We start from the raw sequence: 72,089 nt of genomic DNA, 5'->3' as shown, positions 1-72,089 counted from the left end.
GAGGGAGATCACCGACATTTTAGACCCGGACGAAAGTCAGTGTAGAAAAGTTTGGTGTAATCTCCATGACAAATGTGCGAAAGCCAAAAGGCAGGTCACCAAAAAAAAAGAGCGGTAATCAGGCTGAAGAATGGAAAAAAAAGAAATCTCCTCGATATAAACCTCCTGCAGTGACTGGACTCCTTCATCAAACACACATCAAAAACCAATATGACTCCTGTTCAAGTCAAACGGAGGGAAGTATTATTAGGTAACAGGAGTGAGGGGCAGTTCAGCAGCAGAACATCTTTTGAAGTGAGAATGAATTTTGTTCTTGTTCTTATCACCTCAAGAACAAAAACAAAGTTACTTTTTATGAAGTATGAACAGACTTTTCCACTTCATGACATCACAAGGTAGAACAGAGCAATTTGACTTTTGCAGATTTAAACAGACTAATAATAAAGAGTTACTCAAACATGTGTGAATGAAACAAACACAACTGCAGCTCTGTTTTAGAGGAGGTAACAACATTGTAACATGGCTTAACATTCACAGGAGTCCATTTTGTGTAATGTAGGACCTTTAAAGCTAAAGGCAGAAGCATGTGAGTCAGATCAGATGCCCTCCCTGGCCCAACCCTTCTTTTATTTCCATGGCTCCAGTCAGCTGTCAGTTGTGTGTGTTGATGTTGGACATGTTTTGTGTTTGTGTGAGAGTCAAACTCACGAGCATCTGGGAAACATTGGAGACAAAGCAGCGAGTATCGTATGTTCTGTGTAAATAACAAAATGGCCACCGGCTCTGAGTGTAGAGCGGTTTGATTTACAGCAGCGTGTGAGTGAAGAGTCTGCTTTGTCTTACTGACAAACACAAGAACATAAGACTCTGCTCCTCAGGCTGCAGAACCGCCTTTACAATCATGTCATGTAGTTCTACAAGTGAGCAGAGTTTCTTAAAAATGACTATTTTACTTCCAACACATGACATACTGTATTTCCCCCATCCTCACCACCAGTCACTCCCCCTTCAGAGCACTATCACAACACAATCAGCATGCATCCACTAATAAAACTACTGCTGTTCAGGTTTGTGAAGTTGTGTTGTACAGATTTGCGTCCTGCTTTTGTATATTTATGACAAATTGTTGACTTATGAGTGGAAGTCTAAGGTAAGGGTTGAGTAGGCCTGGGATAGATCTCTAGATTATCGTATTTTCCAGGCTATTAGGCGCTCTGTCATTAAATGGTCTATTTTCAAACTTTTTTCACAAATAAACGCACCAGGCTTTAAAGGAAACCCAACAGTGTGATGGGTGAGTGGTTTTGTTTGTTTGTTCGTTCACGGTGACTCTGGGCTTTGTTCAGTTGTGGCGTGTAGGGAGGGTGTGTCTGGGACCAACGGATTGTCGGCGTGTTCGCAGTGACTCAGTTGTTCAGTTGTGTCTAGAAGTGGCACATTGCACTCGCTTTTTTCGGTTCGTTCCTCCGTTCCGTTCCTCGTCGGCGTGGAGTGATGAGTGTGTCTGTGGGTGTGTTTCGCTGTGTGGTCGCTGTCTGCTCCGTGTGTGTTTGTGTGTTCTGTGGGTGGTGCGGCTTTGCAGTTTACTGAAGTCGTGCTGGGACACCCGAGTGGATTCGTGTATAGGTGCTCTGGATTGTGGGGCGTCATTTTTTTGATGGGATCAGAGGTTTAAGAAAATACAGTACTCAAACCTGCAAGGATGACATCTAAAACCTCTTCAGGCATTTTTTTTGATGAGGAAACAACATTATAACATGACAGAAAGCTCCACAAAAAAGTACTTTGCATAATACCTCTGTTTAAGGATGTACTTGTAAATCTATGACAACAAAAATGTTCAGTCCCATCTATTAAAAAAGAAATACTGTGCTCATTTCAGCAGTTATAACTATATATACTGTCTGACACTCATGGAATTTGAATATTTTAAATCACAGTAGAAGTCAACGCTGACTTCTTCATTAGAAAACTGGGACAAAGTGACTACAAAGCACCGCATGAATGTATGGAGAGCTGCACATCACACTACTAGAGCTTTTTTTTTTTTTTACATTTGGACCAAAATGAAAACGCAACGCTGCCGAATCCAACAGTTATCACAGATTAAAGGCCGCCACACACTACAGGATTTTTCAGTCTTAAACGATTTTTAAACATGCGACAAAAAGTGCACACCACAAACATGAGGAGAATCTTTTGAGACTTAAGCGCCGTGCACACTAGTTCGTATTCGAGTCGTTTTCGTTGTGGGTGCAGTGTTTATTTGCTCTAATCCAATTGAAAACAGCTCCAGAGACAGAACGATCTGGTGCCGCCAGCTCCCACAAATTCATCTGAGTACAGACCTGATCTGGCACTGTGTGGACGCCTGAAAACACTGATACTCTGATGTAGATCTGTGCACCGCGAAGTAATTCACCGCAAGAGGCTAGAATATCTGTCCATTGATATAAACGTGTGTCTGTGTGTACGACCTGCAGACGTATAATCTCTGAAAAGTTTAACATGAACCATCTCCAACTTGACAGAAACACAGAAAGAACACTCATATTCCACTGAGTCGTGTCCTTTAGTCCGACAAAACCTGAACCGGGTCAGCGCAAAAGGAGCGAGCTGTTTTTTTGAGCACTTTGTTTATGCAAATGAGCCATGCAGTTTTAAGTTTTGTTTCTGTAAAATGTAAACAAATGTGCTCAAAGCTGTGTGGATAGGGAAGACTTGAGGACATAGAAAGGACGTGTTTGGTTGCAGATCATTTCCGATACGGTGATACAGTGATTTGTTTCAGTGTAAACGTAGTCCTAAAATCTCCGATCTCAAAGACTGCAGCAGGATCTGTCTGTGGACCACAGGATATAAGGTTGATGGTGTCAGCTGTTTCCTGTCTACAGTAAAACCACTCACTCTGAGACTCTTAAGTGTTCAAAAGATCAGACTCTGCACTTCTAGTTTAGATACAAGACAAAACTGTGTGATTATTATTTATGAAATGTGATGCAAAACTTCAGATGCAAGATTTTTAAAGCATAAAAGATTGGAGATAAAGTCCACAGGAAGTAGAGTCACTATCACTAATCTGCAGCTTCACCTCGATCTGTGCGCTGTGTGGATGTAAACAAACACATGAGGAACTACTATTACCTTTTTACTTTTAAAGAACGACTCAGACTGGATTAATAGTGTGGTTTTGTGGACTGGGGTCATTATTTGGAGTCACAATTTCTATGGATAATGTGGATGAGATGCTGCACTTTAAATTCATAATTTTATGAGGTGAGGAATAAAGTCGTCTCATTATTTTCACAATATCCTGAGTTTGTATGTTGCGTCTCTGTGTCTGATGCTCTGTTTTATTGGCTGTTACACTAGTGCTGCTGATGTTTGATGGTTATGATCTGAAGGCCCTGTCACACCTTGACTGATTTGATTTAGAAAACGCTGGCATGCGCTGAATCATAGATGTTTGGGGTTTTTTTTCAATTTTGGGCATAAACGTAGCATATTCATAATGAGTTGGGCGTATACATAATGAATTAGTAACTTATATAGAACATTTTGATAACTTATAGATAACTTACACCAACTAATGCTGAGAATGTTGTCAGCGTCCACAACATTCTAACCTATGCATAGCGCACGGCAGTGTATCACCGACGATCACGTGTCGTCACCAATCAAAAGTCTGCCGCTCAACAATTTAAATCATGTCATATGATATATTATCATATCACTCTCTCTCTGTACATGGTGCTGAATGCAACAGATCGATTCATAGGTGGGTGGGCAGCCTACAGAGCAGCGGGATCTGTCTGCAGACCAAAGGCTGTAAAGTTGTGAGCTCGATGGCGTCAGCTGTTTCCTGTCTACAGTAAAACCACTCACCACTGCACTTCTAGAGCTCAGAGCTCTGCACTTCTAGTTTAGAAACAAGACAAAGTGAGTTATTATTGTTTGTGAAATGTGGTGCAATACATGTTTATGATGATACATGATACATGTTTTTTAAAGCATAAAGACTGGAGATAAAGTCCACAGGAAGTAGAGTCACTGTCACTAATCTGCAGCTTCACACACACTGGACCTAAACAAACACACGTGCCACTCTCGCCTTTTTACTTTCAAAGAACAACTCAAATGGATTAATAGCGCGGTTTTGTCGACTGGATGTCATTATTTGCGGAGGACAAATTCTATGGATAATACAGGGTGAGTAATAAAGTCTTATTGAGCTGGTGCAATGAATTGATCGGTTAGTCTGTATGGTGTTTCCGCAGATATTCTATCCTCCACTCAGTGAGGACACTGTCTGATTTCCTCTGTGGCCGAAGTATTCTCTGATCAAGCGTTTTGCATCAGCTCATATGGGAGCACAAAGTTTGGAGGACTGACTGACGGGTTCCTCCCCATTTTTATACCAATTCTCCTAAACGCTGCCAATACTCCATTATACGGTAGCTACAAGTTAGAAACACGTTCAATAAGTTCTGTGGTCGTCTGGAACATGTCAAATACTTGGAGATAAGAAGTTCGGTGTAAGTCAGAGCAGCTCAGAGTCACACTGACACACACACACAAGCCACACGAAGACACAAAGTCGTTTCACGCCTCCTCGAACTCAGGGAGAAGAAATCAAAGCCAAAATCCAGCAAATTCTCCTTTAGTGTGTGAAGGCCTTGAGAAAATAAAATCAGATAATTAAGTGTGTATGTTACAGTGGGCGTGTATCGGTGGAGCTGAAAACTGGAGTAGATCAGAGCAGTGACTTCTTGAATACAAAAGAATAAAAATGATTCAAACAAAATGCACAAATAACTCTAAACACAACTTCAGAGAGTCAGTGAGAAGGAAACAACTCTAACACGGTTAAAGCTCTAAAAATCTATTTTGATTTAATACATGACTGAACTGGACAAACAACTGACTGAAGACACCAGGAGGAGAGAAAGAGGGATGAGGAGGAAGAGGAGAAGGAGGGAGAGTGTCTGGAGGCCAAGTGTAAAACAGTCAATAAAGCGAGAGCGACAGAGCAGCCTCCAGCATGAACAGAAAGACAGAGAGAGAGAGACAGAGAGAGACAGAGAGAGAGGGGGATGTGTGAGGAAGAGTGAAGAAGAGAACAGACAGGAGATCAGACGGACGAGTGCATCCTCTCGTCTCTGCAGCCTGTGGGGAGGAGAGATGCTCTAACACCTGGGTCTGTTATTGATCAGAGGAGAGATGGAGAGAGAGACGGAGAGAGATGGAGAGCGGGGGTGGAAAAGAGAGGAAGAGAGAGGAGAGGGAGAAGAGGAAGAGAGGTGAAATAGAGAGAGAGAGAGAGAGACAAAGAAGAGAGGAAGGGAAAGGGGGCAAGTGAAAGAGAAAAGAGGAGAGAGAGAAAGAGAGAGAGAGAGGAGGGGACAGGTGAGAGAGAAAAGAGGAGAGAGAAAGAGAGAGAGAGAGAGAGAGAGAGAGGGAGGGGAGGTGAAAGAGAAAAGAGAGAGAGAGAGAAAAGAGAGAGAGGAGGGGGCAGGTGAAAGAGAAGAGAGAGAGAGAAAGAGAGAGAGAGGAGGGGGATAGGTGAAAGAGAAAAGAGGAAAGAGAAAGAGAGAAGAAGAGGAGAGAGAGGTGACAGGAGGAGGAGGAGGAGGGGAGAGAGAAGTCGAAAAAAGAGAAAGAGGAGGAGTTTAGAGAGGAAGAGGGTAAGGAGTGAGAGCGGAGGAGGGGGAGTGGAGGAGGAGAAAGAGGAGATAAAGGAGGAAGAGCAAAGAGGAGAAGAAAGAGGAAGAGGAACAAAGAGAGGGAGGACAGAGGTGAGAGCTTGGGGAGAGAGGAAGAGAGAGAGTGGAGGGGGAGAGGTGAGAGTCAGGAGGAAGGGGGGATGGGGGGATGGGGGATTTGAGCCCAGAGGAAGGAGCTGCTAAAACACAGTCACACTTTTAGGAGACAAAGGCAGGAAAGGAGAGCCAGGTTCCACAGCTGTGAAGAACAAAGCCTGGGCAGATGGAGGATTGTACTTTTTTACCTTTGATTGTAGCACATTTCAGTTTCAGATCATATCACTGCATTCAGGCTAAGAATATTTCACTCACATGGAGCTCGCGCAAAGAAATATCGTCAAACTTTTGTTGTTCTAGATCAGGGGTCTGCAAACTTAAATATGCAAAGAGCCATTTGGAGAATCTCAATTAGGGATGGGCATTCGATGACATTTTCTTAATCGATCGTCGGAAGAATTAACGATCGATTATCGATTAATCATTAACGTTTTTATATTCAAATGATCATCATTATTATTACTATCTGCACTACTAATCTGCATAAATAAATTCAACTTTACGACATATAAACATAACGACTCTAGAGCCACATCAGCCCGTTTGACATTGTAATGTGTTTAATTCAGTTTTGTGCAAGTCTCACAGAAACAAAACTTAAAACTCCAGCTCTTGTGTCGCTGATGTGGTGAATTTCTGTCAGATTAAAAGACATGACTCATGTGAATACAGGTTAGTGTGATCATATTTGTGTTTGTCAAAACCAGGACACCGTACGGGGGGAGGGAGGTTGGGACTCGTCATTGACACTGAGCGACTCTCACCTGGAAAAACTTTTTCCCACTGGACACCGACACATATGTGCTGCTTTGTACACTGTGCACATGGACTCACACTTGTCCTGAAAGCAGTGGAAAGTGTAGAATTTCTTGTAAAAGTCATTGTTAAATACACATTTGTGCTTCGGTTCGTTACAGACTGACCCACTGTTTGTGTCTCGCTCCTTCTGATGCAGAGACACATGTACACACCTGTTTGGTCACAACACACACAGCAAACTACATTCAGTTTGTTGATTAAAATGAACGTAATCAATGAAATTCTTAATGATCAATTATCGATTAATCGACTAATCATGCCCATCCTTAATCTCAATAAAGAAAACACAAACCCTTTAGAGAACAGTGCAGATCATTTATTTGACCTGTGACTCTGTATAAAAGACAAGAGTGTTGCATTTATGGAATCAGTGAAACACCACAGAGAACATTCCACACAAAAACATTCTGAACTCTGGAAAAAAAAGACACCTGGTGGATGCTTACTTTCAGAAGAAATACTCTGTGTTTCTTTAAGTCATTGTAGGAAATAAAAATACAAACTTAAATTATCCACCTGCAGTGAACTAAAAATGCATCTGCTTCTGTGTTTCTGACATCATTTTATTGCATGTTCTGGAGCATGAATGCATCTGCACATGTAGCATTAAATATTCAGTTTTCTTCAGAAACTTTTATTTTCTTTTTTGTCCATCATTTACCAATCAGAGGTGGAAAAGCTCAATAAATCTGTTGGCTGTTGTGCTGTTGGTGTAGGTGCCGGTGAGTCCGGGCTGCAGCTCTGTGTCGGGTGTTGCACATCGACGGCTTTGACACATATTTTTAGTGAAAAAAATATTAAAAATGCTTTATTTGAATGTTACAAGATTATCATTATCTACAAATTTAGAATTACATTTAAAAATTAACAAACTAAAATAAAAATACATTGTAATTCAATACTCATTACACTGTTGGATGTTTCTTATAATGTTCATGACTTAAACTCGTCTCTTCTCCATCTGACAATGTGACTTCATCATAATCTAGAAAAGGTTATGGATGTTATTCATTTACCTAAAATGTTCTACACAAATCTCTATACAAAATTGATTTACAGGTCACATCTGTGAAGGGGCAAGCTCACGCAGTAAAAATACATGTTTGTCAGTAAATACACAACAGAACAACATCCAGTTTACTCACTTCTTTAACACCTTACACACATGTGAGTCTGGTCACAGTGAATGAGACGGGTGTGAATGACAGGTGGATTAGCAGGTGGTTCATCCATATCAAAATCCATGTCTGTTTATCAGTGACAAAAGATAACAAACATCACAAGGGATTGAAAAAGTAGAAGCACTGCAAATACTATCATATTAAGACGACTGGAATTAAGAAAGTTTTATGATTTTGAGTCAACTTCACTTGAAAAATAAAATGATCTACCAACTGAACAAGACTTTTGTACTTAAAATATGAACATATAGTGTACATCACTTAAGATAAAAAAAAAAAAAAATCCAGTGTTGCCTGATTTAAGAAAAACACTTATTGCACTGGCAGATCATTTTACTTGTCACGTTGAATCTTCTCAAATCAGGTCAAATACTCTTAATTTAAGTCATTTTAACTCAACTAAATGTTGCTTTTTGCAGTGAAAACTACACAGCAAAAACTGGAGGGTTCAGATTTGAGGGTGAAATATTTCAGAGTTGTTTTTAACACAAAAAGTGTTAAAGTTAAATGTGTGTTGGAGTTGGGGTAAGTTGACAGAGTTGATCTGGCTGAAGTTAATTCAACTTCCTTTAGTCCCACTACCACTTCAAACTCCTGTGAGAGAAGACCAGTTTAAACCAGTTTTGTTCATAATTTCATCTTAAATGAACTAAAATAAAGTGTAAAAATAAAACACCTCTATGTGTTGTTCAGCTAAATCGGGATAACTCTACATAGTGTTATCCATTTACTCTCAAAACATGAATAGAACTCTTGATTTGGGGGTTAAACAGGAACTTTGTTCCAGTGTTACTTAATGAACATTTACAAAAATCTTAAATTAACACTAGAACAGATTAGACTCATATAAACTATGAGAATTTCTTTTAATTTATTCTGTGAGAGACAATTTTAACACTCCACTTTTTGCTCTGTAGTACACACCCATGGAGCACCTGGACCACTGAGGATTACACACAAATAAGACACATGGGAACAGAAAAGAAAATACTAGGATTTAAGAGTGGTTTTTGTTTGTTTGTTTGTTTGTTTGTTTGTTGTTGTTTTTTTTTATCATCATCGTGAGATCAGAATCAGTACTGAGTCTATTCTTTATTGTGAACCACTTTTCTTCTCATTCACATAATCACCATAATGCCTCTGGTGTAGATTAAACACAGCACTTTTCTTTTCACTCTTAATCCCACCTCAGATCATTTCTCGTTCTCTTCTGCGTTTGGCCCTCAGGCTGGTGCTGCCGTACACTCACACAGCCCTGCAGACACACACACACAGAGAGGGAGGAGCGCGGGGGGTCAGGGCACCGCCGGAGAACATGTGGGAGTCTGCTCATCCCAAACCGGCCCCGGGTCTGTGGTCCGGACTCCAGGCTGGGAAAGGAAGTGCAGTGAATGGGACTGACACTGAGAGAGCCTTGTGTGTGCCGGGACCAATCAGAGGGTGAGAGGAGAGGAAGGAAAACAGAAAGAAGAGAGAGAACGAGGGAGGGGGAGGGAGAGAGAGAGGAAAGGTAGACAGAAAAAAGAGGAAGAGGGGTAAGGAGAGTGGACAGGAGAAAGCTAGAAAAGAGATAGAGACTGGGAGAGAGAGATGAGGATAAAGTCGGTACAGAAACTAAGAGAACCCATATGGAAAAAAAAACGGGGGAAAAAATATAAGAATTGACCAGTGTCTTTGTAGTAAATCTTTATATATGTTAATATGTGTCATGTGTGGTTTACTCCTGAAAGTGTTTCCCCTTTTGCATTTTTCTCATACGACTGTATTATGAAAAACTAGTAAAGATAAAGTGAACATTTTGCATGACATTTACAGGTCATGTGCATGATCAACTACATTTTCTTTGTATGTTCCATGTAATGTTTGTTTTCTTTAATTATATGTTGCAGAAAAAACAATCAGAGTCTGAAGGGGGATTTGAACCCAGGTCGACCATGTGAAAAATCCAGTAACTCACCAGTTGAGCAAACCAGCTGCTGATTCCAGAGGCAACAACAGCAGATATTGAGGACAGTTACAAGTACCTTGGTATTTGTAACTGATATGACGTCTTGTCAGTTGAAGCATGTGATAAAAACATAAGTGTGTAGCTGCTTTTTGGAATATCACAAGTCAATATAGAACTTTGTAATAATTAGGATTTTGCAGAGTAAAAATCTTTTTACAGCCTGATGTTTGTTCACTGTGAGATCAGTGGAAGATGTTTTTTAAGGTTGTAATGCAATATTTACATTACTGTGTTTACCTCCATACTGCCCAAACACACACACACACACACACACACACACACACACACACACACACACTGTGATAATTTTCTTTCTCACTCTCACACACACACAACACAGCAATCAAGTTTAAGGAAACAAACATTTCACTTGTTTTTCTATGAAATCAATGACCTTTGTCCAACACTTGTGAGGAGATTATATGTGGGATTAGTGTCATATTCAGCTCTTGCAGGTTACAAAGTTTGATATGTTTCATGCTGCACATATTTACCAAAGATCTTGTAAGTGTTTTCACTGTCATATACAAATCTTTAAGATTCATATGAAACATGTTAAAATGGTGTATGATTTGTCTATACCTTTTCCATATGGGAAGAGACAACGTGGAAGGGAGAATAAAAAAGAGATTGAGGTATTATATTTAATCCTTCCAGACTGACGATATTGTACAGTGATCCCTTGTTTATCGTAGGTGTTACATTCTAAAAATAACCTGCCATAGGTGAAATCCTCAAAGTAGACAACTTTATATTTTACAGTTATTCTATCTGTTTTAAGTTTGTAAAACTCACCACACACTTTATACACTTTTCTCACACAGGACACTTACAACCCTTTTTACCCTATTTCCTGCACTATTAGTTGCTCTGGATTATAAGGCGCACTGTCATTAAATGGTCTATTTTCCAACTTTTTTCACAAATAAACCACACCGGACTTTAAAGGAAACCCAACAGTGTGATGGGTGAGTGGTTTTGTTTGTTTGTTCGTTCACGGTGACTCTGGGTTTTGTTCAGTTGTGGCGTGTAGGGAGGGTGCTGTCTGGGACCAACGGATTGTCGGCGTGTTCACAGTGACTCAGTTGCTCAGTTGTGTCTAGAAGTGGCACATTGCGCTCGCTTTTTCCTCCGTTCCGTTCCTCGTCGGTGTGGAGTGATGAGTGTGTTCGTGTGTGTTTGTGTTTTCTGCGGGTGGTGTGGCTTTGTAGTTTACTGAAGTTGTGCTGGGACACCTGAGTGGATTCGTGTTTTGATGCAGTTAGAGGCTTAAGATCACTTCTAATAGCCCGGAAAATAGGGTATATCCTTCTTAAAACTTATTGCTGCTGTTGTCCTTTAGTTATTTTCCTCCTTTATGTAACAAACCAAAGATTCATCTATTCCATAATGGAGTCCTACAGCGCAGAGTCCTGCACAGCTCCATCCACACAGTACAGCACCACACCTGCCCATTAATCCAAGATTATATCAAACATTTGCGCTGCCTACACCACGGACTGAACCAAGAGTAACCAGGACTAACCCAGGACTGAAGAGGAGGACTAAACCAGGACTGAACTAGGACTAAAACAGGACTAAATCAAGACTAAACCAGGACTAACCCAGAACTGAAACAGGACTCCGTGCCGGGACGGGCTCGGAGGTGACTGCAGGAGAAAGGACCGGCTCAGCTCCGCACCTGGCGAAGGTAAACGCGACCGTCGCCCGATCGCACTTTAAGTCCTGGTTTCAGCAACTATTTGCCCAAACCCGACCCGATGCTGGACTTTGCCACAGCTGCATAACTTCTCTCTTCCTTTAGTGTGTCCAGAAGTCCAACTTTTTGTGTGATGGTTTGCATCTTCCTCTTCCTTTGGGTGCGACTGCAAGAGCCTTTGTTGGTGCAGAACGTTTTGTTGACATTGTGGGTTTTGTCGAGGAGAAAACTCGCAAACATACAACACTTCACAATCACACAGATACAGATCCAACAGTTATGTACATTTGGCTGAATGCATTGTGTACTGCACAGGAGACAGGCTTCCCTTAGCCAATCAGGATGCAGCGAGAGGAATGCAATACACGTTCATACACTGTAAAAAAAAATAATAATAATAATAAAAAAAGCAAAATTGCACTGAAAAAAATCTGCGAAACCGTGAAACAGCGAGACCGTGAAACCGCGATATACCGAGGGATGACTGTATACAACACCTGGGAATATGTTTTATAGAACCACACAGAACTTTTCAACCATAAAAGATACAAACTCTTGTCCTTGAACAGCTGAGAGTTGCGGCTTTCCGAGCAGATTTCCGGCATTATCCTACTTTACACGCACACTGTGTGATGATGTAGGGAAAACAAGTGTCCAATAGGAACTTTATTTTCCGCCAAACTCATGCACTCTGTCCATTTTTATTGGTCCAAACTTTGCTAAAGAGTGTAGTGAGTCAAAATGGTCGATGCTCTGAGCGTCTGTGTTCAGAACAATTGAAAAAGTCGCTCTAAGTGCAGATATTTCTTAAATAAAAGGCAAGTTACGCATCTTGGTTTGTGTAATTGTGCATCTCTTGAGATTTTTATTTTCAGGTTTATTTCAGTCCAAATCCAAATGTAACAAACATCATGAAAAAGCAGGAAGTGATGTGGCTCTGCGTCCTGGACCTGACACCAAACATGACTGACACCAGGAAAGTCATGGGACCATTGCACTTTTTTCTTTTTTTCTTTTTTTTTTTTGAGGCAATAAGGAGATTTTGAGTTTATTTACAGACTTGATATTTTGCACTTTTGTAGCTAAAGTCCGAAATTAAGCATTTTTTATGTTCAAAAAGTTGTTTATACATGTTTGCTGTGTGTTTTGTATGAAAGAGTGTGATTTGTTTTATCTTTTTTTTTTTTTTCATTGTATTTCTGGTCCTGTAGTTTTTATCACAACCATATGACACAACTCCAGCAGCAGATTGTGAAATAACAGGTTGTACTGAAAAAAAGGATGTATAACACTTCATTATGGGTAAAAGGGGGAGTTTTAATAACAAAATTAAGTAAAAAATCCAGGTGTGGACAAATGTATTTCAGTGGCCATTACATCTGGAAGAGTTTAAAGGTTCTATATTGACTCTTGTGAACTTAAGATCATGTGATAATGTGATGTCTACATCTCCAAAGATCACCTTGTGATGTCATGAAGTGGTAGTTTTCAAGTGCACGGATCCTTTTACCTTTAGTGCAGGAGTGTTTTTTGTTCGAGAGAAGAACTCAGCTGAAATGTGCAGGGTTTGTGTTCAACATGTGTGAGTGAAACAAACACAACTCCAGATGTGTTATAGATCAGAGAATAATGTAATATTTGACCCTTTAAAGTTTGTTTATGAGCAGTGCTGGGGAGTAACAGATTACACGTACCAGAGTTACATAATCAGAGTACAAATTATGAGTAACTGTATTCAGTTACAGTTAATGTTTCAGTGAGTGGTAAATGGATTACAGTTACTTTGTTGAAATAAATGGATTACATGGCGGTAGATCTAACTAGATCTAAACCAGGTCTAAACCAGGACTAAACCAGGTCTAAAACCGTGACTAAACCAGGTCTAAACCAAGACTAAACCAGGACTAAAACCAGGTCTAAAACCAGGTCTAAACTAGAGCTAAACTAGATCTAAACCAGGTCTAAACCAGGTCTAAACCAGGTCTAAACCAGGACTAAACCAGGTCTAAAAGCAGGTCTAAACAAGGACTAAAACAGGATTTAACAGGACTAAATCCTGCTGTGTGGACGTGTTTCCTCGTCTTCTATCAATAATATTTTTAATTTGGTTCAGTAAAGTCTGGGCTTTTTATTTTCTTTTAGCAGACAAAACATCTTACGTTACGATATCCTGGTCTTTGCTTCTCTACAGCAAATCAAGTAATCCAAAGTATTTGGATTACATTACTCATCTTAAGTAACTACATTTTGGGTGATGTAATCTGTATTCTGTAGGGGAATACATTTTAAAAGTCACCTTCCCAACACTGGCTATGTGTGAAATGCAAACACAGAAGGTTTATTTCAGATTTAATCATTTTATATTGTTTGAAATGTCTGACTTTTTACTTCTGTGAGAGGAGAAAGGACAGGGCTCTTGCTGCATCTTCATCTGGAACAGGTGGGAGGAGTCAGTGGGCGGGGCTAGGAACCAGGGGGTGGGGTCTGTAGCTGGAGAGAGAGAGAGAGAGAGAGGAGGAGAAGGAGAGCAGACAGTGTCACACACAGTCAGAGCAGAGACGGAGAGAGCAGAGCAGACCGTTTGGAGGCGTCCTGGGACAGTTTGGACCAGACGAGTGCATGAGGAGGAGGACGAGGAGGAGGAGAGGAGCGCAGACAGGACGCTGGGAGGGCATCTGGATTTCTAAGGCGGAGACAGAGGGACAGAGGCCGGAGTGTGTGTGAGAGGAGAGAGGAAGCATCAGTGTGGCTCTGCTGTGAAGGTAAGGACCAGGCTTAAAGTGCACATGGCAGCTTAGATTTCACTCATTTCACTAAAACACTCCAAAAATCTAATTAACCAAATACAATTCACAAAAAGCTTGACCAAAATTTAAGATATAAACACTTAAATCTATCAGAAAATGATTTAAAAGTAGAGAAATTGTCTGTCCATGCAGCAAGATCATTTTACTTAACAATTTATCTTCCTCTAGGCTAACATGAAGCAGACTGTGGTAAATGTTTATGGACTGGAAATAAGTTTATGGTGCTGAGTTTGAGATAAACAGACGTCACAGATATAGATGAGTAGAAGTCACGTTCAGCCTCCTGGTGTGTGTTAAAACTGCAGCCATCTTGGTACTGGAGGTCCACGGTCTAAGGTCAAGTTTTTTACAGTATCAGTGAGAGAAGATGAGCCAGCACTAAACTAGGACTGAACCAAGTCTAAAACAGGACTAAAACAAAACTGAACCAGGGCAGAACCAAGGCTGAACCAGGACTAAATCAGGACTAAACCAGGACTTTACCAGGTCTAAACCAAGACTAAACCGGGAATGAACCAGAGCTGAACCAAAATTGAACCAGGTCTGAACCAAGATGGAACCATGTCTAAGTCAGGATTAAACCAGGTCTAAACCAGGTCTAAACCAGGACCAAAACAGGTCTAAAACAGGACTAAAACAGAACTGAACCAAGGCAGAACCAAGGCTGAACCAGGACTAAACCAGAACTGAACCAGAGCTGAACCAAAATTGAACCAGGTCTGAACCAGGACTGAATCAGGTCTAAGTCAGGACTAAACCAGGGGTCTAAACCAGGTCTAAGCCAGGACTAAACCAGAACTGAACCAGGACTAAACCAGGACTAAACCAGGTCTAAGCCAGGACTAAACCAGAACTGAACCAGGACTAAACCAGGACTAAACCAGGACTAAACCAGGTCTAAGCCAGGACTAAACCAGAACTAAACCAGGACTAAACCAGGACTAAACCAGGACTAAACTAGAAATCCACTTTTTTCTCCAATTTTCTTCTGCTACTGGTGCAATAATACAAGTTTAGCACCGGTATTATCCACCAAACCAAGTCACAATTAGAAAAACATGAGACCTGTTTAAATCAGATCTGTAAAATCAACTTTTCACAACTGTTTGTTATATGTTCTCATTGATCCTGAAGTTGTGTTTGGAGTGATTGGTGCATGTTTGAGTCATCTTTAATCACAGCAAAGGAGAAATTCAATTTGTAAACTGGACAATTGTTTATTTAGGTTGAAAAGGTTTCTCAGCTCATCCAAGCTGCTTCTTCAGTTCTGGTCAGACGCTGGTGGACACTGAATTATATCTGTCTGCAGGGAGGAGCTAACTACACTGAAACTACTCTGAAACTAACACACTTACTTGTACAAATTGAGGGTTTTCACTAGGGATGGGCATTCGATGAAATTTTCTCAATCAATCGTCGGAAGAATTAACGATCGATTATCGATTAATCATTAACATTTTTATATTCAAATGATCATCATTATTATTACTATCTGCATTACTAATCTGCATAAATAAATTCAACTTTACGACATATAAACTATAACCACTCTGGAGCCACATCTGTTTGACATTATAATGTGTTTAATTCAGTTTTGTTCAACTCTCACAGAAACAAAACTTAAAACCACATCACTAATTTGCATAAACTAAGCGAAGATAAAACTACAGCTCTTGTGTCGCTGATGTGGTTCAGTTTCTGTCGGATAAAAAGACATGACTCAGGTGAATACAGGTTAGTGTGACCAGATTTGTGTTTGTCAAAACCAGGACAGCGTACGGGGGGAGGGAGGTGGGGACTCATCATCCACATTGAGCGACTCTTACCTGGTAAATCTTTTTCCCACTGGACACGAAACATATGTGCTGCTTTATACACTGTGCACATGGACTCACACTTGTCCCGAACACAATGGAAAGCGTGGAATTTTTTGTACAAATCATCGTTAAATATGCATTTGCACTTCGGTACGTTGCAGACTGATCAAGTGTTTGTGTCTTGCTCCTTTTGATGCAGAGAGCTACATGTACGGACCCCTGTTTGGTCACACTACACACAGCAACCTACATTCCGTTTGTCGATTAAAATGAACGTAATCGATGAAATTCTTAATGATCAATTATCGATTAATCGACTAATCATGCCCATCCCTAGTTTTCACATCTATGGGCATGAATAATTCTGCTAATATGTCCCCACACTCAAGCCGAGCTACAATCAGAAACTGTAAAAAAGTAGGTGTGTTAGTTTCAGAGGAGTTTCAGTGTAGTTAGCTCCTCCCTTCAGGCAGGTATAAAGATGCATCCACCAGCGGCTGACCACAACTGAAGAAGCAGCTTTTCATTTTACATTTTCAACCTAAATAAAAGTTAAATTTCTCCTTTTCCATGGATTCTACCTGAACGCCTGAGAGATTTTACACCCATCTTTAATCACGTATTTTCAAGACGCCATTTTACCAATTAACTCCCGTTTTCACCTCCACGACACACGCCCACTGTAACGTACGCTCTTCGTTCTCCTGTTTTATTTTCTTCATCAGTCATACTCGTAGGATTCAGCAGCATCGCAAAGTAATTTTGGTACAAATGAAAAGAAACTGCTGCTCTAGTTTAATTCAGGGAAAAGAAGTTGAGTTTGTCTCTAAATATAAATACATGAGGACAGTTATTGTCAGTGCTCTATGCTTTGAATCTAAAACTGATGCCATCTGCATGAAGGTGCAGCAAACACTGTTCTTTTTAAGGAAAATGAATTCTTTTCATCAGTAATGTTCTATGAGCCTTTTTTATCACAGTTTTATTGACTCTATTCTTGCATTTTGTACATTTTGTATTGTCTGTTAGTTTTGTGCCTCTCTGTGTCTAGTAGAAATTGTCTGGCTTGGTTTTTCAAACTGGCAGGTAAAATTGTCGGCATGCGGCAGTCCCAACTGAAAAGTGATCTGCAAGGCCCAACAAATAACAGAGAGCCCTGAGCAGCCGCGAGGAGTGAGGAGTTTAACCTCCTTCCTTTTGGGCGGCGTCTCAGAATGTCCCGGATCAGAACTCAGAGCTCAGACTTCCTTTATTCCTGTAGCTATAACCAGGATGAATGTTCTTATAGTTTGGATCAGTGGTGGTGAAATGCGGTTACATCTCCTGTTCTTTATTTGCCTGTTTTCAAGAGAATGTCTGAGTTGTTGAGCTTCAGCTCTGGTTTAGTGTACGATTGAATTGTTTTGTATGTGTGTATGTCTGACACTGCTGCACAATCATTTCAATCTAGAACAATAACAAAGTTGAAAGTTGAAAGTTGAAAGTTAGTGTGTGATGTGCAGATATCCACAGGAGGGCTCCACAGCATGCGGCGCTTTGTTGTGATGACATTTACAGTGACTTCAGCTCCCTCTGGACACCACAGTTTTCTAATGTTGAAGTCAGAGCTCTTGTTTCTTTTATTAATTTGATTTAAAACATCCAAACGATCACATAACAATCCACAAGTGTCACAGAATAAAACTATACACTGGAGCAGACACAAGCACAATATGTGAGCTTTAAAAGGCTGGTAATAGTGAGTGAAAGTGTCAGTTTAAACACTTTACAGCAGGGGGGTCCAAACGTTTTTCATCAAGGGCCACATATCTAAACGTAGACGAAGCAGAGGCCGATCGAGGGCCGTAGACTGATGCTCAGTACAGTGAATAATTGAAATATGTGCATGTTTAATACGTTAGAAAGAGCCATCGATCTTTATTCATGCTGAAATCCTTAAAACCAAACACTAAATATTCAATATTAGTTATATCGAGGTAGATTTTCAAAAAACTTGCAGTAAAAAAATAATTTTGAATTGATGCAAGGTCATTTGGGCCAATTCACCTTGAACTCTGAGGGCCAAGAAAAATTTGTCTGAGGGCCGCATTTGGCCCCCGGGCCATAGTTTGGACATGCCTGCTTTACAGGAAGGCGATATAATTGATTTAAACACCACGTATCAGCCTGGTCTTAACTGATTTAAGGATGTGGTAACTGAAATACTACTGTGTGTTTCTGAGCTGGTACTTAGTGTTTAAAGCACTTACTAAAATGAGCGTTTAAGTGCGATATCTCCTTTACTAATGATGGAGATGAACAGTGTGAATGTGAACAAAATGCTGAAAACAAATATGTCTGCTTATGAGGAAAGAAAGAGAGGAAAAAAAACACAGAGGCGTTGATTTGCTGGTGATCTGCACGTGGTGTGAGATGAGCCCGTCTCCCTGCAGGCTCCTCAGTCTTGTGGTGGACTTCTGTGTTACTGCGCGGTGTCTTCAGGCTCAATCTTTCTTCTGCTCATTAGTTCCGGGCTCAGACTGGAGTCATTCAAAGACATTTTTAGAACAGACTCAGCACAGTGCTTCATATCTGTGGGCCTCGTCGCTATCTACACCAGGGCTCTCCAAACTTTTTCCTCCAGTGAGCCTTTACAAAACCAAAATGCCGGAGAGCTGCTCATTTTAGCAGCCGCGAGAAATTCATGGGCAAGTCTTGGGGTATGGTTAGATGGTCATAACAGTTTGTCAAAGCCTGATCCCGTCAGATCTCAGAAGCTCAGAGGTCGGGTCTGGTTAGTACTTGGTTAGTACTACCACTGGGAAAATCAGGAGCCACAGGGGGCGCCAGTCGTAAAAAAAAAAAAAATAAAAAAAAAAAACGTCTGTTCTGTCCTTAGGCAAGACACTTCACCCTCATTGCCTCGTATGAAAGTGGTGTGTGTGTGTGTGTGTGAGTGTTGATGGTGGTCAGAGGGGCTGATGGTGCAGATTGTCAGCCTCGCTTCCATCAGTCTGTCCCAGGGCAACTGTGGCTACAATATTAGTTTACCATGACAGGGTCTGGAGTGATTGAATAATGCTCTGTAAAGTGTCTTTGAGTGTCCAAAAAAAGCACTGTATAAAACTGATGCATTATTATTATTATTATTATTAGATGCCTATAAAACATAAATCATTGTCCATTTATTAGTGCGCAATGTTGAGCTTCAAAATATGCACTGATGATGATGATGATGATGATGATAAGTTTATTCAGATGTTTCCATAAATAATAATAATTATCATGCAGTAAATGATAAATTGTATTATTATGCAGTAATCAACAGATAAAACTATTATTTTACATTGCTCATCACAACTATGATCTCAAAAAAATATATACAAAATAAAATAAAATAATAATAAAAATTTAATTTAAAAAAATATATATATAAACATTAAATAAATAAAAGAAATACAATAAATAATACAATAAAATAAAAAAATAATCAAATTTAAAAAATAAAATCAAATAAATAAAAAATGTAATAAAATCTAATCAAATCAGTCAATCATTCTGAAAAGGAGTGGGGTGAAGCAATGCTTATGTACCCCCACCACCTTTTACAACCCCATTAAAGCAATAATGTGCATCTGCCAGGCTCTTCTAGTACGTCACATTACTCCAGATACAAACATAAATATATATATTAATATAGTGTAGTTTACATTCAGATAACAGTACACTTAAATTCCTTCTTGTGCATACATAGATATAATCATTTCTTTATATTTATGTTTAAATATTTTCATATTTGGACATTTTTCAGTTTCAGATTTTGACCCCACAAACTGAAATACAAAAACTTTTTCTTGTTGTATGAACTCTGGACATTTTAAAGAGATGAACTCTCCTCAGATTATAAGAACTTCCCCTTTCCCTAAAAACTTTCTGAATATTTTTTGGTAGTTCCTTCCTTTCTGCCTTGTACATTATTTGTGCTGTCTGGAAGTTTATCAAATCCTTCAGTTTTAACATTTTTGAAGTGATAAATAGCTGGTTGGTGTGCTCATAAAACCCAACGTTATGAATTATCTTTTCTGTAATATGAATAGTGGCTTCAATATTATTTTCATTTCATTTATTTCATTTATTTACTTGTTTGAGCCAGGTACAACAAAATTCAAACACAATAACAAAAATAGTGATATGTACATGGACATATTTGGGACCTGGTGCTCAAAAGGAGGAGGATGAAGTTTAAAAATCTTATAGAGTCCTACCCCAATTTTATATAATCACGTGGTTCACACTTTTTTTTTTTTTTTTACATCACCTTTGGAGTGTTTACCTGTCCTTATGCAGAAATATACACACATATATACAAAAACATATTCACACATATATACATACATACATATGTGCATCATAGATATAAATGTTTATACACATATACATAACACAAATATACACACACGCAGAAACATATTTTCCTTTATAGTCGTACAAACTAATAATAAGGTTATTGAAGGCACAAAGTTTATCATTTATGATCGAACAAAATAAACTGTAATGAGAATGAAAAATTTAAGGATTTTTTGTTTTTGTTTATGGTCGTACAAACTAATAATAGTAATGATGTATTTTATAATTATTAGCCCAGTATGTTAAATATGGTGCAACTAAAGAACAATAAAGTGTCTGTAGAGCTTTGTCCAGAAAATATTTGGCTTTTTGAAATTTTAGTCTGTATATGTTGTGTGTGTTCTTCACCTAAAAATGTATTTTTCTTTACCCTGTCTATGTTAACTTCCTGTATTTGCAGCTAAATTTGCTTATTATCATTGTGGTTTTCAAATAACATTACTTTTGTTTTGCTCAAATTTAGAGATAATTTGTTCCTATCAAACCTCCTTTTAGTTTCAGCATTTGTTACATTTACAATAGTAACAGGCATGTAATTAACCTATTGTTTGTTATTCAGCACAGTGGTATAATTCAGAAATCCCTTGGCGAGATATTGGAAGGGGGCAGAGAGCTGTTGGCTCAGGTTGGAGTCTCCTGATCTACATGATCTGTAGTACTACAGTGTACAGCAACAAGCAAATGAAGAGAAATTCTCACCCCAGAATATGCTCAGAATTCTGAAGTTCTCAAAATGTCCTCTGCAGTGAATGAATGAATGGTGCTGTTGTGAGGAGACATTTTGTCCCTCCAGCCCCTCTCTGTGCTCTGTCCTCTGTCTTGTGTCCTGCTCTCTGTATGGGACATGTGTTTGTGACTTTGTGGACAACATATCATGTACTTTGATGTTCGACTGAAACTAAGATGAATGGATTAGTGGAGGTTGAGGTGGAGAAGATTCAAGATTCAATTCTCTTAAGCTGGGCCGACATTGTGCGATTTTTGACCCTTTTTGAGCTGATTTTTCACTTGTGCGACTGTTTTGGGGATCGGGGCGAGTTTTGGCTTCATCGTGTGTCGTGCTTTGTGTCGTAAACATGGGGCAAAGAAAACCAATTTGTACCTCACGACCAGCTCCCGATCAGCATTCGTAGTATTTGTAGTATTCATAGTATTCAGTATACTGTATAGTATATATTCAGTATAGTATACATACACATGTGTGTAATACTCGTGTATACACATGTGTGTAATACTCGTGTATACACATGTGTGTAATACTCGTGTATACACAAATGTGTAATACTCATGTATACACATGTGTGTAATACTCGTGTACACACATGTGTGTAATACTCGTGTATACACATGTGTGTAATACTCGTGTGTGTAATACTCATGTATACACATGTGTGTAATACTCGTGTATACACACATGTGTGTAATACTCATGTATACACATGTGTGTAATACTCGTGTATACACATGTGTGTAATATGTGTGTAATACTCGTGTATACACACACATGTGTGTAATACTCGTGTATACACATGTGTGTAATACTCATGTATACACATGTGTGTAATACTCGTGTACACACACATGTGTGTAATACTCGTGTATACACATGTGTGTAATACTCGTGTATACACAAATGTGTAATACTCATGTATACACATGTGTGTAATACTCGTGTACACACACATGTGTGTAATACTCGTGTATACACATGTGTGTAATACTCGTGTATACACATGTGTGTAATACTCGTGTATACACATGTGTGTAATACTCGTGTATACACATGTGTGTAATACTCGTGTATACACATGTGTGTAATACTCGTGTATACACATGTGTGTAATACTCGTGTACACACACATGTGTGTAATAGTGCTGTTATTGCACTGGTGCTGTCGTTGGTTCATAAACACACAGAGACAGGTTGTTGTGTGGCTGTTCTCGCTCCACTGCTCCATCTGGATCCTCCTCTTCATACAAACTCACCCTGAAACTAGCTCCTGGTTTGAGTCAATGACTGTATTTCCAACTAACATCTAATTATGTCATATTTTATGGATGAAATGTTGAAAGATAGAGCTGTTGTTATTGTCTTATTGTCTCCTGCTCACACACACTTACTCTGAATCGCTGCACATCTCCGGTTTTCGTTGGTGATGATGTGGGTTTATTCAGCTCTGTTTGAGTCGGCTGTGGTCCTCAGTGCACATCCCCAAACCTCCAAACAAGCGGCTGGCCTCTGCAGGTGTCAGAGCACATGTAGAAAGCTAAACTCTAAACATGTGCCTCCAGGCTTCCGTAGCACAGCACAGTTGTGGTTGTTGCAGTCGCTCAGTGACCAGAAGAGACACCCTGACTACAAGCACGTTTCAAACAGCACAAGTGAAGAGAAAACAGGACAGTCTGGAGACATTCTGTTTAATTATTTCTTTGGACACACCACTGGTTAAAACCGTAAATGAAATATTGTAGTTTTAGTAGTTAACAAATGTCTCATTCGAGTTTAGATGGAAATGATTCTGAATTGAGTTTAAATTGTCTTTATTTAATGTGTCTCAGCGTCTGGGGTGGGGAAGGTTCTGATTGGACAGAGACACAAAGGTATTTATGTCAACCTGAAGAAAACACACACTTCTGTCATCCACTCTTCTCCTCCTCTCTCCCCTACTCCCCTTCCTCTCTCCACCTCTCCTCTCATTTCCACTCTTCTACTGTCTTCCTCTGCGCCTCTTACTCTCTTCTTCCCTCCTCCTCTCTGTCCTACCCTCTTCTACTACTCCTCTCTTCTCACTCTCTTACCTCTCTTCTCTCTCACCCCTCCTCTCTGTCCTTCTCTTTTCCTCCTCTCCTCTGTCCTCTCCTCCCCTCCTCTCTATCCTCCTCCCCTCCTTTCTGAAGATCATTGCTTTCTCTGCGTGTCCATGAGAAGTCCTCCCGTCTTTCTTTTTCTTCTTCTTATCTCCTTTCCTCTCCTCCTCTCTGACTTCCTCTCTGTTCTCCTCTCTTCCTCTCCTCTCCTCCTCTCTGCCCTCTTCTCTATCCTCCTCTTTTTTCTTCTCTGTCCTTCTCTCCTCCTCTCTGTGCTTCTCTCTTCCTCTTCTCTCTTCTCTGTCCTCCTCTTCTCTTCTCTCTGTCCTCCTCTCTTCCTCTTTTCTCCTCACTGTCCTTCTCTCCTCCTCTCTGTCCTCTTCTCTATCCTCCTTTTCTTTCCTCTCTGTCCTCCTCTCTTCCTCTCTTCTCCTCATCTCTGAAGAACAGTGTTTTCCCTGCGTGTCCGTGTGCAGTGCTCCTGTCCGCTGCTTCCTGTTGTTCTCGGAGAGGAAGTGTCACAGATACACTATATTGTATTGATTTGAGAAGAATCTGAAGTACTTCCTGACAGGATGTAGTGTCTGCTCATTTCTCTGTCCTGTACTCCACATATAGATTTAAATAAACACATCAGCTGGAACTTTTGGGTCTGGAGGAATAAAGGGGTGAGTGGGGGGGGGGGGTCAGGGTCTGGAGGACTAAAGGGGAGCGCCACAAAATGACCAAGAACTGATCAAACAACATAAATGCAGTTTAGTGTTACAAAAAATGTACATGTTTAGTGTTTAGTTCCACGTTAATCTGTCTTTATATAAATAGACACTTTGTAGTACTTTTTTACTTCTGCATAAATAGTAGTTTTTGCATTAACTTGTGAGTAGGGGTGTACAAAAATATCGAAATATCGATATATATTGTATCGCTTAATGTGATAATCCATCCATCCATTTTCTTCCGCTTATCTGGGGCCGGGTCGCGGGGGCAGCAGCCTAAGCAGGGACTCCCAGACTTCCTTCACCCCAGACATGTCCTCCAGCTCCTCCAGGGGGACCCCCACGCCAGCCCAGAGACATAGTCCCTCACGTGCCTGGTCTTCCCTCCTCCCCGGTGGACATGAACCAGGACCAAGGTGAGCTCCACTGGCTCTGTCCCGACAGATGCAGAGCACTCCTCACTGTTGGATTGGACTTCTCCATATCTCTTTCGAGTGCCGAACACTTTGAGGAAACTCTTTCAGCCTCCCTGTCCTTTCGACTCATTGAGCTCCTCAGACCACACTGAGAAGTGAACCATAAGGACTGAGTGGTAAAAGAGCTTCACATTTCGAGACCTATCCTCTTCAGTCAAGTAACAGGAGCGTTCAACAAAGACACTTTGAGCGAAGCCAACCACAAGTCGAGACTGCAGTTGCAATCCCGCTCACCGTTCACGATCATACAGAGCCACTAGTCAGAATGTCATTTCGTCTAACCAGAGTCTTCATCGCACAAGAGACAGAAGATGAGAGGAGCAACCCAAGACATGGAGCTTAGAATTTTTTGGTCACTTCATTATTCATTAATGAGCATTAAGAGCCCAATTAAGTTTTCATGGAACACATTTGACACATTCAGGGAGTTTTGAACAGGTTAAAGATGGTTGAGTTTATATTCACTTTCAGGGTTCCCACAGTCATTGGGATCCTGGAAAAGTAATAGAAATTGAAAGTCATTTTCCAGGCAGGCAATTTCTTAATTCAAAAGATTTGGAAAAAGTCATGGAGTTTTTATTCTTTTTGAACATCAGTTTCAAAATGAACTTAGGCCACTGATTATTTGTTTCTGATTTGGTGACTTTGTTTAAAGAGAGACGACTTATGAAACTGCACAACAGAGAGTAGAAAACTAAATACATGGGTGCTGTAAGTCATGTTTTTGAATCAGTGTTCACAGACTTTTAGTCAAAAGGCCTTTGTTATCCATGTGGGTGTCAATACAGTCAGAGGGAAGAAGCTTTTGGCATCTGTGTAAACTGTTTTTTACACTGAAAAACAAATTCAGGATAATGTTGTATATTACCAAAATGATGAGGCTTAGTTCAGTGCCAACTGTAATGATCCCAGCCCATGTAATTGCGTTTGGGTTTCTATACAAATTCCTGGAAGTATGGAGTACATGGATGAGATATAGTTACATGGAGTACAGTACACATGGAGTACAGTATGTATATACAGTTGCAGTAATACATGTACATGGTAGTAGAGTGCAGCAGCAGTGACATGAGTGTCTGTGTGGAGCATTGACCTTCATTGATTGGGTCTAGTTAAAGGGGTCAGGCCGTTAACATCCACAGCGTCCAATCAATATGAGCCCAGACTGGCAGTGTGGCAGGGGCGCACCTGTCAGAGAGATGTCTAAATCTGAGGCTGTTTTTGTCACAGTATTAAACACACATCTTTTCTGCTTGTCTTCTTGGAGAATGGAGATGTTGCTTCCTGTAATGTTTCACAGTAGAGCACAAAACTGATCTATCAGTTTATTCAGTTACTGGTGTTTTTATTGTTGATGTTAATATCTGTGTTCTTACTTTTATTTGTTGGGGCTCAATTCAAACTCAGTTGTTTTACTAATATATACAATACTGCAATGATAATGTTAATAAAAAACACTCTTTCTTTAGACAATAGAATGTGATATTGAATATTAAATGGTAGAACTTTCTTTTCTATTCCCATGTGGTCTCATATGTTTGTCCCTCAGTGGTCCAGGTATGTTCCAGAGTGGTTCATGAGTGTGTACTAGTCCATGTGCTCTGATACGCAACATCATTCTAAAGACATTCAAAAAACGTCCATTTCTGTCCTGTACATGTGACTTTTTTAGTTTCGATGCCTGCCCAAACGAGTATCTAGTTTTGATACTAGTTTTAGAATCAAATCAAAAGTGAGAATGTTCTGTGGCTGCTCCTGTCCTCCATGCTGGAGGAGCTCGGCTGGTACAGAGGTGGTGCAAAACATCCAGACAGAAGCGTGAATCCCGTTTGGTTCATTACATCTTGTTCTAAGCGTCTCTTGGTCCGTGCTCTTGGTTCTTCCCCGGGGAAAGCTCTTCTCAGGTCGAGGCACCTAACACCACTCCCCGCTCCAGCTCATCAGGGCTCAACCTGAACCTGAGCTGCTCCTGCTGGTTCAGAAGTCTGGGTTTGGACTGTTCCCCCGCCCATACAAACTGGGGAACAGCAGTACGCATCCCCACACGTAAGAACAAACCGAGATGACAGAAAAGTTGGTAGCAGCTGAAGTGTGTGTTTTCTTCTGGTCGACATACAGTATTTTCCGGGCTATTAGTTGCTCTGGATTATAAAACGCACTGTCATTAAATGGTCTATTTTTGAACTTTTTTCACAACAGTGTGAGGTGAGTGGTTTTGTTTGTTTGGTGCGTTCACGGTGACTCTGGGCTTTGTTCAGTTGTGGCGTGTAGGGAGGGTGCTGTCTGGGACCAACAGATTGTCGGCGTGATCACAGTGACTCAGTTGTTCAGTCGTGTCTAGAAGTGGCACATTGCACTCGCTTTTTCAGTTCGTTCCGTTCCATTCCGTTTCGTCGGCGTTGGAGTGATGAGTGTGTCTGTGTGGTTTCGCTGTGCGGTCACTGTCTGCTCCGTGTGTGTGGTCAGTTTTGTAGTTTACTGAAGTCATGCTGGGACACCCAAGTGGATTTGTCTATAGGAAAAGCTCTGGATTGTGTTCCATCAAAATCAATTATTATCTTAAAAGAGCGCGTCTTTAGTTAATATTCAAGTCTGCCCAATCAGAACCTTCCTCACCCCCACGTTGAGGTGTGTCGAATTATATTTCTAAATGTAAACTCGAAGGAGAATAAATTCTAAATCAGAACAGCAACAAAACGTCCATGTCATACTATGGAACATTCAAGACTCCTAGAGTGCAGATGGCAACTAAGTGCATGAACTGGAAAGAGATTTACTGGAAAGAGTTACTCAAACATGTGTGAATGAATGAAGTCAAGATGACTGTCATACACAGGACTTATTTGAAGTTATGTAAAATCTCCTACAGACATGACATACAATTTCTGTGTATCCTCCGTGTGTACTGCAAACCGACTTACCGAAGCAATGGCGAACCGCGAGCACTGCTTCGACGGCGTGCCCATCACCAAGAACGTGCACGACAGCCACTTCTGCGCCGTCAACACCAAGTACATCGCCGTGGTGACAGAGAGCGCGGGCGGAGGCAGCTTCATCGTCATACCCATCAGCCAGGTACGCTAATGCTAATGCTAGTGCTAAAGCTAAAGCTAAAGTTGCTCCTGCCGTGAGGACGTGTGTATCATCTGTATAGATACAGACACACACACACACACACACACACACACTGTAGCTCTGCACCTGGACCCTGAGGGCCTGATCTTGCCCACCTACATGAAGTTGGTCCACATCAAACACAAACCTACACAAAAACTATGTCAATCTTTTGTGCTGCAAAAAGTTTTGTTTGTGCTGTTTTTGTTTTTGAGATATTAATGATTCTTTTACAGGTCAAATTGGGGTCACCAGCCCCCAGGAAGCTTCAAAATGCTCTAAAACAACACAAAATGGTGTCAATCAATTTGTGTTTCATTTGTGCTGTTTTGTGCTGTTAAATGTTGTTTGTGCAATTAAGGTTTTTAAGATATTAGCAAAATATATTAGAAAATTATACGAAACCTTTGTATTTTGTTTGTGCTATTTTGTGCTTTGACAGTTTTCATTTGTACAAGTTTATTTCTAAAATCATTCATTATTATTTTTTAGGAAATTATATAAAATTTATATTCATTATTATCTCAGTCTTTAGTAACTTGCTTTTGGTTCATATTTTATATAATAATAAAGACTTTTCCACAGCCTCAGATCATTTATTTTGGACACGCCCCCTCCTTAACACTAGCACTAGTGTTAAGACTGAGGCAAGATCATCCCTGAGTCTACCTGCACTTATACTTCATGTATTACATAATGAACATTTGATCAGCTCATACTAACAATAGTAACAACGACACATGTGCCTCAGTGTCATTTTGGGTTTGCAGTGTCCTCTGAGAAGAACATTTAGACCCTGTGTGTCCTGTGGCTCGTAGTCTTTGTTCAGAGGACTTTCTATGACACATGCTTCCACTCAGCTTTTGTTTGGTTCTTCTGATGTGATAATGATGTTTGTTGCAGTTACAGATGACCCTGTGTTTCTCAAAGTGGCCAGTTTAAGATTTTCCTCCAGTGTTGTAATACAACAACAGTGTTGTAATGCAACAACAGTGTTGTAATGCAAGAGCCAGTGCCTCATTAACTCATGGGAAAGTGCTTGTAAACCAGAGCAATGTAAGCTACAGTAACAATCTGCATAGGATTTGTGGGAGCAAGTCACTATTAGTTTGATTTAAGCTCAGTTTAAATCAAACCAACACTGGCTCTGTCACTGGAGACGAGTAGACTCTACAGTGTCTGTCAGGAGAAGCTGGAGGAGCAAATTTTTATTTATTTTTTTTCTGGAGGAGCAAATATAAAGTGGTGCCTCTTAAGCAGACTCTGAGTGCTTCTGAGCTGTGAGAGGGTCAGAGCTCAGACAGAGGAGTGGGCAGAGAACTGAGAGAGAAAATACAGGATGCTCTCATTCAGACCAAGACCTTGTGATGAACACTCTGCTGTCAGTGTAAATGTATGCAGAGGATGAATCACTGTGACTGGGAAAAGCTGTTGAAATGTCTTGCTGAGGGACACAACATCACTATGCACCAGCAACCCTCTTCTTCATGAACAGAGCCTCTGTGTTTAAGTCGGTACTTTAGCTCATACACATATTGCGAGGAACAGAAGCTGATGGTGATGCTGCTCCATCGCTTTAAACTCAGCCTCCGTCAATAGAAGCTGTTGTCAGCACTCGTGTTCTGCAGAGCGTGCACTTTCACAATGTGCACATGTCACACTTTATATACGTTTCACAGCTGGCGTTTAGTAACAAATATTTACAATGGTCTTCATGGTCATTTTTGTGTTAAAATGACAGTCCGTTGTTTATTAAAATCAGTATCAGGTCAGTTCTTTAGATCAAAACTGAGTTGACATTTTTATTGGTGTATAATGTAAAGATCTCAGAAGCTGAGCAGGGCTGGGCCTGGTGTGTCGGATGGGAGAATGCTGGGAATATCAGCAGGTGCCAGAGTGGGGCGCCAGTGAGAAAAACTTTTACTTCTGTTACTCTGTCCCAGGGCAGCATTCTGATTATACAGGTCTGCAGTTTAAGGGCTTGATGTGTATTTAGTCAGGTCCGAGTCCTTGGTCTTTGAGTCCAAATCTGAGGCCTGGTATTTGACTCTCCAGTCAGTCTTTACGTCACCATGTTCAGGCCACACAAGTACAGGTCACACAAGTGTAGGAGAGAGAAGTGAAAACAGCACGCTGCTCTCAGTACTGTGTCTGGGACCTGAGGACTAGATAGTCTAAAGTCTGCACCAAAACCTGATTCCCTCAAAGCACAAGTTTCACGTTTTCATTCCATTCTGGTAACCACACACTCGCGTAAACAGACATGGTGTTTGTGCAGAGTTACAGGTTAACAGGGATCAGTCACACAGTCTGAGACACACACACAACTGTGAGAAAATGAGGAGGGACTATGAGGGTTTACAGTGGTTCCCAACATGGGGTCTGAGCACCGACTTCTACATGCAGACAGAAATAGAACAGACTGCTGCTGTCTACACACGAGTATCAGCTGGTAGAAGACCGTGACAACCTACAGATATACTATATGTGTGTGTGTGTGTGTGTGTGTGTGTGTGTGTGTGTGTGTGTGTGTGTGTGTGCGTGTGTGTGTGTGCGTGTGTGTGTGTGTGTGTGTGTGTGTGTGTGTGTGTGGTATGAAATAGAGCAGAAATGATGATCCAGGAAAGAGCAGACAGAGCCATGTGTCACACTAGACCTGAGCAGACAGACACTGCACACACACACGCACACATGCACACACATGCGCACACACATGCATACACACACACAGAGGAGAGGAGGGAGACCTGCTGTTTGCCACCTGCTCCTCCATCACACCACTTCCACACACTATCAGGTTTAGACTTGGTTTAGTTCCTAGGTTTGGTCTTTGTTTTATCCTTCATAGATTTACCTGATTTCTGGTGAGGACATTGGGTGAGAGGTACAAGAAAAGGCTGAGATTGGATGGACAAGATGCTAAAAAGAACTGGGCTACCTCAATTTCAATTCAGATCTTTCTCATTCCTATTATAACATCAGTGTATGAGTTGAAAGTGCCTTTGTATCTGTATGCATGTTTTTTTCTTTTTGAGAGTGCATTTTTCATACTCTCAAAGGAGCAGACTACCTAATCATTTCATTTAACATCTTCAAATTGAAATGGAACAATCTTTACCCAGTCGTTCCCTCCGCTTATTGGACCTTTGTGTCACCCCTGTGCTGTGGAAGTGTGCGCTGACCTACATCTGAATGTGCATTATGTATGAGGGGACTTCCACTTGTACACTGCTCAGACTCATCAGTGTGTTGTGTTTGTGTTTGTGTTTTTGTTTGTGTGAAGCGGTCAGCTGTCTCCCCGCAGGCCTCACATGTGCAACACCAACATCCCATAATACTCCACCACGAGTTTGCATCATTTGGATCTTTTCAGGGCTCAAATTGCCTTCACTCTAAGATGCAGCTAACAGTTTTAGCCTTGTTTAAATGGTCTGCCCTCTTTATATTAAAAAGAAAAAAGCATGTGCAAACTGATTTCTCCTAAACCAGGAAACGAGAATTTTCCACAATATGACATTACATTTAAAGGTGTTTCGATGCTAAAAAAAAATGTCTTGAATAACATTGTTGCTGTGGTGAGGGTCGCCTCTCCACACCTTTAATGAAGCAGATTTGAGCAGAGAGACAAATGTGAATAAGTAAAGTAAGAGTAAGTGACCGAATTTGACACAGAATTACAACGTGTCCTGTGGAATGAATCGTCAGAGCGACTCACGCCTGAACGAAAGAGCTCATGATTTATTATGTTTCACTTTGACACAAATAAAGCCCAATTTAAGGTCGTGCATCAAATCATCAGAGAGTGTGCGTCACTGTGAGCCCCGTCCACAGAGCGCCTGCATCGACCAACGTGCACCTCCAAAATGTTGTAACTGTGTTGAGACAATAAGGGCTGTGATTGGTCGTCTCTACATCTGCTCTGCATATATTTCCAGTACTCCACTTTCCCGCTTCATTTTGTGAACATAAATGCCATTTTGAAATCCTCACCTCCTAGCGATGTGGCGGTAAATTACTTTGCGGCGCATAGACCTCGACACAGATCTGTAAAGCAAATACGACGGTGACGAGGCGACGCGGCAGAGTGTGCAGAGTCGACTTAGGACTATACAATGACTTTAACCCTCAGTTACAGACCGTACACACATACACACACACATGCACACACATACACATACACACACACATGCACACACGCACACACAAATGTTGTGTTTCCATGGCTTTTGGGGAAATGACATAGACTCCCATTCATTTCCTGGAGACTGATCCTAAAACCTTCACTACAGTCACTCTGTGCCTGAACTTAAATCTACATACACACTATTATAATGCTATACTATAATGTTACATACTGCAGCTTTAACCTAAACACTAAATGTAACCTATTTTAGCCCAGATCTGAACTTTAAAGCATGCTGTTGATCTAATAATAAAGGATTTACATTGACTGTGTGTGACTGTGTGTGACTGTGTGTGACTGTGTGTGACTGTGTGTGACTGTGTGTGACTGTGTGTGACTGTGTGTGACTCTGTGAGTGTGTGTGACTGTGTGTGACTGTGTGTGACTCTGTGTGACTGTGTGACTCTGAATGTGAGATGTGAGATGTGAGTCCATCAGAGCAGAGGACTCTGGATGCCTGGAGGACATGGTGAGTGTGAGCGTGTGGACGCTGCAGTTAGTTTCACATGATGTCATTATTGGATTAGCTGTAAAAAGTGCAGGTTCAGTAGTAGCACAGATATTGTTGTGGCTCAGACTCGTCTCACTCGAGCTGTAGAACGGCTCGGCTCACATTAGCTAAAGTGTTAGTGTGTGATTTGCATAACATTAGCAGCTCCATTCTGATTTGTGTCAAGTGTGAAGTCAGCGCTGATAGACACACTGTTCTGCCTTTTCTTTTATCCTTTTGCCTTTGTTTTTTGTGCTTGTTGAAGGAGACACTGTGTAAAATCAACATTCATGTTTGAAGAATCTTGAGTTTGTCCTGTTCAACCTGAGGTTTGACTGTTCTTACAAATAATTAGAAAAAGTCTGTTTTCACCTACCCCCCATCCCCTTAAAACTCACTGTTCAAACAGCACACACGTGTGGGGTTCAAAAGTGTTGTGTAGCCCTTTTACAAAGTGCCTGCTCCAGTGAAATGTGACTGTGCACTTCTGAACAGGAGTGGAGCAGTTTCTATTATGAAGGAACATGAGTGGTTTACAAATGAACAAAATGTCCAATATTTGTCCAGGTTGTAGTGTCACACACTACACACATACAGTAAACATCAGAAAAGGCCTATATGTCCTTCTTCTTCTTCTTTAATATTAAAAGAGGCTTTATAAATGTGTTATGTAAATATCAACAATTCATATTGAAATATGAAATATGTGTTTACCTTATTTCCCCTTTGTTAACTAATGTTAAAATAGACTTATATATTGTATTGTATACTGTTCCTGTAGAGAACTCTGTCCTCTGCATTTGACCCATCCTTGAATACCACTGGGACACGTCCTCAGGAGCACAGAGCACCACAGCCCAGTGCTCAGGGACACATGTCCACATCTTGAGCTGGTCTTGGTCAGGATCTTGGCTGGAGGATTTGACCTGTTGTGCATGGGGTTTGATGGGAAAAACCAGAGTGTCCAGGAAAACTGCAGACACAAGGAGAACATGCAAACCCCATACTGACACAGGGGAAGCATGCAAACTCCACAGAAAGGGGATTGAACCTGGGACCTTGTTCCTGTGATATATGAGTGCTACTGTGTCACTCATTTGTAACATTGATTAACAACACTTGACTCTCCTTGTCTCCTGGTCTAGACCTGGACATTGTGCAGCTTCCAGGCCACATTTGGCCCTTTGGTCGACTCTGACCAGCTCGTTTAAGATCATTTGTGATTACAAAATAAATATATTTTATAATTTGACCTCATGTATGGACTAAAGCTGCACTGTATTTATTTTAGAAGTGTTTTGTTTGTTTTTTTTATTACATTTTTGTTCGGCAGCCTCACTTTTTCATTGCTTAGATAAACTCTTACCATTCTGAGCAGCTCATCAAAACAATGATATTTACAACTTTTTTAAATAAAGAAATACAATTAATATTCTGCAGAAATATGTTAAGCATTTTGGCCTCTACAGTGTTTTCTGTTTCTCATGTGGCTCCATGGAAAAAATATTACCCACTCCTGGGTTAGTCCTTGGTTAGTCCCAGGTTCGTCCCAGAGGAGGACAGTGGACTTCAGGACCATAAATCATTTATCCTGACTCACATCCACAGCTCCTCCTGAGGCTGAGTGAGCAGCCGCTGCCCCCCTGTGGACAGTCCTGGTCACTACATAAACACCACAGAGCCACAGAGCCACAGAGCCACAGAGCCACAGAGCCACAGAGCCACAGAGCCACAGAGCCACAGAGCCACAGAGCCACAGAGCCACAGAGCCACAGAGCCACAGAGCCACAGGGCAGTGCAGTACACAGCCCTGCTCTGATCCAGCACTTTCATTAGGCTCATTATTCATATGGTGAACACCTGGGTGTTTTGGTATTATTTATAGGATGATTGAAGAAAGAAGAAGAAAAAGAAAATAGTAAAAGATATTGAAGGTACATTTCTAAGTAATAGGTTAAAAGATTATATTTATTTAACACCTTCTTATGGGTTTAGAACAAGCAGAGGTATGCGAGCACTTGCCAGGGGATACTTGGAAAGTATTTGAATAGTTTGTAATATAAACTGTTCTCTGTAGTAAATACATACAAAGGATAATTCTTTTATTAAAACAAGAAAATACTTTAGTAATCCTTGAAAATGCACTAGTAAGTAGATTTATAATTACTAAAGAAAGTGTGTTACAGTTAATCAGAGGTACTCAACACTTGTGTTAAACTGCAGTGTAAATCATGTTTAACTCATTACATTACATACTGTCATTTCTATAGGATTATGAAATCAAACCTGACAGACATAAATGTGTTTGTGTGTCTTACAGTCCGGGCGTCTGGACTCACACTATCCCAAAGTGTGTGGTCACCAGGGCAACGTCCTGGACATCAAGTGGAACCCCTTCTTTGAGAACATCATCGCGTCCTGCTCAGAAGACACCTCTGTAAGTGTTCTGTACCAGGGCAATAACAGTGTCTATGGTCCTGATGATGAGTTTATGTTAAAGGTTCTATTTTATGAGAAACTTTTATCAATGTTATAATCTTATTACCTCCTCAGAAACAGACCTGGAGTTGTGTTTTGTTTCATTTACATGTTTCAGTACTTCTTTATTATTAATCTGTCTACATCTTTAAAGCTCAAAATGCTCTGTTCCATCATGAAGCAGTAGTTTTCAAGTTAACAGCTACTTTAAATTTTTTTTAATTTTTTATAGAAGCTGACAATTCCAGGGCTGAAATTATCCAAATGATTCTTCCTGTATTACCAAATGACATCACAACAGTTTGAGAGATTAGTCTAAATATGCACAATTTAACATGCGTGAATGAAACAAAAAGCAACATCATCTTTCCATAATTACATTTTCATTAAAACCGCCCAAACTGTTAAACCTTTTTACTTTTGTTATGTCCAAAATCATCAACCTAGTGTTCTACTCCTGTGGTACTGTTACGTGTGCAGTACTTTCACTCGTATACAGTAGTACAGTAGTAGTTTGACTTGTTGGTGGATTAACTGGTGCTTTCACAGCGATCCTGGCTGGAGCTGTAATCCAGTGTAATCCCACTGCTCCAGGCTGTGCTCACAAACTCTCACTGCCCACAGAGATGAGCTGCTGAGTCTGTGCTCTGCTCTTTGCACAAGTATATCTATCACTTTCAATCTGAATGTTTATATTGATTTTATACACTACTTTGGCCTGTGCTGGATACGATTAGTCTATACTCTAGATTTATAACAGGTTATTTCAAGACAAAAGGCGGATGTACAGCCATGTGTCCAAAGAGGTTCATTTGGTCTTCCGATAATTTATTATTAGGTTCTTTTTTCAGACCAAGTTTGTTTTCATCCCTGACAGTTTGTTCTGCTCCCTGTTCTTCCTCAGAGTCTCGTGATGTTGCTGTAACGTGTCACTCAGTTGATTTAAACCAGTTTTGGCGCTGTTGAACTACCGCTGGAGGCAGGACGACAGCGCCACCTGCAGTCCCACTTCCTCAGGACAGTATCCCAGGTGTGTGAGAGTAAAAAAGCCCCTTCGCCAGAGCATAAATGTAATGTCATGTATGAAATACCCTGCGTGTTCTGCAATAAAACACACGTCGGGGAAACAGGGCAGGCATTCAGTCCACAAAAAAAGGAACATAAGACAGAATGCGAGAAAGAAACAGCGAAGGCGAAACATGAGCAAGAAAACACAAAGCAAAAAAGGAACAACTCACATCGTCCGTTTGTGACACTGTAAAAGAGAGAAGCACATTCTGGGCTGGGACGGAGCAAACATCACTGAGATAGAGGAAAACAAACATCATCACTGGATTAAAGAGAAAATCGGAATACAGAAACATGCCCACAAGATGATAAACCGGGACAAGGGGCTTTTTTACTCTCACACACCTGGGATACTGTCCTGAGGAAGTGGGACTGCAGGTGGCGCTGTCATCCTGCCTCCTCCGGTAGGAAGACAACACCAAAACCTGTTTAAATGAGCTGAGCGACACGACACAGCAACATCATATGACTCTGAGGAAGAGCAGGGAGCAGAACAAACTGTCAGGGATGAAAACAAACTCCTGGTCTGAAAAAAGAACTAAATACCATATGTATAGCCGTGTGTGTGACAGGTGTATAAGTGTGTGACAGGTGTATAAGTGTGTGTCGTGTGACAGGTGTATAAGTGTGTGTCGTGTGACAGGTGTATAAGTGTGTGTCGTGTGACAGGTGTATAAGTGTGTGTCGTGTGACAGGTGTATAAGTGTGTGTGTAAGTGTGTGTCGTGTGACAGGTGTATAAGTGTGTGTCGTGTGACAGGTGTATAAGTGTGTGTCGTGTGACAGGTGTATAAGTGTGTGTCGTGTGACAAGTGTGTGTCGTGTGACAGGTGTATAAGTGTGTGTCGTGTGACAGGTGTATAAGTGTGTGTCGTGTGACAGGTGTATAAGTGTGTGTCGTGTGACAGGTGTATAAGTGTGTGTCGTGTGACAGGTGTATAAGTGTGTGTCGTGTGACAGGTGCGCATATGGGAGATCCCAGAGGGTGGTCTGAGGCGTAACATGAGCGCCGCCCTGCTGGAGCTGTATGGACACAGCAGACGAGTGGGGCTCATCGAGTGGCACCCGACCAGCAGCGGCATCCTGTTCAGCGCCGGATACGACTACAAGGTCAAACTCTCTCTCCTCTCTACACTCGTCTACACTGTGCACTAAATGTACTGAAACTATTTTTATTTTGTATTTGATAAGAGACAGTGCAAATGTACAGACAGGACACCAGTAACAATGCAGCACACACAAACCACATTAGATGAAATGGAAATGAGGTGAATTATTGTTGTTGTGTCCAATATCCCACTGTATTTATCCAAGCACAAGATACAATGTGATTATCAGTAATGATTTTAGCCACAATGCAGCAGAAGAGCAGGAAGAAAGACTGTGAACACCTTCCACTCTGCACACACAGAGAAGCTGTGTATTATCTGTGTGTAACCCCCCGACCTCACAGCCATGTGCCTTTGTGTGTGCGCGTGCCTTTGTGTGTGTGTGTGCACAAAGTGTGATAAACATTAAACAAACGTCTTAGCAGCAGCAAAGGGGCAGATCAACAAATCAAGTCAGAAGAACAGGGACAGGACAGGGGCATATGGTCAGACTGTGTGTTTTCAAAGTCCTGTTCACAGAGGAAAGCTCCAGGTCACAGTTACTGTAGTGGGCTGGATATGGTTTACTGACCGTAAGGGGGGTTGGACCTGTACCTTCTACCTGAGGGCTCAGGTGGAACAGGTGATGAGCAGGATGGTGTCGGTCACACTATGTGTGTGTTTATGTGTGTGTGCAGATTCTGATCTGGAACCTGGAGCTGGGGGAGCCGGTGAAGATGATTGACTGTCACACAGACGTGGTCCTCAGCATGTCCTTCAACACAGACGGCAGCCTGTTGGCCACCAGCTGTAAGGACCGCAGGCTCCGGATCATCGAGCCACGCTCTGGAAGAGTGCTGCAGGTCAGGACAATGACACACACACACACACACACACACACAATGGCTTACAACAGAGCACTTAGACAGTCCCATATTTAGATTATGCACAAACCATTACAGAATCTTTTTCATTCACGCACTCCACACTCTGTGGTGATAAGATACTTCTGCAGTCATAGCTGCCCCAAGGCAGACTGACAGACCACCACCCATCCCTCATATACACACCAGATTCAGGTAAGTTAGGAGAAGTGTCTTGCCCAAGAACACAATAACACTGCTCTTACTTGCACTACATACTTGCACTTCCTGAGCCATATGCTCCACACCAAACTGAACCAATCAGGGCCAGACTGCAGAGTGCTGAATCAAACTGGCAATGTGAAACTATGTTCTAAAATGTACCAGGATGTACCATATAATGAAAGAAAATATATGTTTGTATCTCTCTGCTGACAAGGGGAAATAAACGATTAGCACAAATTTGTTCCTGTTAGGTACAATTATTACAGACCACAGCCTAAGGACTGTTGACTTTATAGTAATTACATTAATTATTTATGACTATTGCATTTATTTTAAATGACAGAAAGCAACTTAGGTTTGATTTAAAAGCAGTTATATTTTGACTGTTATAGATGATCAGGCTTTATTTTCAGGATAATCATATTAATAGTGTAGTAATTACTGAGTATTGTGTTTCCTGCGTCTCTGCAGCAGGCCAACTGTAAGAACCACCGTGTGAACCGCGTGGTGTTCCTGGGCAACATGAAGCGTCTGCTGACCACCGGCTTCTCCCGCTGGAACACCAGACAGATCGCCCTGTGGGAGCAGGTCAGAGCCACCCCCACACCTCCACCCCCACCTAAGTGTGCCCAGGACTGACCCCTCTGTGTGGGCTGGTACAGAGGGTGTGACCCCTCGGTGTGGACTGGTACAGGGTGCAGGTCTAACCCTCTGTGGCTGTGGGCTCTTGCAGGAGGACCTGTCCATGCCCATGGTGGAGGAAGACATAGATGGCCTCTCAGGACTGCTCTTCCCCTTCTACGACGCAGACACTCACATGCTGTACCTGGCAGGAAAGGTCAGAGGGCAAATAGTCTGAGTTGATCATTATAAAGTCACTTTATATAAAGTCACTTTATAATGATAACAGATCAAATGGACCAGCTGCTAATCAGTCTTGTACAATATTAATTTACATTACAAGAACAACATGACTAACATAAGCACATTTGGAGGGAAAAGTGAATTAAGGTTTCTGGTGTTTTTAAAATCAGTTTCACCAGCTAGGACCACGCCAACAACGACATAGTGCGAAGAAGTTTATTGATAATGTACGAAGCGAGGCAAAGATGGCTGGGTTGAGACTATGGGTGGGGGCTCTGTCTCAATCTACAATTGGCCCAGCCGGGAAGGGACCCCCCCTGTAGGGGTCTTATGACTGAAAGACAAAATAGGGGCTGGGAGGGTGGGGGCGAGTTCACCGAGACAAACTGGGATGATGGGAAAGGCTGCTACATATAGACTTCTGGGAAATTAGAGGCGTGGTCGAGGTGAGTTGTGGTTCGCTGGTGAGAGGAGAGGGCGGTGGGGCGTGGTCCTGCTCCTGAATCTCACTTAATCATATTAACTACATTTAAATACAAACTAGTTTTGACAACATTTTGTTATTGGGTAGGCCGAGATTAGCTAAATTCTTTCAGGAAATGACTAGCTTCAAAATGTAGTATTTGCCTTAGATTTAAAGCCACAGTATGTAACTTTTAGCCAAAAGATAGGTATAATAAATTAAATAAAAGCATGTTTTTCATAAACATGTTTTATGCTTATTGCTCTGGAAATCTTGTGGGATCTACACAAAGCTGACTCTTATTTGGTCTGGAGGAGGGTCTCCTCTTGTTTTAATGGAAATGTTGTTAGTTTGGCTCTAATATGACACACAGAACTCAAAGTATACATTTAACTTTTTATTTCCATGGAATCATCCAGGTGACATGCCAACTCTGGAAAGTTACAAATTGTACCTGTATATTTAACCTAACAAACCTTACATTGACTGGCAGATCATTTGACATACATACATAGACAACCATGAACTTTAAATGCATCATTTCAACATTTTGGGTAAATGGCAGACAGTCAAACAGTGATTTTCCTTGCACACAAAGCTAACATGTTAACTTGTGTGCTACAGGGAGACGGGAACATCCGGTACTTTGAAGTGACCACAGAGAAGCCGTACCTGCAGTACCTGATGGAGTTCAGGTCCCCCGCGCCGCAGAAGGGGCTGGGTGAGGCTGCCGCGTCTGAATACTCAAGTGGATGTGTCGAGGGGTGTGGGGTAACATTTAGGAGGAAGTGGTGGTTGATGATCTCAAACCTCAGGCAGGTTAATGGGCTAACAAAGATTTTAATCATAAAGCAGGTCCAAACATCGGCATTTTGAATCTTACAATCTTTCATAGCATTTGTATCTGTCCTCCATCCAAACAGTTAATGGGTTTTAGGCTGTGAAAGTAAATTCCCTATAGACTTTTCAAACATATAATTATTAATATCAAATATATAATATTAAATGTGTACTATGTAACTTTTTTCTGGTGGGTCTGGTGATGAAGTTCAACCACCGCATTTTTGTCAGGATTTCATCAGTTCTCAGGAGCCAAGCACTGCTGGGCTTGGTTAGTGCTTAGATGAGAGAGTTCTGGGAATATGAGGAGCCTAGTGCAAACTGTTGTTGTGTCCTTAGGCCAGACACTTGGCCCACATTAAGTAGTATGACAGTGGAGTGAGTGCAGGTGGTGTTTGGAGGGGCTTACCGGTGTGGAGAGTGAAGTGAATGAATAATGCAACGTAAAGTGCTTTGGGAGTCCTGGAAGTCGCTATATAGAACACTTATAGGTGAAAGCATAGATGTGTTTGTATTTTTAGTGACATGAATGCTGTCCCCGTGTGCTGAATGTGCAGGAGTGATGCCGAAGCACGGCCTGGATGTCGGAGCCTGTGAGGTGTTCCGCTTCTACAAACTGATCCCTCTGAAGGGCCTGATCGAGCCCATCTCCATGATCGTGCCTAGAAGGGTCTGTACCATACACACTTACACTACACTCTTACACTACACACTTACACTACACTCTTACACTACACACTTACACTACACTCTTACACTACACCCTCACACTACACACATACACTACACCCTCACACTACACCCTCACACTACACACTTACACTACACACTTACACTACACCCTCACTACACACTTACACTACACACTTACACTACACCCTTACACTACACACTTACACTACACTACACCCTTACACTACACACTACACTACACACTTACACTACACACTACTACACTTACACACTACACTACACACTACACACACTTTACACTACACACTTACACTACACACACTTTACACTACACACTTACACTACACACTTACACTACACACACACTACACACACTACACTACACTTACACTACACACTTACACTACACACTTACACTACACTTACACTTACACTACACACTACACACACACTACACACTCACTACACACTTACACTACACTACACTACACTTACACACTTACACTACACACTTACACTACACTCACACTACACACATACACTACACCCTTACACTACACCCTCACACTACACCCTCACACTACACCCTTACACTACACTCTTACACTACACACACTACACTACACACTTACACTACACACTTACACTACACACTTACACTACACACTTACACTACACTCTTACACTACACACATACACTACACACTTACACTACACCCTACACACTACACACTACACTACACTACACTACACTACACTACACACTTACACTACACACACACACTACACTACACTTACACTACACACTTACACACTACACACTTTACACACTACACACTTACACTTACACTACACTTACACTACACACTTACACTACACACTTACACTACACTCTTACACTACACACTTACACTACACACTACACACACCTCACACTACACACATACACTACACCCTACACTACCCTCACACTACACCCTCACACTACACCCTTACACTACACACTTACACTACACCCTTACACTACACTCTTACACTACACTCTTACACTACCCACTTACACTACACACTTACACTACACTCTTACACTACACTCTTACACTACCCACTTACACTACACACTTACACTACACACTTACACTACACCCTTACACTACACACTTACACTACACCCTACACCCTTACACTACACACTTACACTACACTCTTACACTACACACATACACTACACACTTACACTACACACTTACACTACACCCTTACACTACACACTTACACTACACACTTACACTACACTCTTAAACTACACTCTTACACTACACCCTCACACTACACCCTTACACTACACACTTACACTACACACTTACACTACAAACTTACTACACACTACACTACACTTACACTACACACTTACACTACAAACTTACACTACACACTTACACTACACTTTTACACTACACCCTCATATTACACACTTACACTACACCCTCACACTACACACTTACACTACACACTTACACACTTACACTACACACTTACACTACACTCTTACACTACACTCTTACACTACACCCTCACACTACACCCTTACACTACACCCTCACACTACACACTTACACTACACACTTACACTACACACTTACACTACACACTTATACTGCAAACTTACATTACACACTTACACTACACTTTTACATTACACCCTCACATTACACCCTCACACTACACACTTACACTACACACTTACACTACAAACTTACACTAAACACTTACACTACACCCTCACACTACACCCTCACACTACACACTTACACTACCCACTTACACTACACCCGCACACTACACCCTCACAATACACTACACCTCTACGCTACACTGCACCTCACGCCCTTACATTATTCCCTCATACTACATTACACCTTCACACCACACCTCACCCTACACCTACACTTGAGCAAAAGCTGACCCTAATGTAGGAAAACCCGGCATGAGCTTCAAATAATAATAAATATAGAGTTATCAGACAATAACTGTGTTTTCTGAGTAACTTTACTGATTTGTCAGTCAAGTTATCTGTCCAGTATATATCCACTGTTTTAGGTGAAAATGTCCAAAAGACTGAATATAATAAATCTAAAAATGTATTGTGTTTAGATGTTTGTGGAATAATATGTGATTAAAATCATTCCTGTGCCCTGTGTGTGCAGTCTGACACGTACCAGGAGGACATCTACCCCATGACGGCAGGCACAGAGCCCGCGCTGTCTGCAGCCGAGTGGCTCAGCGGCATCAACCGAGGTGAGACCTGAGAGTCAGGAAGAGACTCCTTTAAAGTGTTTTGCTGTCTCATGAACCTGCAAAATCACAACTAGTTTATTGTAAATGATTTGCAGTGGTCTAAAGTTCTTCATCACTTACCTCATGCATTCTGAGCATCCTAATTATTCACCATGATGAGTTTATAAGCACTTTTCACAACTTTCAGAGGCCAGAGCAGAGTTTTAGAGTCATGCCTCTGCTAACAATATCTAGCAAGCCAACAGTGCATTTCCTGGTTCACAGAGGATAAAATCAGTTCACTTCAAATCATTTTTATAGTTATTCTTTTTTCAATAGTTTTTTCTATCACTGTCACTTAGTTATTAGTTATTAGTTCTAAAGCACTGAAAACATTTTTTTTTTTAATAATCCAGACCCGGTGCTGATGTCGCTGAAAGAAGGCTACAGCCGACCCAACCAGCTGGTGTTCAAAGCCCCAGTGAAGAAGGAGAAGAGAGAGGTGGTGGTGAACGGCATCGACCTGCTGGAGAACGTGCCGCCCAGGACTGAGAACGAGGTCACACTATGTCCTATGTCCCTGTTTATGTGTCTGTGAGCGCACTCTGGACACTACCCAGTCCACACACTACACGTCCTACAGAGTATGAGCAGGAGCTTATTTTGAGACTTATTTCACTTTATAAACTTGATCTATCTGAATAAATATGTCCAAATCAAATATACTTTTTACTAATGGCAATTCTAATAGTGATTTACTCTTAATTACAAAAAAAACACTGGTTGAGATGCACAAGTTGTTTATGTTATAATTTGATGATTAGTTCTCAAGAAGATGATCCAATCAGAAAGCAGAATGAGCCTCACATGACTCTCTCATTTGGGTTGTCAGGTTCAATGGTGAAATTCAGTTGGTTTAATCCTAAAATGTCTCTCTGATCTGCATGGTCACTCCCGAAACCCCAGCACCTACAGCAATCATGAGTCAGTGCTAGTGCAGCCTCTGCAGCTCAGGGAGGGAATTCTGGAGGTTCTGAGCTTCACATGAGGCCTGGTCTTTTCATATACTGAGAATGAGACAAACTTGGATGTGTCTCTATCTGCAGGTGAAGGCTCTGAAGACACAGGTTCTGTTGATATTTTTATACCAGTGAGAGTGCAGAATACAAACACTTAAAAGACACCTCAAACAACACAACAAATGGCCAAAACTTGCTGAAATTGTGCGATGAATTTGACTTTTTTGTGTGTATTTCCTACCCTTTTCTTATTTCTTGTTTTGCTTGTTATAAACTGTGTGTCAATATTTGAGCACCACTGAATGCATCTCAGACACAAAAGAAGACTTCACTATCCCTCTTTGCTAAAATCACAGTCATCCAGGCTCTATGCCCCTACACTGAGTCTACACTGCTTGGATGTGCTCCAGTCCTCCGGGGCTCTTAAAGTGAAGTGTATTAGAACGAATATGTGTATCTGATAATGACTAATCAATATGACACTTCATTACACCATCTTAATTAGCAGACTATGGATTTGCTGATTGAAGTTGTGTCAACATAATACGAATGTGTAAATTACAACCATCAATTCAACAGCTGTTAGTTAGATGAACTAATTAATTATAAATCAACATGAACATAATATTGACTGAACAAGAGCGATCTCTTTAAACAACTCCAAGTGTCTCCTAACTAATGAAAAGTCTGTTCTACAGCCTCTATCAGAGTAATCACAGACAGGCTCCAGATACGTATGAGCACATGTGCCTTTAAACTCTTAAAGATGAATTATGCAACTTTCCTGATGGATGTTCTGCTAAAGCTGGTTTCCATGGAGATGAAATGACTTTGCCTGTAATGTTTCACAGTATGACTCTTTTCCTTGTGACAAGCAGGTGAACGGGACTAGGTCCAGTTACAGTTCAGATCTGTGGAAAAGTGACCCCACTCACAGGAACTGACCACTAAAAACACCTGCAACATAGATTAGGCATTATCGTTTAAAGCAGGCATGTCCAAACTGTGGCCCGTGAGCCAAATCCGGCCCTTAGACAAATTTTTCTTGGCCCTCAGGCTTCTAGGTGAATTGGCTCAAATTACCTTGCATCACTTAAAAACAAACTTTTTTTCTGCAAGTTTTTTTTTTTTTTTTTTTTTTTTTTTATCTACCTCGATAAAGCCAATGTTTAGTGTGTGGTTTTAAGGATGTTAGCATGAAAGACTGATGGCTCATTGTAATGTGTTAAACACACATATTTCAATTATTCACTCTACTGAGCACAAGTCTGCGGCCCTCAGTCAGCCCTCTGCTTTGTTTGTGTTTAGATATATGGCCCTTGAAAAAAGTTTGGGCACCCCTGGTTTAAAGTCTACAGTGGAACATTACAGGCAAAGCAAAAACATCTCTATGGAGACAAGTGAAGGCTCCTACCAGAAAAGTCATAGTGCATATTACAGGGCACATATCGTACTATTTTCTGATCTATGTTATAATGATCTTTGTTATAAAACACAACTCCAGGTAGGTTTTTGATGAAGTAACAGTATTCTAACAGTTGACAAACGTTCACAAGTCCATTTTGTGTTATATAGGACCTTTAGAGCTTGAATATTTTTGAAAAGTCTATGGGAAAGTAAATGTCTTTAAATTGACTTTGGTTCCTTCTGGTTTGTTGGCCCCTGAGCAGAGCCTCTTAGTGTAGCTCAGACCTGACTGACCATGTCTTCTGTGTGCAGATGCTCAAGATGTTCTTCAAACAGCAGGAGGAGCTGAGGAGGCTGAAGGACGAGCTGGCCTCTAAAGACATCAGGATACGACAACTGGAGCTGGAACTCAACAACCTGAAGAACGTCAGCCCCAACGGAGTCTGACCTCTGACCCCTGAGACCCCTAAACCACCTGAAGAACGTCAGCCCCAACGGAGTCTGACCTCTGACCCCTGAGACCCCTAAACCACCTGAAGAACGTCAGCCCCAGCAGAGTCTGACCTTTGACCCCACTACAACCTGAAGAACGTCTGACCTTTGACCCCTCAATCACCCGAAGAACATCAGCCCCAACAAAGTCTGACTTCTGAACTGTGACCCCCACCGCTCTGAGCCCACCTTTGGGACATGTCATGACCAGATTTGGACCAGTTGTCACTGTGTGTGATTACAGTGGAGTCTATCTTTGTCCATTAAATTATCTTTAAACCTTCCACTTAACTTGAAGTACAGTGTAAACTCCAGGCTGGAGGGAGATTTAAATTACAGGATTAAAGCTGTATTTATTTTAGATGAAGTCTTTATCCAGCGCTCTGTGATGGTAACATACTTCTGTCGCCACAGCTGTTGTGAGTAACATGACAGAAGCGAGACTGACAATCTGATCTGACCAGCACTCACTCACACCCCATGTACCGGAGTTATGTAATCAGAATACAAATTATGAGTAACTGTATTCAGTTACAGTTACTGTTTCAGTGAGTGGTAATTAGATTACAGTTACTTTGTTGAGATAAATGGATTACACTGCGTTATTTTCCTGTTTTCACATTTTGGGCTATATCCCCTTTTTTTTCTTTTCTTTTCTTTTTTTTTTTTTTCTGTAATTCCACTCATTGCCGGAAACTAAACCAGGTCTAAACCAGGACTAAACTAGGACTAAAACAAGGTCTAAACTAGATCTAAACCAGGTCTAAACCAGGACTAAACCAGGACTAAAACAGGACTAAACCAGGACTAAAACAGGACTAAAACAGGACTAAAACCAGGTCTAATCCAGGACTATACCAGGTCTAAAACCAGGTATAAACTAGAGCTAAACTAGATCTAAATCAGGTCTAAACCAGGACTAAAACAGGATTTAACAGGACTAAATCATGCTGTGTGGATGTGTTTCCTCGTCTTCTATCAATAATATTTTTAATACAGTTAAGTAAAGTTTGGGCTTTTTATTTTCTTTTAGCAGACAAAACATCTTACGTTACGATTTCCTCGTCTTTGTTTCTCTACAGCAAATCCAATAATCCAAAGTATTCAGATTACATTACTCACTTAAAGTAATTTAATGGATTATGTTACAAACTACATTTTGGGGTATGTAATCTGTAATCTGTAGGGGAATACATTTTAAAAGTCACCTTCCCAACACTGTTTACACACACCCAAGATGTCCGGCCTGAGGACACAACAGTTTGGTTGAAGTTGTGTGTGAAGTTCTTCCTGGGTGTGGTGGAGCGCTGTGACCCCAGAGCAGGACTGAGCCTTCATAAGAGGAAGTGCCTCATTTCAATAACTACATGGAAACAAAACTACTTGAGGTTAGAGTGAAAACTGAACATGCTCAATGATTTAAGAGCCAAATCAAATAAAAGACAGACAAAAGAGTCCAAATCTGGTAATGACATCCCAGCTCCTGCCCTCCCGCCTGCAGCCTGTGTGAGGTTCTTAAGTGGTCCAGGTCCAGTGGTGTGTCTGGGTTCACATTATGTTTCATTATGTTTCTGCTGTATCTAACCGTGTGTGGACCTGCTAACCACTTGGACCTGTGATGTTCTCCTTAAGTCCTCCACTCCAGCTCAGTACTGTCTACACTGGCAAAGACGACTTGTGGGCTCTCCTCTTAGTATTAATGCAACGTTAGCTTTTGATTTCTAATTTTGATGTACATTTTGCCAGATATTGTAAAATGCCACTTTGCCTTTCCTGTTATTTATGTGGCAATACGAGGGCCATGGACTGTTCCGACGTGTCCCAAACTCCGTCCTCCTTGCCGCCTTTTGGAAGCAAAATGGAGGAGAAAGACTGGCTCCTGTTCTTCCGCCCTAAGCCTTAGTCTCTGCTGCTGTATACTCAAAATGGCCGACATCAAACGCTTGCACCAAACACATTTATGGATTTAGCATCACCTTTCACTAGCTGCTAATATCCTTTGTTTTCAGGTCCTTTGCTGTCAGGGCTGTTTCTAGCTTTAAGCAGGCTGAGTACGTGCGCAGGGGCCCATAAGCCACAAGGGGGCCTCAAGAAGAAGATGACTGTTAGATCTATTATGCAACGCAAAATCAACTTTTTAAACACTCTGACCATTTCCACTCACTCAGAGTTGTATTTCGAGTGATTCACACATGTTTAAGTAAGAATAATCTTCACTCATTGCTTTAATCAACCCAGTTTTTGCCGCAACTGCTACATACACAGCTCTGTACTTTCTTTGTTCTCCAATAAGATAAAGTGTCTTTAATTAAAGGGACACTTCAATGAGGCAGGCAGGAATTTCTTCCCATTGGGCTTTGTAATTTTCCAACCGGAAGTTAGCAGATTTGTTTTGTGATCAAGTTGTTTTAGATGAATATTATGATTTAAAATGTTCAAATTATTACAAATTGATTCACCAGTGTCATTGATTATAACTATGGCTGCGTTCACACTGCAGCCTGAAGTGACCCAATCCGATTTTTTGGCTTCTGTGTTCCTGAATCTGATCTTTTAATGACAGATCCGATTTTTTCAAATGTGACCCAGGACACTTGGATATGTGCTCCTTAAACCGATACATATCTGATCTTTTGACATGTGACTTCAGTCTGAACAGCCAAAACGCATTCATCCACCTACATGTTATCAACAAGACACAAATGTACACAAACGTTCTTCTCGTCATATGAAAATTGTTAATGAACTCCGCATCACTGAAGCGAAGCACATCACCACTCACCACTCTTGGCTACGTCTCCACATCCACACGTTCCTTTCAGCGCACTGCCCCTCAAAACGCCACAGCCAAAAACCTCGTCCTTCTCCTTCTCAATCTCCTCTTTAAAACAAGTAAGTTGTTCATGTTCTGGCTCCGGTACGAGATGAACTTTAAAATCTCCAGGTGCTCGATGCTGCGTCCATGTTTGGACAACTTCTGTAAACACAGAGACGCTCGCTGTGGTTGACGTCGTCGTGTCTCCAGTGTCACATGCGGGACACTTTTGGGCCGTTTAATGTTCACACTGGAGTCACATACAAGTCACATTTAATTGGAAACGTGAACGACCTCACAAAAACATCGGATTTCACAAAAAAATCGGAATTGAGCGTTAAGCCCTGCAGTCTGAACGTAGCCTAAATAGCAGACACAAGCACAATATATAAGTTTTGTTATTATAACCTTTTAAAACGTCAACATTTGATTTAATTTCATAACAGTTTGTAACAGTTTGTATCATGATTTTGCAGAACATAATCACCTCTTTGAATAACGGATGATTCACAACTTACCTCCAATTCTAACTCTTAACTCAGTGTGCTGTTTACTTTATATCGTATTTATCTTGTTTTATTTGAATTTACACTTGATAATTGTATGAATGCATATCTCTTCTAGGGGCCCTCAAACCGAGCATCTTGCGTGGGGCCCATTAAAGCTAGAAACAGCCCTGTGTACTGATATTATAACGAACTATGTTTATCTATGGATATTTTAATTGTTGCTTGTTTTTACTGAGGGCTACTTTTGACGATGCAGGAGATGTAAAGTATTCGTTTCTATTTATTTTTCCATGTTTTTAGCCAATAACCTTGTATATTTGTTAATCCCAATGGTTTTGTATTAATTCTAAGTTAACTATTTTTGATGCTTTGGCTGAATGTTGCTGAGAGAAAGTCATGTATCGATATTTTGCTGTTAAGATTTCTTCCGATATTTAAGCTTAGCGAGTATTTTAGTATCTGAGAACGACTTACACAAACATTTGACATTGTGTTTTTTACTCAAATGTGTTGGAAAAGTGGTAGAGTAAAGTGGGAGCAGACGGTGACAGTGTGAGGATGAAGTGATCCTTTGGGACGAGTTGTATGTGGAATAAAAGTGAAGGTTTTAAAACACAGCCAGTCATCAGTGTTGGGGAGTAACAGATTACATGTACCAGAGTTACGTAATCAGAGTACAAATTATGAGTAACTGTATTCAATAACAGTTACTGTTTCAGTGAGTGGTAATTGGATTACAGTTACTTTGTTGAAATAAATGGATTACACGGCGGGATTATCCTGTTATCACATTTAGGGTTTTTATATATATATATATATGTATGTATATATATATATATATGTGTATATATATATATATATATATATATATATATAAATATATATATTTTTTTTCCCCTCGGTACTTCCACTCATTACCAGAAACTAAACCAGGACTAAACCAGGACTAAACCAGGACTAAACCAGGTCTAAACCAGGACTAAACCAGGTCTAAACCAGGACTAAACCAAGTCTAAACCAGGTCTAAACCAGGTCTAAACCAGGACTAAACCAAGTCTAAACCAGGTCTAAACCAGGTCTAAACCAGGTCTAAACTAGGTCTAAACCAAGTTTAAACCAGGTATAAACTAGGACTAATCCAGGACTAAACCCAGGTCTAAACCAGGTCTAAATCCAGGTCTAAATCCAGGTCTAAACCAGGTCTAAACCAGGACTAAACCAGGACTAAACCAGGTCTAAACCAGGATTTAACAGGACTAAATCATGCTGTGTGGACGTGTCTCCTCGTCTTCTATCAATAATATTTTTAATTTTGTTAAGTAAACTCTGTTTTTTTATTTTCTTTTAGCAGACAAAACATTTTATGTTACGATATTCTAGCCTTTGCTTCTCTACAGCAAACCAAGTAATCCAAAGTATTCAGATTACTTTACTGACTTTAAGTAATTTAATGGATTCTGTTACAAACTACATTTTTATGTAATCTGTAATCTGTAAGGGAATACATTTTAAAAGTAACCTTCCCAACACTGCTGGTAATGCACAAGAAACCAACAGAATTGAGTATTTGTTTTGAAGTTGCTCCTTGTGACTCTTCTCGTAACACAGAAGCACATTCTGTTACTCTCCTTAAAATTAAACAACTTAAAAAATGTAACACCTTGAAATAACTGTAGACAAATAAACAAAGCACAAATTGGTTTATAATTTAAACACAACGGATTCCAGGCTCGGTAAAAAAATCGCACGAGGAAAAATATAGTTAAAAGGCCTTTCTTTGAATGGCCAATGCCAACATGTTTCAACCTTAACTGGTTTTCATCAGGGCTGGGCCATTCAAATAAAGGCCTTTTAACTATTTTTTTTTTTTTGTGTGTTTAAAGGTCGTATAGAGGATTTTTTCAAGGGAAGTGAAATACAACGACAGTCCTTTTTGGTGCATGCGTGACACCACCTTCCTCCTCCACAGCTCCTCAGTAGAAACACCTCCTCCCGCCTCTTTACTCTAGAAATCACACTTGTTTACATCCAGTGCGCGTTCAGAATTACTGTTGAAGTGACCTGTCCAGAAATGTTTTAGCGATCAACGCGTCAGTTTTTAGACACTTCATTTGCTTCAGTCGCCCAATCGCTGGAAGGAATCTCCTAGAATCACCTCAGTTTGGCTTCGCTCCTTTTCCCCTTCTCTTCTTCTTTCAGTGACCTCAAAAACGGACTTTCTCAAAAACTGGTCGTGGATTCGCACCTTCCATCTCAACAAACTTTGTCTGAATTGCAAGGAAGCTACAGTTTGAAAAATCCTCTAAGAACCGCTGCATAAATCACGTAATCCCCACACGCCAGCGAGTCAGTTACACTAGAAACATAGGGAGTTTGATTGACAACCTAACAGCCAATAGATAAAGAGGGAGCCTCGTTATCTATTGGCTGATGTTTATCTGTTCTCACTACGTCCATAGTTGATAGATTTTCATTCTTTTTTTTTTGGTCATCATAATTACAAGGCTGCTGCGTCTCTGTAATGGTATTTTAAACTTTCAATGACAATTTGAAATGAAAAAACAAAAAAAAATCCTCCATACAACCTTTAAATTTTGATCCTTTTTCCAAGAGCACCCTCTACCTGCTCCTACTGATTGGAACATCTGCAGCAAACAGCCACATTTTTGTTCTTTCTGCACAGATTGGTTTATAATTTGTTGACATGTATTTGTAATGTATTTGTCAAAATCCAAGGCCGTGTACACATGTATTGTTGAGCAGAATGTGTCTTACTTCTGTGCAGATTATTGCATAAGCAGCTCTTGAGGTCAAAATAAGTATGTCTATATTTAATTATAAAGCCTTTTATTAGCTGATAATCAGGATGCGTGTGTTAGCATGCTAGTTGTTAGGTTTACCAAGACAGAAAAACTGTTCTGGTCGCTTAAAGTTGTGAAAATTACTTCTAAACTCGTGGTGGTGAATAATTACGATGCTCAGAATGCATACGGTAAGTGAGGAAGAACTTTGGACCACTGCACTAGTTCTTTTTTCATTTTTTTTAAGACAAGAAACATTATATAAGCCTACAGCGCTTTAAAGCCACTGGCAATAAACATGTACTTTAATTGATTTGACAAATTCCACCTACAACTTTATTCCAAACTTTACACTTTGAATTGTGACACTGCAGAAATGTAAACAGGGCTTGACTTTAACATCTTCACTGGGAGATGGAGTTAGTTTGGCTTTGTATTTGTCCAGTGGCTTTACCAAACAATTGCAGTGAGGTGTGTGTTAAGTCAAGCCCTGTGCGCTGACGTGTTTTACAGTGTAGAGGTTATAGTAGGTTTTGTAGTGTAGAACATTCGGGGCCGATCACATGTTGATGATTGTAATGTTTGCACAATTGTGTACAGAGACTTAAAAGCCATCACAACTGACCAATTTTGAAATATCTGGAACCCTAACTTGTGCTGGAGATGTGACTTTTTTGACCATTTTGTTTGTATGCGTGCGCTTGGTTACTGCTCTCCATGTGCTTCCTGCTTCTGCTGCACTTACCCAAAAGCCCCTGCGGTGTGCGGAAAGACTGCGGACTTCATATATAAAAGGGATTTATTGAAGTGAATGCGAGGGAAAAGAAACATCATTTTGGCTGATGACAGTGGGTTAAACAGAGTGTAAAGTCACTGAGGTAGGCCGATCTGACCATTACATAGAAGAGTGAAAACATATTCCCAATAACTGACAATTTTTCCAGAGATTACACTTTGAAACAATAAATTTTTCAAATGCTGCCTTTGTAACCTCCTTTTCTATCTCCTCTACACTACCACAAATCCAAACAAACAATGCCACGGGTGTGTAAAGGGAAAAACATGAGGAAAACAAGTACAAGATTCTAACGCTGAGCATGTCGTCGTCATGGAAACATAATGCATACAAAGTTCTTCTCAAATTCCAGAAATGTCACACTGCGTATTATAGTAGATAAAGCAGCATACATATTTAACATCATATTACAATTCCAAGTTCGACCTCAGTTGTGGTGTTAAAATGTCTGCCGTCATCAAAGAGAATACAAAAAAATAGATTTGGTCATTATTTACAAGAACACGTAATTCCCGAACTATCAAAGCTGAGGGCGGAGAGGGGGAGGGGCTTCGATAAGGGCAGACATTCCTAAAAATACGCCCTGTGAGGGTAGAGTACAAGATTCACACCAGGACAGCAGAGCATGCACTGCAAAAACGGACCACTACGGCAGGTTAACATGACCGCAATCACAAACGCAAACATCTGAGTAGTTCCAACTAGTTTAGATTGATTAAATTAACTTAAAATACTTAAAAGAATTAGTTTAAATGCTGCGCAGACAATGCAAAGCAGCTCCTCTATAATGTATATTTTCAACATAACATTTAATTCTTATAGTGTCTCGAAAGATGGATTTGACATAATATAAAACAAATTATACTGAAACCAGTCTTGAATTGTGTCAAATATTCTAAAAAAAAATGTAATAAATCAATCTGTGCTTTTTCAAAACTACTCAAATCTAAAAAAGAAGTCATTTAAACCTGTGTAGACACTGGTTTTTGCAGTGTTGGCATACTGGTGACACTACACACATAAGTTACATTAAAAAGAAACAATGCAAAAATAACTTTAAGACGAGGAGAAGACAGCCGCACATGAAATCCAGTAGTTGACTTTGAAATGTAATAGACATGCACTCTTATATACTTTTTTTTTTTTTTAGTTTTTTTAGTTTTCCTTTTTGAAGGGAAGCCTTAAAATACAGAAGTCATCAGAAACTGCTCTTACACAACTGGTGAGAAAACAAACTAAAACTCTTAAAAAGGTTTTGCTAATATTTGATATTACAAAACTGGTGTCCACAAAGCATTTAAAGGTGGACCGTAAAGACTGGGACACGGGAGCGTCAAAGGTACAGGTCCACACTGCAAAAAAAATCTATCTGCATCATTTAAAGTAACTTGAATTCAGAATTTGATCTTTTTGAGTGATTTTAACTTATTTAGATAGATTTACTGGTGTTATTGCAGAACTGTATGCTACTCATTCTTTAAGCACTTTACTCTTACGGTTAAATTGCAAAGATTTATAACAGCTTAGCTTAGTTTAGATGAAATAAGTTATTTGTAGCTGTTTACATAATTTAATCTTGAAATAATATGTCTATCTTCTCTTCTCTTGTAGAATCTACCAATGGGTCTTAAGAGAAATTTCACTGTCCCGATGGAAGAAAATGTATTTTGAAACAAAGAAGTTGCAAGTCCATTTAAACAAATCAAAGAGTCTCGATCAAACAAGTAAACCAATCTAAACGAGTGAATCCTACTCAAAAGTATTCTGAATGGTGGTGGTTTGACCTCATGTAGATATCATGTTTTTGCAGTGCAGGCGAGTCCTTCTAACCTGACTGGCCAAGAACATAAAAACCAACACTCGCCTACTGCAATATGAAAGGGGGATTACACCGGGGCTGCTGGGGCGTGACCGGGAGGTACAGTTCAAACAGAGCACAGCCAGAGCACAGCCATAGTGTAGCCGGAGCCTCAGTCGTCGTCGTCGTCCTCCCCTTCTTCGTCCAGATCCCGTTTCCTCTTCTGCCCTCGCTCCTCTGCGCACACAAACATTACCATGAGCAATAGCCACATTTACAAGCATTTAAGTCTAACACACACCAGAGCACGGCGCCTCATTTGAATTAGGGTTAATTAATTCATGTTAATTAGGGTTTAAAACAACTCTTTCTGTGAAAACGGGAGAAACAGCAGAATACTGATCAAATGCAGGAAAAGTAGAGGAGCCAAGGATTTCTCTGCTCTTCTCCCTCTCCTCACAGTCTATTCCCTATATAAGATGCTGCATCATCATTTGGGTTGTATTATTTTGAATGAGGCAGCTGATATTGACTGTAAATAAGTTCAATACGGACGATAAAGCCAGCTTTAAAAAGTGTTGGTTGTGGTGTGATTGTTGGTCACATCAACATTGGACATTTTACACAAAACAACCGACTTTATGTCAGATTTATTAAATTTTGTGGCTGAAGTACTGCCACAAAAAAGCGAGACAAAAATGGGGCAGCAGAATTAAGTGAATAGATGTACATGTGACACAGAGTGGGGGCATGTCTGTGTTCACTGCACAAGTGCAAAAAGCAGAACTGTTTTCAGATGCAAATGCTGCAAAGTTTGAGTCGAGGCGTGGGGTAGTAGAGCACTCAGTGTGTGCACACTCATGGAAATCAATGGAAGTGAATTTTTTTTTTTTTTTTATTGCCCTGCATCAAAGTGTCCCAGTGTGCGTTGGCCAGTTGTAAATCTATAATATAAATCTAACTTAGCACATTACACTTACCATCATCATCCTCGTCGTCAACTTCTCTGTCATTCAGATCCTCCTCTTCTTCCTCCTGTAAAATCAGACAGTAAAGATTATACATTATATATCAAGATAGAGAGAAGTAGTGATGGTTTTCATATTCTAGAACGTCCAAATCATTTCCCTTGTGGATCAATAAAGTTTGTCTAAGTCTAATAATAATGATACTGGCAGATGGGGCAAGGGACAGTTTTTCCCTGTTGATTACAATGCACTTTGGCATAAAATATCTATAAGGTAAATTCACAAATGTTGAAGCTGATCATTCGTATTAGTGACTAGGCCCAAGAACTCACTGTTGTACAACAAAAATCTGTATTTCAACCAAATTCATTTTACCTGACCCCCATCTGTATTAAATATTACTGACCTATTAGAATGTGGTGTCATCTGAAACCCAGAGATTGCAGTCAAATTGAAATCACACTTTTAAATTTCAATTTGTGAAGACACTATTAAGTAGGCCAAGTTAAATCATTTCATAATTGTAAAGAAAACTGATAGTAGGTAGTTTAGACCTCTATAAACATGTTCAGAATGGAATGGGCAGGGAGCAACTGTCTCCAGCAGAGGGCGCAGCCAGTCTAAATAAAACATAAAATAACAGCTAAATAAGTAGCTACTAATTTTTTTAATTTGAAATGAGCATCACAACATAAAGTTACTCTGATCATTATTTAAATGGTCAGAATACGTGGGAAAGAGTGGAGATCTGCACATTCACCACTAGATGTCGCCAAAGTAAAACCTACTCCTCCATGTGACCTGCTTGTTAGAATGTGCTGATTCTGTCCACACTTAACATTTCTAATTCCATCAGTGCTTTCAGTATGAGAAAGACTATAACACTACCATTTTACTAAAGCTACATATCAAGTAATACTTAAAAGAGACTATATTACCTAATTATATACTATAATGTAGTTTCCTCATCACAAACACACCTGGAGTTGTGTTTTGTTTCGTTCACACATGCTTAACGCACCAACCCTGCACATTTAGGCTGAATTATCTTCTCTTAAACTGAAAACACTTCAATAATGTGCATCATTTCAGCCCTGGCACTGGTAAAGTCCACTGAACTAAAGGTAAAAGGAGCTGTTAACTTGAAAACTACTACTTCGTGACATCACAAGGTGGAAATAACAGACTAATAGGGTTACTCAAACATATGTGAAAGAAACAATATACAAGTCCAGGTCTGTTTTTGAGGTAACAGCATTATAACATGGCTTAAAGCTCACAAGACCCTATTTTGTGTAATGTAGGGCTTGTATGTGGGCGAAGAATGTGGACAGGCAATCAGAAAAATATGCAAGTAAAGTAGAATCAGTCAAATTTGAAACAGTAGACCGATCAGTCTTATCTGTTCCAGGCCACATATGTAAAAGTTGTGTGGATAAATTGAGAGTTTGTCAAGATAAATACAGTTTGACCCCAAGTGCAGTTTTGTGTGCTCACAGCCCTGACCTCTCCACTCAGGTCGTCCTCCTCCTCTTCCTCATTCTCCTCTTCATCCTCCTCTCCCTCCTCCTCCTCTTCATCTCCTGGAGCTGCATCTTCATCATACTCCTCCTCATCTACATCTGATGAAGAGAAGAAGTGTGGTAGTTAGTTAAGATGGTAAATACATGTATTAACAGCATAGAATTTAAGGCAGAAATTTGCTGCGGTTGCTCAAATGCTGCACATTGATTTACAAAAAAAAAAAAAAAAAAAAAAACACTTTTAAGGTTGATCTCTCTATTTATAAAAAGATGCTAACCCTGTAGTTCGTTTAATAATTCAGTGTTTTCTTTACTGCCAAAGCAGCTGGACATGTTAAAAACATGCACTCACTCAACTAAATGTCGGTGATAAAAAATATAGCTCAAAACCAAGAGCACTTCTCCATCAATTCAAAGGTTGGTGGTACGATTCTTGCCTCATACAAGACACAGCGTGCAGTAGTGTGTAAGTGATGGCAGCTTCGGTAAAAGTAACTCAACACCTATGAGTATGGAATGAATGAAATATGCACAAAAACGTGTGAAGTGTCTTTGAACACATGGAAAAAAAATAATAAAACATAATTATTAGAATGTATATTATGGAGTGCTTTACCGTCTTCGTCGTCCTCGTCATCGTCCAGCCCCTCGGCGTACACCTCTGCGTCTGAGTCGGGCGCCTCCTTGTCGTCCTTGTCGTAGCCGTCCAGATAGGTGAGCTGAGGCAGCAGCTTGAACACGTTGTCTTTGTACTCGTTCAGGTTTGTCACTTCACAGTTAAACAGATCGAGGCTTTTCAGGGTCTTCAGCTCTTTCTGCAGACAGACACAAGAGTCAAGACGGTCAGATGTGACTAGCATTCAAACTACATACTCACGTCATGATACCAAAAGAGCACATAGACTAGTATACACACACGGACACTATGGAACCTACTGGACCACTGAGGATTACACACATTTAAAACACATGGTAATAGAAAAGAAAGGACAGATTTTATGTTGAAAGTCACATTCTATTGAACATTTTAAAGAGTGTTTTTTTTATTATTGTGGTGTCGAAATCGGTGTTGAGTATTTAGTCTATTCCTTAAGATCGAAATCAAGTTTAAAATATTAGTATGGTGACAGCACTAGTTGGTAACTTTATATAGACGAACATAGCTAACTTGTATCCCTTGAGATGCACCACCATCATGTGTTATCGTTAGTGAATTTGCTGAAAAATTCCACAGTATAACGTCTGTGTACCACATTGTAACATCAAAGTTATCTATCCTGCAGTCATCATGTATTTTTATTGCTAAAAAATTGCAATACCTTCATTTACATAATGCATCTTTAATTGTACTGGGAGAGCTCATCTAGATTAGAACACAAAGAAGCAGAATGGTTTGCTTTAAGGAGGGCCTCTTGAACACTTGAGCGTTCCAAAACAAAGGATGAGGCTGACCTTCCAGACTACTCCTTAAACTAATCAGTAAACATAGGCCTAGTAGTAGAATCTACTGAGACATGTATGGTGCTTCTGGCCTTGGAGGTGGGGAGCAGACTTGGGGCTTACCAATGGCTCTATTGTGCTGAGGTCTTTAATCTTGTTGCCGCTGAGGTTGAGATGTGTGAGGTTGGGGCATTTCTCTGCCAGGACTTCCAACCCTCCTGAGATCCGGTTGTCACTGAGTTCAAGCTGGCAAAGTAAGCACAGTCAGTTATGTGCCAATTCAGATAAGATGAAACTTTGTAGATTGAAAACCAAAAACGTGGTTTGCATAGAAAATCCCCTTAATCTTTAAATTGATCATAAAACAAGATTTATAAAACTATATCACAATGGATTATTTTGTGACTGGCTTCAGTCAACAAAACAAAGTATTGGACAACATAAACACTCACCTTTTTGAGTTTATTTAACTTGGGCAAGTGGGCGACTGTTGTCAGACCGACGTTGATTGTGCTTAGAAATTCCAGCTCCTCAAATTCATCTGTCAGACCCTCGATCTTCCCTTCATTTGAACGACAGTTGTCTAGAACAAGTTCTTTAACCTGTGGACGAGACACAAATAATACAATGACACTTTGGATGTCTATATAATGTATGTATTATTAAAACTAAATAATGTGCATTATGATGTTAGGGCTCAGGAGACGTTAAAGTGCTGAAGGTTGGTGATTCAAACCCTGCTCGGACAAGTGAGTATTGTTGTGTCTTTGGGCAAGTCATTTCACCCACTTTGCCTCCAGTGTTGAAGTGTATGAATGACAGAGTGAGATAATATGGGACAACAAAGGGAAATGAGCTCCTGGCTCAGACCAGTGTGTTTACACAGAATGATCAGGGTTTTCATCAGCCTGCATTGTCCCCACATGATCAATATTAGTCCAAATAACCTCGACTAGCCTATAAGCTTTTAACGCTTTATAGAAAACAGATAACATGCCTCATATGCAGTTAGAATTTATATAAGAATAGAAGAGTAGGAGTTAAAGTGTGGCTCTGGGACTTTCTCTGCACCATAACAAACGCCTGGTTCAGTGGCCACGAGCTCGTCTTGGCCAATCAGCAGCGCGGAACGGAACTATAAGAAATATCGGCCTAATATTCCGAACACGACAGTCACGCAGCGCCTACAGCAGAGCTGGGCTTTTTACTTTACTTTTCAGCATTACGGTGTATTTACGACTAAACGTGATTCTCCAGAGCCTTGTTTGCGTGTGCACGGCTCACACACGGCTGTGAGACGGAGTGTGGATGGCTGCGAACAGCGCAGATGCACATTAGTGAAAACAAGTGCGAGCCAAACAGAGCTACGAGTCGTGCACAGGGTCATTTGGAGTAGGAGGGGCGGTAAAGCCGATTAGATAGCTGCCAGGCAAACCTTTCATTGTTGCTCGCGCTAAACAGTTGACGAATGGATTGATGGCGTGTATAGACATCTATTTATAAAAGGTATGAAGGATCCTTCGTCATTTGTGTCGAATAAACGCGGGATTCAGTGCATTTCGAAGTGCCTTTGTTTCTCAGTAAAATGGCGGCTTGTCCTAGTTATGGAAAACTAGAACAACAACACGGCGAGAATGTGTTTTCGCTTTGGATGGCGCTCACGGGCCACAGACGACAGAACGTCGACGGAACCGCCGAGTTTTCTCGAATAGAACCAAGTGCGCGGTGAACACGGTCACATACGGCTCCAGGTCCGAGCCCAGCCGTGTGGCGCGGTAGCGGTGCTTCCTCTGGGCCTCTGCGGGCACAGCGTGCACGGACTCCGGCTGGAGGCTCTCTGCACTCGCCGCTGCCCCCCGCGTCTAGGGCTTGTGTTACATAAACGAGCCCTCCGCGCTCACAGCGGGCTGTACACGGGCTGGACCCGGGCTGTGGACCGCTCCAAACGGAGTTTTACTACACTAATGCACGGCTCTGCTCTTTATGCGCCGACGACAATTTCATGACTTTGAGAGTCCGCATCCTTCGGGCACCAAGTGCACAGCTCAAAGTGCCTGGGCTACGGTCGGACCAGAGCGTACGTGTAAACACCGAACAACTGTACGAAATGGGCTTTCTCCGGCTCTCGTACCGTGATGGGAGCACACTCGTAGACGAACAGCTCCCGTTGTGTCTGCCGTGTTTATACCGCTGGCAGAAAAGCGCTGCTGCATTCTCAAAGTGCACATAAAAGACGCGGGCTTCGGGTCGCTCTAAAGTTCAGCTCTCCCACCTGTACTACCTGTACGTCGAGCCAAACACGTCCGAACATTAGCAACAACGCGAGCCCACGTCTCCATCATCTTCAACTTGGAAGAAACTTTGTATCTCCACGCCAAGGCATCACACGAAAGGATCTCCATTAGCGGAGTAACGGGAACAGAAGCGGCCAAACGGCCAACTTACGTCTGACGGAGTGCGGTTCCGCAATTCGAGGTGAATTCTTTTCTTCATATCCATCCTGGATGTGTGTGCCCTGATGTGATCCTCACTTTTAATAATTCCTGCAAAAGCCACTAGCAGCTCCAGATCAGACTGCTGTTGTTCATTCAAACTTGATCCGCTCGGTGGGCGGGACTTGGGCTCGGGATTGTCGTCACCGCCAACCAATGGCCGCGCGCGCCTAAAGAGATAACGGATTTGCACAGACACAGGCCAATGGAGCCGCGGCCTGCCGCTGGGTGGGGTTTTCATGTGGAAGTTTGGTTGCTGTTGCCTCAAGTTTACATGAATAATGTGATACTTAAATATTTCATCTAAATTAGTGTTGGAAACATATTACCACCACATGGCATAAGTGTTTACATAACATTGCGTGTTATGTAAAAGCCTCCGCCTCGTGCTTTACACTTTACACTCCACCGCAGGATCAATGTTTTCTTATCATATGTTTTTAGATATTATTATAACGTAATGTGTGATTTTCTTTGTCCTTTGCATAAATAAAACTGATTCAAACCTAATCTGTGTTCTCTTTGCAGTTTGTTAATGGGTTACTGTTTATTGTTTTATTTTTAACTTGACCAGCGTTGCTGTGAATGCCTGTGATTAAAAACCTCATGTATGTTATTTTGTTCCATAGGCCTGTTTAAAAGCATTAGGCCTGTCAGTGTTACGTTCTCAAATAACCCGCAGATTGCTCCAAATGAGAGGCTGCAGTGGTCAAGTACAGTCGGCTCCAGGGTCCCAGAAGGTAAATCCTCTTGAGTGGGTTCTTAGCGGGAGGGAGGTCTCTCGCTGTCCTTCTCTTTCCACAGATTGTCCACTAGAGGGAGCCAAAACATCAGGAGCGCGACTGAAGCTCCCTGTGTCCTGTAGGTGTACTGGAGCTGGGCGCTCAACTTGAGGAGATTAAGTTGTGAGCAAATATAGCATGAGTTCTGAGCAGAATGCACTGGTCTTGTTTACAGTCCTGGACCAGGATAGTATCATAAACTATTGGGGAGAGTCCATTATTAGAGTGATACAAGTTGATAACTTTTTTACTTTCTTTCTTTTTGTAGTTTGTATCTTTTTTAGAGAAAAGTGAGCACTAGCCTCAGTTCTAACCCTGCACATGTACACAGACTGGGCACCAGCACAGGCATAGGGTGGGGGAGTTTGGAGGATGATCTTTCACTTGTTCTGACTCTTTAGCCAGGGCGGCATTGCCCAGTTGCACCACGTGGAGGCAACGTAAAGATCTGAATAAAGCAGAGTTGAACCATCAGATATGACTTGAAAATCAGGTAGAACTTAACCAAGTTACTCACCATCATCGGTATGGCTGAAGATGACACATTACACACCACGTTAATAATCATCAAGTAACAGTTATCTGTAGGGCTGCAGTGATTCACCTCATCAATGAATTATAATCAGTCAAATATATAATATATTGTCATTATCTGGACTATACAGTAAAACACGTGTTCAAGATCTTTTTAAAAGCATTATTATATTAAATGTAAATGTCAAAAAAAGAAAAACTTTCTGATTTAAGTCAGTAAACTTTATTGACATAAATAATCTGTATTTAAAGGATTTCAGTCACTATGTTTCATTTATTTGGTTAAAAATGTGTTTTGAAAATCTAAATTTACTACAGGAGAAATGGTTGACTAGTCGAGCACTAAAACAATCAATCTAAAACACGCATGGGATTTTAAGACACAGGCAAAGTGAGAAGTGCGTTGAAATAATGTGGGGAATGTGTTTGTTCTTTGGAAATATACTCAGGATGCCCTCAACCACTTTACTTCACCAACTTGGCTAAACATTTCTTTTTTTTTAAAGACAGATGTATGGATATTTATACTTTTAAACACACTAGCTAACCACCTTAAATCTCCAGCACAGGCCCATGCTCTGTTTGACCCAAGCAGCTGCCTGAATATCAGTGGTGGAAACGGTACTCAAAATTTGTGCTCAAGTTAAAGTGAGAACTACTGCTGCACAAGTTGTACAAGTAAAAAGTACACATGAAAACTACTACTTTTTAATGCAATAAAAAAAATATTTAAAATCACACTTTTACACAAAATGTAAACATAAAGTGACTGAATTCTTTTGTTTCAAACAAAAATCCACACATTTCTTGAGTTCTGGCCAGTGTGAGCAGGAGATGCAGTGCAGACTGTGGGAGCGCAGAGGAGCAGAGACAGAGTTGGACAGTAGGACAGAGTTGGACAGTAGGACAGAGTTGGACAGTAGGACAGTAGTCTGTATCTTCTATGATTTCACCAATTACAATGACATGATTAGAATTGTACTCAGTTACAAAAAGAAGTGAATGTTTAAAAATCTATCTAAGTACAATTACCCCAAAAATCTATTACAGTAACGTGAGTATTTGTTATTAGTCACTTACTTTCCACCACTGCTAAGTTTACATGAAGAATATTAAGCTCTGTATTTAAAGAGAATACTGCAGAAACATGACTCCACTGCTCTTTTATCCACTTTGTAGTAAAACAAGGTCATCAATGGGTTTGTACTGAATTCAAATTGAAATTCATTTGGGGAAAACTATTGGTCCAACAATTGAATCATTTTACTGGACATTGATATAAATAGAAATCTCACTCTTGACCCTTTCACTTAATCAGAAAAATCATTATTATTATTTATTACAGTGGCTGGCCTTAATGTTAATAGTGTTGTCACAATACTAGGCTGACCAGATTTTCAAATCAAAAAACTGGGACACCCCCCCGGTTTTGATGGCTGGTAATAATAAAATTGTGAAACGAGTGCACAATTAAGGAAAATTGTTCTGCACTCGGCCATTTCGTGACTAACATGTGAGTCGGTACAGTCACATTTTTTGTGTGTTTTGGTCATTTTTAAGCAGTTTTTCTGTAGTTTGCCTAAACAAATGACAATTTATGACTCTATTTGTTGTTGGCAGGGATCAGATTGGTCAAAAATAGGGACACCTTATAAACAATTTTTGGGTTTGGATGTTCACTCAACAGCTAAGGTTAGTGGAACTTGGGAACAGGAACTAGGAATATTTTTTTCAGACGAGCAGTGGGATAGTGCGATATCACCTCTAGTACACCCTCTGAAAGATTACAGCTTATTCAATTTAAAGTATTATACAGTTCATTATTCAAAATCTCACTTATCAGAAATGTACCCACAGGTTGCAGATCAGTGTGAGAGAAGACTAAAAAAAACTACTCAACTACTGGAGACAATACGCTGAAATACTTTCTAATGCTCTTATAGTTCAATTTGACCTTCACCTTTTTTAACTATATTTGGTCTTCCAGTTAATACTTTGTTAACTGACAGTACTCATTTCAAAATACTCACGTTTACATCACTTATAAATAGACGCAGTGTTGGGAAGGTGACTTTTAAAATGTATTTCCCTACAGATTACAGATTACATACCCCGAAATGTAGTTTGTAACATAATCCATTAAATTACTTAAAGTGAGTAATGTAATCTGAATACTTTGGATTACTTGATTTACTGTAGAGAAGCAAAGACTAGGAAATCGTAACATAAGATGTTTTATCTGCTAAAAGAAAATAAAAAGCTCAAACTTTACTTAACCGTATTAAAAATATTATTGATAATAGAAGAGGAGGGGACTCGATCCACGCGGCATGATTTAGTCCTGTTGCATCCTGTTTTAGTCTTGGTTTAGTCCTTGTTTAGTCCTGGTTTAGTTCTGGTTTTAGACTTGGTTTAGACCAGGTTTTAGTCCTGGTTTAGACCTAGTTTAGACCTGGTTTAGAACTGGTTTGGACCTGGATTTAGACCTGGTTTTAGATCTGGTTTAGACCTGGTTTAAAGTCGAGCAATGAGTGGAATTACCGAACAAAACAAAAACAGAATAGCCCAAAATGTGAAAACAGGAAAATCCCTCTGTGTAATCCATTTATTTCAACAAAGTAACTGTAATCCAATTACCACTCACTTAAATAGTAACTGTAACTGAATACAGTTACTCATAATTTGTACTCTGATTACATAACTCTAGTACATGTAATCTGTTACTCCCCAACACTGAATAGATGTAATATTTTACTTCTCTGGAAATCTGCTGCAGTTCTTTTAATCTCTCAGTGGCTTCGTGATGTTTTAGGATTTCTTAAATTGGAAAAGATTTAATATTGCAACTAAGAACAATAAAGCAAAATGTGAACAGAATTACAGAATAATTAAAATCATTCAAAACTGCCTTTAGATTAATAGACTAATAGACTGTCAAATCCCTCCTACTTTTTTCTCTCTTCTCTCTCTTTACCTTTTCATCATCATAATTACAATTGCCTTTTAATTGTTTGACTTTATTTCATTTTTGATCATATCTGGATTTGACACTTATTATTAGTAGTATTAAGATGGTGTTTTCTTTTTGAAAATAAGAAAAATGTAAAAGGAAAAAAAAAAATGTAATTTGTAAATCTTGTATGAGTACACTGTGATTCCTTAATAAAAATATTTACCGTATTTTTCAGACCATAAGTTGCACTTTTTTTCATGGTTTGGGTGTTTCCTGCAACGTGTACTCAGGTGCAAACTATATATAACATTTTTCACACTGACAGCCACAAGAGGGCGCTCTAGGCTTGTGTATCAGTATCTAGTACTACTATTATTCCGGTACCACTGTCATTTCACTCTAATGCACACGTCTCCTGCAGAAAAAGCCACTGTTCTGTTGCAAATAGTGAAATATGCAGCTGAAAACGGTAATTGAGCAGCAGAAAGAAAGTTTGGAGTGAGCGAGAAACTTGTGATTGGCAGAAAGCGGGGATGAAGAACACAACTTCACTTAAACAGGGCAGATGCACCATGAAACTTTCCTGAAGTCACTGGATGGATGGACAAAGCTTGAACTTCATTGACACTGAAACCATCCTGTCAAGATTCACAAAGACCCGAATAATTCTAACTGGAACTGATGCTGAGTCTGACGACAGCGACACAGAAGAGGAAGCGGCGCTCTGTTTACCTCATGGATCTATGGTTTATCTCTAGAGGTCACGTAGAAGTGACACCAAAGATGAAGAATTGATTGGATTTAGTGATTTGGAGTGAGATCGTGAGTTTGGTAAATTTATGTTCTGTTGTTTATGCTCTAATTATCTGAAGAACTCTTAATATGTGACATTAACATATTAACACCTGTTCAGTCTGTTGTTCTCTGTTCTGTTGTTGTTACTGTAACTTGACTTTCAAGATGAAATGTCAGTTCCTGGTCTCTGATTTTATAAAATACATTTCCCCAAAAAGTGCAACTTATATATGTTTTTTTCTTCTTCATTGCCCATTTTTTGGCTGGCGTGACTTATACTCCAGAGCAACTTATAGTCCGGAGAACACAGTATATAAAAAATAAAAAATAAAAAATAGGGACACCTGGGACATTTCTTGTATAAAACTGGGACAAATGAATGGTTTTGGTTAAATTGGATGTGACAGGGGACACAGGGCTCAAAACTGGGCTGTCCTGAGTAAACAGGGATGTTTGCCCATCCTACACAAAACAAAAATTTCAAACTAACAAAATAATTAACTAGTTTCTATACTAGTTTTAGCATTGATGAGTATCAGATTTTCCATATTTTTGACAGCCTTAACTGTCAGTAGCAGCTCTAGTCCACTCGCGGTCTGTGCCTGTGGTCACACTGGACACTAGTGTGTGCACGGGCCTCGTCTCTGGGCAGTGGGGTGTACACGGTGTAGTGGATGTGCTACATGAGTGACAGCTCTGAGCGGTTGCGTGCTTCACAGGAGCACACACACTGATTAGCTGTAACGGTGTTATCCAGTTTACCAAACTGATAATGAGGTTTAAGGGATTATCAGGAGCATTACCACCAGAGGGCGCACTTCTGCAAAGGACCATGGCTCGGTCTGCTCAACAGGCAGGAGGAACAAAGAGTCATCAAAAGTATCAGAAATCAGATACTCATTGGTATTAAAACCATAGCACTGAATCTAGACCCTCATGATGTAACACTGGGCACGTGCAGCGACTCACAGTTTGACAAAGTGTAGTCTTGTTTGTGGTGTTTTGAGACTTTTAAACTTGTTTTTTGCTAAATCTCTTTAAATGTGTCTATTGTGTAAATTGAGGATGAATGAAATGTGAAATGTGGGACTAGCCTAACACATTTGCAAGACAAATTTAGCTACTGGTACGAATAAAGTAACCAAACCTAATCTAATTCGTCTGAGCAGGTATCAATACTAAAAAAGTCCCATTGACAGGACAGAAATGAGTCTTTCCTGAATGTCTTTAGAATGATGTTGAACTGTATCAGAACAAGTAGAATAAGAGACATAGACTAATATACACACATGGACCAACATGAACCTACTGCACCACTGACCATTACACACATATCAGCAGTGTTGGCCAGTAACAGATTACATGTACCAGAGTTACATAATCAGAGTACACATTATGAGTAACTGTATTCAGTTACAGTTACTGTTTGAATGAGTGGTAATTAGATTACAGTTACTTTGTTGAAATAAATGGATTACACTGTGGCATTTTCCTGTTTTCACATTTTGGGCTAAACCCAAGATCGAGGCTTTTCAGGGTCTTCAGCTCTTTCTGCAGATGGATACAAGAGTCAAGACGGTCAGATGTGACTAGTATTCAAACTACATACTCACGTCATGATACCAAAAGAGCACATAGACTAGTATACACACACGGAACCTATGGAACCTACTGGACCACTGAGGATTACACACATATCAAACACATGGGAAGAGAAAAGAAAGTTATGATTTTATTTTAAATCACACTCTATTGAACATTCTAAAAAAGTGTTTTTAATTATCGTGGTGTCACAGAGAAAAATCCCACACACTGTCTTACTTGCAAATAGTGAGTAGCAAATAGTTTTGGCACTAGGCCTTTGTCAGGTAAACAGGATGAGAGCTCAGGTGGTCGTCTTAAATAGGGTGTGGTAAAGCACCCAAGGGTGACAGGACATAAAGAAACAGTGTACTGTTAGAGAATTTTTATGTTATAAGCATTTCTCATGTAAAGGTAATCATGATGTAGTATAAGTTATCAACATTGGCTTTTTGTTTTACTTGTCTTGTTGTGTTCAAGCTGTATCAGGTGATCTTGCTGATGCACCAGCTGACTCATTAAAGATAATGTACCGGGAGAAACAAATAGTCATGGTAAACATCAGGAGGTTAACACAGAACTCTGGGGAATTGCTAGAGGCTCTACCACCTGGAACGTGAAACCTGTGTATAACGGGGGCTGTGTCAGTGGAAGCTTGTCAGTCATGAGACCAACATGTGAACAATAGGTGCTGTATTCAAAGTAACCTACTGTATGATAATTGTGTGCTCTACAATAAAAGGCCGTTGGAGAGAAGAGAGCTTCAGTTAGGATGAGACAGGCAGCTCTCTCCTACTCCTTGTAAAACCAACCACTGTGTCCCTGGCGTGTTCTTTAATATTTGAGGTCGGGGTAAATTCCCTGACATGTAGCCAAAACCCCATAATTCAAAAAACAAAGACAACATACAGTGTAATAATAATAATAATAATAATAATAATAATAATAATGAAATATTAATCATAGTAGAAAAATCCTTGAATAATAATAGAAAAACATGAAGAATATCTGCATACATAGAGACATAGTAAATATTCACCCAATAAAATAATGCTGTCGTGCCATATGATGTTGATGGTCTTTGTTTTTTTGAATCATGCTGTTTTGGGTACACTGTTTCTTTATGACCTGTCACCCTTGGGTGCTTGCCACAAACAGAAAATAAAGGAAAAGGTCGATGGTACCATAAAATTCAGAAAAAAGTGGGAGTAATAAGCAATTCAGCAGGAAACAGGAAAATGGAAACACTAATTTCAAGGTTAAGATTCGGACATACAGGATTAAACTATTCATTACATAAAATAGGAAAACATAACACCGGACACTGACAACTGCGGACAACTAGAAACAATAGAACATGTATTTATGGAATGTAGGAAGTACACAAGAGAAAGAAGTAAAATGAAGAAAAGGATTGAAGACCAAAAAATGACCTGATAGAATTATTACAACAGCACCCAGGGAATAATAGTTTAAACATTTTATTCAAGTGTCTCAGGGATATTAATTTGATTAACAGGGTTTGATTTATTATTTTGCTTTAGTTATCAATTGATCACTGTTGTTATTTATTTTTTTATTTATTTTATTTTGTTTTGATTATCGCCGAGTCGCATTTCAGGTCACACTCCATATCAGTTGGTGGCGGTAATGCACAAGTAGTTGTTTGCCAACAACCAATAAAACGCTACAAGAAGAAGAAGAAGAAGGGTGCTTGCCACACCCTATTTAAGTCGACCACCTGAGCTCTCATTCTGTTTACCTGACGAAGGTCTAGTGCCAAACATTGCACTGTTTGTCCTAATAAATCTCACTATTTGCAAGTAAAACGGTGTGTGGGATTTTTCTCTATGTTCTTGGGCTGCTCCCTCTCCTCTGACTCACCATCTCTAGTAACTGATGTGCGAAGTTCTCATTCTTTTAATTATCGTGATGTTGAAATCGGTGTTGCAATGATATGCAACGATACAGTTTTCCCAGGATTTGATACATATTTCGATACAGGGGTCACAATATATACTTGATTTCGATATGTTATAAGATGCAAAAAAACATCTCGTCATGTAACTTTTTCTGCTGATGAGCCTAATATAATAAAACTATGATATTAATATATGATATAAATTCTGACAGCTCATGGTTCCGCAACTCAAATGTCCCAATTCAAAGGGCTGCAGCCTCCGAAGGCTGTGAAGGCTGGATCCTTCGTCAACCGCGAAGGCTGCAGCCCTTGAACTGGTCTCTGCAGACCACCAGGCCGTTGCACAAATGGGACAGCCCCCCGCTCCCCCGTCGCCCAGCAACCGAGAGACACTGTTAGTGCTAATGCTAATGCTAACACACTGCACAGATTATGCACACGGATCATTAAAAAGAACACACACAGGTGATCAAACTGTCGGATTTTGTGACCAAATTATTTTAATAACAAATCTTATGGCCAAAAACGAAAATGTATGTTTAACTTTTGCAAAACAAAACGGCTATATTTAAGGGATACATCTTAAATAAACAAAATTATCTTAAAGTTTAAAAAAACTGTGATGAGATATGCATTACTAAATATTATCATTATTAAGGATTTTTATATTGACATTTATACAGTCAGTTTGTAAAGAAAGAAAGACGTCTCTCCTGAGAAAAGATGGTTTATTAAACAATCCAAGGAACTTCTGGAAATAATTTATCATAATATGAATAGTCAAACATTAAACCCATTACACACACACACACACACACACACACACACGCACACACACACACACACACACACAAACAAACACACACACACTCTGCATTAACAGGTTAGTACAAACAGCTGTATGTCAGTAAATCTCATTGTGTTCCCTTTTTACTGAAGCAAGTGACAATCAAAAATGAACAAATTATCTTTGCCAAATATGATCATGTAGAACATCACTGCTTTAACTGCAGTACAATAGTACATTCTTATAGTACATGTAATTAGTTACTATCAAAAGAGACACCAAATAAACGGCACATTTCACCATAAATCAAATGTCAGTACAGACTGAAAAAACATTCAGAAAAAACTTATGAGCAGATGTTTTCATTTCTGTCTCACACACTTGTTCAGATCATATAAGACTCTGGACCTCGGAGACTGGACAGAGGAGACTGGACAGAGACGTGGAGACGTGGACGACGTGGACAGAGGAGACATGACGTGGACAGAGGAGATGGACAGTGGAGACGTGGACAGAGGAGACGTGGACAGAGGAGACGTGGACAGAGGAGACAGACGTGGACAGAGGAGACGTGGACAGAGGGAGACGTGGACAGTGGAGTGGACATTGGACTTGGACCACTCAGTGTGATGTGTCTCTCGTCTTCTGGAGGAGGAAGAGCAGGATGGTTGTTACGTCTGACTGGTTGAAAGTTGTGTCCTGCAGAGTGAAAACCTGTAATGACACACACATTAAGAAAACTACAAAACTATTAGAGGAAAATAAGTTTGACAGAGCATGCAGCCCCAAAGAACACCTGGACTCCCCCCGCACTATTTACATTTATTATTATTTATTTATACACAAGGGAGTGAGAAACACAATTTCAATGCTTTATATGTTTTTCGTATAAAGAATTGACAATAAACTTTTTTTAATGTTGAACTTAAACTTTAATGTACATTCAGATTCAAAGACAGTTTATATCTGATTTTAGACATTATTATGCCTGCATGGGCCAAATATATAGTTTTTGTGTTTCATTCAGCAATTCACTCCAAAAAATCTTCTAATTCTTTGGTGTGAATTTTAAAAGTGCCAAATTATTTGAGTATTTTATATCTGTCCCATTAAACATAATAAATTAGGAATCCAATTTTAAGAATTTAGTGAATTTAGGTGTTCAGGCAGGTGACAGGTGCTGACAGGGGAGGGGGTTAGGGGCACATGGACTCCCGCCTAATAATTTATATTAGAGGCGGGTCCATTTGAGGTTTATTTCTCCAGGACCCTAAAATTCAGTCAGCAACCTGGTTTGGGGTTCGGTTCGGGGTGGGGTTATGGGGGAGGGGGGTGAAGGGGGTCCTACTGTTAGTGGACCGGCCCGGACAGCAGATAGGAGCTGAGAGGACCTTTACTTATTAATTTGCTCCTAAAGATTCCTCTCAGTCCTGAACACACTCGTGTTGTCATAGTATTGTCCAAGAAAGAGCCGATTTGGATGGTTAGATGTTTC

The 72,089-nt window shown here is 40.3% G+C and overlaps 2 protein-coding genes across 2 annotated transcripts; one reads left to right on the top strand and one right to left on the bottom strand.

The window, feature by feature from the left end:
• The first annotated feature begins 27,464 nt into the window (after positions 1–27,464).
• Positions 27,465–50,213, top strand: coro2ba (coronin, actin binding protein, 2Ba). Its single transcript, XM_055154648.1, has 11 exons — positions 27,465–27,611; positions 34,644–34,760; positions 36,829–36,978; positions 37,655–37,819; positions 38,516–38,632; positions 38,778–38,882; positions 39,996–40,092; positions 40,769–40,881; positions 43,112–43,202; positions 43,598–43,740; positions 45,920–50,213. The coding sequence occupies exons 1-11, from the start codon at positions 27,465–27,467 to the stop codon at positions 46,052–46,054; spliced, it is 1,380 nt and encodes a 459-aa protein (XP_055010623.1). The 3' UTR covers positions 46,055–50,213.
• Positions 50,214–53,005: 2,792 nt separating this feature from the next.
• anp32a (acidic (leucine-rich) nuclear phosphoprotein 32 family, member A) lies at positions 53,006–61,381 on the bottom strand. The gene is made up of 7 exons (XM_020940621.2): positions 61,195–61,381; positions 59,202–59,351; positions 58,873–58,995; positions 57,926–58,124; positions 57,293–57,408; positions 55,799–55,853; positions 53,006–55,055 (listed from the first exon to the last, which is right to left on the bottom strand). Exons 1-7 carry the CDS (start codon positions 61,246–61,248, stop codon positions 54,991–54,993), a joined length of 762 nt encoding a protein of 253 aa, XP_020796280.2. The 5' UTR covers positions 61,249–61,381; the 3' UTR covers positions 53,006–54,990.
• Between the last annotated feature and the right edge of the window lie 10,708 nt (positions 61,382–72,089).

Source organism: Boleophthalmus pectinirostris, unplaced genomic scaffold (assembly GCF_026225935.1).
Source record: "Boleophthalmus pectinirostris isolate CB_2022bp ecotype Guang Dong unplaced genomic scaffold, ASM2622593v1 HiC_scaffold_19, whole genome shotgun sequence".
Lineage (NCBI taxonomy): Eukaryota > Metazoa > Chordata > Actinopteri > Gobiiformes > Gobiidae > Boleophthalmus > Boleophthalmus pectinirostris.
This window is presented reverse-complemented; position numbering and strand designations above follow the sequence as displayed.

Excerpts from the sequence above, each read along its gene's own strand:
- coro2ba (XM_055154648.1), top strand. The coding sequence starts at position 27,465 with ATGGCGAACCGCGAGCACTGCTTCGACGGCGTGCCCATCACCAAGAAC. Across the intron at positions 38,883-39,995 it reads TGCTGTACCTGGCAGGAAAG|GGAGACGGGAACATCCGGTA; the intron begins GTCAGAGGGCAA and ends TGTGTGCTACAG. Across the intron at positions 40,093-40,768 it reads CGCGCCGCAGAAGGGGCTGG|GAGTGATGCCGAAGCACGGC; the intron begins GTGAGGCTGCCG and ends CTGAATGTGCAG.
- anp32a (XM_020940621.2), bottom strand. The coding sequence starts at position 61,248 with ATGGATATGAAGAAAAGAATTCACCTCGAATTGCGGAACCGCACTCCG. Across the intron at positions 58,996-59,201 it reads AGTTAAATAAACTCAAAAAG|CTTGAACTCAGTGACAACCG; the intron begins GTGAGTGTTTAT and ends TTACTTTGCCAG. Across the intron at positions 55,056-55,798 it reads TGACGACGAGGATGATGATG|AGGAGCGAGGGCAGAAGAGG; the intron begins GTAAGTGTAATG and ends TTGTGTGCGCAG.